The following is a 72,089-nucleotide window of genomic DNA, read 5'->3' as shown; positions in this document are numbered from 1 at the left end:
CAAAGCATGAAAGTGTATGATTCGTAAGAGTCCCAGATGGAAAAGCAAGATTAACAAAAAAAAGCCTGAAAAGATAATTGTAGAAAAGTCAGACTGAAACTTACTGAAATACAAGAAAGAAACATCTATACGATTTCAGGAACTACACAGTGTCCAAAGGAGGTGGAATTACAATAGACCTACTTGCAGCTGTATAATTCAAATCAACAAAGTTCATGATCACCCAGTGATTTAATATGCATCTAGAGGAAAGCAATTTACTCACAACAGAACCTCGAGAGGGCTTTCAGCTCATATCTCGGCAGAAATAATGCAGAACAGGGAGGAGTGCAAGGACATAGGCCATATCCTGAATGAGAAAAATCTGTAATCATGCGTAGCCTATGCCAAATGACTGCCATTTCTAATAACGGCAGAGCTAGGGAAATTCACAGACCAACAAAGCTTAAAAGAATTCAGCAGTTCAAAACTTATCCTAAAAGAAAAATTGAGAATTCTACCCTGAATAGAAAAGTAGCAAGATGAAATGGAAATAAGAAAACCGTTATTGGAAATGCAAGAAGAGCGTGAGTTACAAACAAGAAACAAGAAGAAGGCAAGGAGGACATCAAAGCCATAAGGTGGGAGAGGTTAGCAGGAAATCATAGGTGATTTTAAGCACTATTTAAGTGATTCACATATATGACTCTCTGATTGAAGAAAACGGAGTGATGCCTGGCCTAATGTGTTTGCAAAACCAACAACAAGCAAACAAACAAACAATCAAACAAAGAAACAGACACCATAAGGGTTCTGTTGGCTGACATATACCAAAGAAACCATAAGTATTCAAAACAAAATACTCAAATTGATGCCAAGGGTAATTCAGCAGGCATCGACACAGTATCGCAGCTTAAATGTACTCAACACACTTGTATTCAGAACACAGATGCGTGCATTAATATTAATAAATATTGATTCAAAAGAGCATATCGTGACCTAACCCAAATGTCGATTTTGAATAAGATTTGGTCATAGTCCGTGATATAGTCTTACAATTCTTCCAACAGCAAGAATGAATGCCATATTCTACCCTAAGAAGAGAAGAAACGGCATAAGCCTATAACAAAGACAACTAGCTCTGCAAAACTGTACTGAGAGCAAACGAGATAGACAGTAAAGTGCACATTGGGTTTGGTTTCAATTCTCGGGATTTCAGCCCCCATTAAACAAATGGATCCATTTTCTGAGAGCGTGGGTGTTTAAGCAGCAATCAACAGACGGATATGAATTCTGGGTGAATGGATATTACACAAACATGACTTTCCTTTAGTGGGGTCTCTGTGTACTGTGAGCTGTTCGAAAGTTTCTAGACGTGTGAAACCATAAATAAAAAATGGACACACTTCCCTCCGTTTGTACTGTATATAGAGATCTGAACCAAAGGAAAGAGGGAAGATAAAAGGCCAATGGCACGCTAGTGGATAAAATCACATTTAACATAGGAACCTCTCGTTTGATGCAGCCCCTCCCCCAACACGGACAATATTCAGTAACCATTGGGGATGGCAGTTACCGGGTGAATTCTAGGAGGAATCTTGTTGTATAAAGCAAGGCTTGTTTTGGCTGGTGGATCCAAGGTAACTGGGCAGAATTCTGTGGGTGGATCAGTGTGATGGAGGGGCTGCCGCCCTTTGTGGAGATTGGCTTAGGTCTTTTGTTCGGGACGCTGTGTAATTTCGAGATAATGCTGCTGCCCAAAGACCTAAGTTCACGGGTAAGTTTCCAAACATGAAAGGGCAGACAGTGGAAGATCTGCCTGTCATCAGCTTACTGGTGAGGCTTCGAGGTACTTTCAGACTTGTCCAGTCCTGTTGAAGTCGACTTTATGGGAGACACGAAGAGAAGCAGGCAGAAAAGCTGGCTGCACGGATTGAGGAGAGATGCGAACATATTGATGAGAGTTGCTCCGCTACAATGGAGAATACCGGCATGGAGACAACTCTAGAGAATACCAGGCTCGAAAGACATTCATGAGACCTACTGAACCTCTGTGATACTGGCAGAAACATTCGGAGTGTCAACGAGCACTTGAGAAAGTCACTCAATTCTCTGTTCCAAGAACAGCTCCATGATTCCTGACGTCTAAAAGAGAAGAGATGGCAGAGATGATAAAAGCGCTCATGTTCTTGGAAGAGGTCATGAAAGTCCACAAGTCCCAAGGGGCATTTACAAAGCATTCACACCAAAATGCACCAAGCCCAGGTAAGCCTTTTCCCAGGTTTGGGCCTTGCTATCAAGCACTTGCTCTTCCCTCCCCTCCACTCAGGCATCCATTTTAAAGGATCAGAAACTGAGCTGCAATGAAGCCAGTAGGAGAAGAGCAAGCCCCTCTTAGAATCAGAGTTCCTACATCTTCACACTCTGTGAACAACAGTGAACTCCTTAAAGGTCAAATACTCTCGCCTAAAATAGTTAGGAATAGAATACTTAGCTCACACAAAGAAATGATGACCTTCCCCTAGATTCAGCAAATGCTGGGTTTATGTTTTGTCTGGGGTGAAGGGAATGTGGTAAGTGAGAGGAATCTTTGACTGAACTTGAATATGTACTAGGCCTCAGTTTTTCAAGACAGTATATATAGGTAAATCTTATGTCAGATAGTGACCTGAACTGTAAAAGTCTTGAAAGACTTTAAAGACACATGTTTGTTGGACCGTCTTTCTCTTCAGTCAAGCACCGGGTGTATGATATATTGGGGGTGCAGAATTGGTTGTGTTAAATTGCTTTACCCAACATGATCAGATGATTAAGCGTTCTCATCACTGATAGAAGAACACCTGATTTTCAATAGCCTAGCATAGCTGCAGCAGGGTTCTCATAGCTAAAATGCCTGTATGTGCTTTTGGAATCAAGCCTAAAAGTATATATTTTGTTTGATTTTTCTTGTACTTTCCTAGAGAGGAATGTTAACCCTTGAAATGCCAACATTGGCCAGTATGTGTCATTGAAATTATAGGGCACCACATGCACAACGGAAACCCAGGTTCTCGGTTATTTCATCGTTTCAATAGGTACTTCATGGTTCCTGTTCGTGTTGGAGGCTTCAACAGTATAGAGTTGACATGTCCCCTTCAACATTTTGGACAGCGATTTTACTTTCTATCTGTCTACATTTTTCTTAGAGCTCACATAATGTTACAAAAATTGACAAGTCTGACTTCTAGGTAAATTTAGTACGTTTCAAACACTAACTTCATTTTCATATAAATCCCAAAACATGTAAATCAATTCTATTAACCTTCTTAAAAACTGCAACTGTGTTATCAACACAATGTCAAAATTGGAGTCTTCGGACAATCCCTCCAACCATGGCTTTATAGAAAACAGAGCTAAACAAACATCACATTTCTGTGAATTACATCTGGAAAGTGTTGATTTATCGATGCCCAGTTGGCAGAGAACCAGTGCAACCTGCGCTCACTCCCTCCCAAAAACACAGCAATGTAAACTTCCACTCACCCAGCCCTTGGCACAGGACACTTTCCGAAGAGTGGTCTGTTACTTCCAAAGACAGGATGAGGCCTCAGGAAACCTGGAAGCAGGAGAAGGCAAAGTAGATAATGTTAATCTGTGCAGGATCTGACCTCTGCTAATAGAGCAGCAAAGGTGAAACTCTGTTTTCCTTGGACGCACACTCTCAAGCGGACAGCACACATGGGACTGTAGGTTATGCGCTGAGTGTTAGAAGAGTGCACAGCAGATGCTTGGCTGTCATAACTCATAGAAATCAGCACAAAATATCCCCACAATTGATTCTGAGACCAAGATCCGATCTGCCAAATTTGAGCTAGCAGAGGCAGTGGAAAATGAGGTATAGAGCTGCAGATAATTGCACACGCTCAGTCTCAGGGATCTGGAGTGTTTTGTGGGTTGTGGTGGGTTCTATCAAGAGAGCAAACCGACCTGTTACCCCAGTAAGAAAGCAACCACATTGGCGTGTGAAATTGAGTTTTTCGATATGTGCCATGGCCACATCCACTGCATCTTGCAGGCTCAGGATCAATTTGGCATTTTGCCATTAGAGCACGTGTGGGGCTCAACTAGGGAAGCCGTGCATCTGGTCTGAGTGATTCAGTTGCCCTTGAGTTTGAAATCAGTATTAAAAGCTTTAGGATCTGCTACAGTCATATCCTGGACAGGGATTACAGATTGGTTTGAGGAAGAGAATTCGGTACAGCTCTGTGGTTGCATTCGTGCACACATGACCCAAGGATGAGGGATCAAGGAAGAGTGGTCAAAGTCCACAACGTGAGAAGTTGAAGCATTTCCTTCAGCATTATCTCCCAAATGCAGATGCTACATTTTGGATGGCACTGACATGGTACTGCCCAGAGGACACAAAGATCGATCTGTGGGATCATTCCAGCAGGCCCTGATGTATGACATCCATACATATGTTTCCACTGGTGTTTCTGTAGACAGAGAAGCTCTGGGAAGAACTGATAACATTGGGACATTCCCATGGCAATAGAAAGCACAAGCGCACTCTCAGTTTGCTCTTTTGGAAAGACTCCAATATGACGTACAGCAGAATGCCGAGCTGAAAACCTTTAAGCTTCATTTCCAGAAGAGGAAGTGTAATCTGCACTTTCAGAATTGTGAGGTAAGTGCAATAAAACGAAGTTTTACTAATTGAAATAATATGGTGTGCTCATCACAACAAAGGCAACACCAGCAATTAGAGATATACCAGACAACACAAACAGGAACAGGACATGGCATCAATGCCTATGAAAATTGTCCTCACAGAAATATCATGGAACTTTGTACCCCCAATGGTCTAAAATTTTCGCTTAACAAAGCCCTATAAATCTTTATTATATACCTGATATTACTTGACCAGTAGAGATAAAGAAGTATAGTAAAAAAACAAGAAGTACGATTTTCAGTTCCAAAGACTTGAAGGCCCAAAAAATAAGCTTTCAAACATCTAGACTGCAAAACGCTACCAGAGCAAGTATTGAAAACTTAGGTGAGGAAAACATGAAGTACAACAGTGTCTCAGAATCACAAAAAGCAGTACACCAGGAAAGGGGAAGAGAAACTCTAAAAACGAGCCAAACAATATCAGAAAACCCAAGGATGAGACAATACCAGGGCTAAAGTCAGTCCAAAGGAGACTTGATAATGCAGACGGACTCGTGAAAGTCTGTGAAGACAGGGGAACAGAAATCCCTCGATCAGAAGAATACATAGAAAAAGAAGTGCAAACCAATGCAAACATTGCTGTTGAAGCCTGGGTTAAGACAAATCATGAAAGAGTATGATTGGTAAGAGTCCCAGATGGAAAAGCAAGATTAACAAAAAAAGCCTGAAAAGATAATTGTAGAAAAGTCAGACTGAAACTTGCTGAAAGACAAGAAATAATGAGGTATATGAAATCAGAAAGTACACATACCAAAAGAGTTGGAAACCCAGTACATCTACATTCAGCAGTATTATTCAAATCAACAAAGTTCATGATCAACCCAGTGATTTTAAATGCACCTAGAAGAAGATAACTTAGTCACAACAGAACCTCCAGATGGGTTTCATCTTATATGTCTAGAGGAATATTACAGGATAGGAAGGAGTGACAGGACTTAGACCAAATCCTGAATAAGAAAAAGCTGCAATCTATGGTAATCTATGCTACAAGAGTGCCATTCCTATTAAAGGGAGAGCTAGATAATTTCTCAGACCGGCAAACCTTAGAAGATTTCATCAGTTAGGAACTTATCCTTAAAGGAAGATTGAGAATTCCACCCTGAATCTAAAAGTAGCAAGTAGAAATATAAATAAGAAAACAATTATTGGAAATGCTAGAAGAGCAATGAGTTGCAAAGAATAAACAAGAAGGCAATGAGGAAATCAAAATCCTGAAGATGGGAGTGGGGAGCAGGAAATCAGGTGATTTTCAGCACTATACTAAGTAAATCAGCTTACATGACTCTCTGAAGCAAACGGAGAGATGCATGGCGTAATGTGTTTGCAAAACAGACAACAAGCAAACAAACAATCAAACAAATAAACACAAAAATTGTACAGTTGGCTGACATCTATCCAAATGAAACATGATAATTCAAAATAAATTACTCAAAGTGATGTCAAGGATCATTCAGCCTGCATTGACCCAGTATCGAGGCTTGCATGTAATCAACACACATGTATTCAGAAAACAGATGCATGAATTAATTTTCATAAATATTGATTCATAAGAGCATATCGTGACCTAACCCAAATGCCGATTTTGAATAAGATGGAGTCATAGTCCGTGATATAGTATTACATGTCTTCCAACAGGATCAATGAATGGCATATTCAACCCTACGTAGAGAATAAATGGCATACACCTATAACAAAGATAAGTAGCTCTGCAAAACTGTACTAAGAGCAAAAGAGACAGACAGGAAAGTGCACATTGGATTGGTTTCACTTCTAGGAATTTCAGACCCCATGAAAAAAATGGATCCATGTTCTGAGAGTGTGTGTATTTCAGCAGAAAAGCAACAGACGGATATGCATTGTGGGTGAATGGATATTACACAAACAAAAGATTCTTACAGTGGGTCTTTGTGTAATGTTAACTATTAGAAAGTTTAAAGACGTGTGAAACCATAAACTTAACATGGACAGAATTCCCTCCATTTGTACTGTGTATACAGATCTGTACAAAAGGATAGAGGGAAGAAAAAATGGATCATGGGACACTAATGGAGAGAATCACATTTACCTTTGGAACCTCTCGTCTGATGCAGCCCCTCCCCCAACACTTACAATATGCAGCAACCATTGGGGATGGTAGTTACCGGTTGGATTCCAGGTGGAATCTTGGTGTGTTCCACCAGGATTGTTGTGGCTGGTGGATCCAAGGTAACTGGGTAGAATTCTGTGGGTGGATCAGTGTCATGGAGGCGGTACCGCCCTCTACGGAGCTTGGCTTAAGTCTCTTTTTCAGGAATCTGTGTAAGTTCGAGATACTCGTGCTGCGCAATGGCCTGAGTTCATGGGTCAGTTTCCAGAAACTGAAAGGGCATACAGTGGAAGATCTGCCTGTCATCAGCTTACAGGTGAGGCTCCGAGGTACTTTCAGACTTGCCCTGTCCTTTAGAATTTGACTTTATAGGAGACATGAAGGAAGCTGGCAGAGAAGCTGGCTGCATGGATTGGGGTGAGATGCAAACACATTGATGAGAGTTGTTCTGCTACAATGGAGAATACTGGCATGGAGACTTCTGTTGAGAATACCAGGCTCGAAATGCATTCATGAGACATATTGAACCTCGCTGATACTGGCAGAAACATATGGAGTGTCAACGTGCACTTGAGAAAGTCACTCAATTCTCTGCTCCAAGAATGGGTCCAAGATTACTGACGTCTAAAAGAGAAGAGATGGCAGAGATGATAAAAGTGCTCATGTTCTTGGAAGAGGTCATGAGAATCCACACGTCCCAAGGGGCATTTATACACCACTCAGATGACCAAGCACAAGGCACAGGTAAGCCTTTTCCCAGGGTTGGCACTTGGTATCAATCACTTGCTCTTCCCTCCCCTCCCCTCATGTATCCATTTCAAAGAATCAGCACTTGAGTTGCAATGAAGCCAGTAGGAGCTGAGCAAGCCCCTCCTAGTATCAGAGTTCCTCCTCCTTCACATTCTGTGCACAACAGTGAACTCCTCCTTTGTCAACTACTCTCGACTAAAATAGATTGGTATTGAATTCTTCGCTCACAACTTGAAATGATGATCTTCCCCTAGATTCAGCAAATGCTGGGCTTATGTCTACTTTGGTGTGAAGGGAGTTTTGTAAGTGAGTGAATTTTTTGCCTGTATTTGGATGTTTATTTATCCTAATTATTTCAAAACAGTATTTGTAACTATTATAATTCAGTTTTGAAATGAAGTGTAATTGTTGGGATAGATATGTAGTGACACTTTTTTTGTGGACCATCTTTTCCCTTTTGTCAAGTCCCAGGAGCAGGATATAATGTGATTGCTGTATTTTTTGGGTTAAATTGCTTTTCTCAACATAATTAGTCGATTAAACATTCTCATCTTTGATAGACGAGCACATGATTCTCAATAGCCTAGCAAAGCTGCGGCAGTGTTCTCATATCTATAATATCTCTAAGTGCTATTGAAACCAAGCCTATGTAAAAATACATTGTTTGGGTTTCTTTGTGGTTTCCTAAATAATAATTTTTCCCGTTGAATCGCCAACATTGACCAGTATGTGTCATTATTAGGAAAGGGCACCACATGCACAATGGAAACCTATGGTTGTGGTTGTTAATGGTTCTAAGAATTATTTCATTGTTTCTGTTAGCGCTGGAGGTACCAAGAGAAAACTGTTGACCTGCCTCCTTCTTGACTTTTGGCTGCTAATTTATATTTTCTGTGCATTTTTCTTATTTGGATATTTCAAGCTGGTACCTAAATTTGGCAACACTGTCTTATAGTTAGATTTAGTATGTTTCTAAAACTGTCTTTATTTTGATACATTTCCCATGTATGTAATTCAATTCTGTTTATTATTTGAAAGTCTGCAACTGAGGTATGAACACATTGTCAGACCTGGAGTTTTCGGACACATCCTCCCACAATTGATATACAGAAAAATAGCTAAACAAGAATCAAGTGTCTGTGAGTTATGACTAAATTGTGTTAATTTATCCATGCCAAACTGTCAGAGTACCAGTGCAAACTTCGCTCACTCTCTCCCATGTATACAGCAAGATAAACATACACTCTCCCAGCCCTTGGCTCAGGAACCCTGCTGAAAAATGCCCAAACATCTCTTACTTCAAAAGTCAGAAAATTCTCACATAACCTGGAAAGAGTAGAAGGCAAATTAGAGAATGGAAATCAGTGCAGGACCTGACCTTTGGTGAGGGAGCAGTAAAGGGGAAACTGTGTTTTACTGGAATGCACACTCTAAAGTGGACAGGTCATTTGAGATGGAAGACAATGTGCTGAGGGTTAAAAGAGTGCATAGTGGACGTTTGGTTGACATATCTGAAAGCAATAATCACAAAATTTCTCTGCAATTCATTCCCAGACCAATACTCCACCTGTTAATTTTGAGCTAGGAGTGCCTGTGGAATCTGTGTGTTAGGGCTGTGGCTGATGTCACAAATTTATTCCCAGGGGTTTGGAGATTGTTTTGGGCTGTGGTTGGTACTATCTAGAGAACAGATCTGCCTGGGTCCTCTCTTAATATTAAATCTGCTGGCATATGTGTTGTGGATTAGCTTAGTAACCCAGGGCCTTAGTCACAGTCTTTCCACATCCACGGTATAATTGCTCATTTTCTCCATAAAGGAGAAATGGGTCTCATTCAGAGCCATCTTCATCTAGTTTCTAGAATCCAGGGCAATTTATTGTTGAAATCAGATTCTATAGCCCAAGGATCTGCAACTTTCATAGGCAGGATTGAAATTTCTTATTGTCCAAAGCAGAGGTTTTTGAAATGCCTCATGCTTGCCTTTGAGTTCCAATGCCTTATTGCAAGAGTTCTTGGAGCAGAGATCTGCAGAACAATAGGTGAATTTGAAGCCTTTCCATCAGCCTTGACTACCACATGCTAATGCAACAATAGTTGTGGTGCTGACCCAGTACTACACTAAGGACCCAACTGTGGCACTGCATGCTTCAACAGGTTCTAATGTGTGACATCATTAGATTTGTTTCCACTTTTGTTTTTGTTTGCAGAGAACCTGAGGGAACCCATTATAAAATTTTGACTTTTCCGTGGCAATAGTATGGACGAATGCACTTTCATGAGAGTGTATTGGAACCATTCCCTATCCACATATCCAGGCGGCAGCCCAGAAACCATTTGGAAGCCTCTATTCCAGCAAAAATTACTTGTCCCAGCACTGTCAGAGCTATAAGCATTTAACCAAAATGACACTCTGCTAACTTTACTAGAATAGGTTGTATTCACTACAACAAAAACCACACTAGCAATCATAGATATAACAGGCAACAGACACAGAAGGAATGCATGGCATCATTACATACCAAAAACAATCCTCACAGCATTAATACTAAATGTGCACAGAAATGATTTCACTTACAAAAGCTGTTCAAGTCTATAATAGATAACTGATAATCCTTAACCCATAGCGATAGAGAGATATAATAAAGTTAAAAGAACCATTCCAAATTTTCAAAAGACAGGAGTCTCCTGAAAGAACATCCAATGTATTAGACCACCAAAATTTACTAGAACATGACTTGAAAAGGGAGGACATAAAAACACTGAAGGAAATCTTGAGTCTATGAATACAAATGCAGGCTAGTATAAATGGAAAGAGAAACACTTTAGATGAGCCAAATAGAATCAGAAAACTCAACTGTGAGAAGAGCTAAGCTAAAGACAGTCCAAATCGGACTAGATAATGCAGAGGAACAAATAAGTGACTTCGAAAGCAGGATAACCGCAATCACTCAGTCAGAACACGACATAGAAAAGCAAGTGAAAACCAATGTAAGCAATGCAACTGAAACCTGGGGTAAGAGAAAACATACCAGTCTATGACTCATAGGGATCCCACATGGAAAAGAAGAAAGACAAATGGTTTGAAAAGATATTTGAAGAAATCAGACTGAAATTTTCTTAAACCAAAGATAGAACCAGCTATCTCAACACAGGAAGCACAGAGGGTCCAAGTATAATGAACCCCAGTAGGCCTACAACAATATATATTCTAATTTAAATGGCCAAAGTTGATAATAAAGAAATGATTCTAAATGCACCAAAATAGAAACAAGTGCATTGCAAGAGAACTTTCTAAAGTCTTCAGTTGATTTCTCAATAGATAGATTGGTAATTTTTTCTTCCCTCTTTCATTTTGTGTTGATCTCTATTCCAAGAACTGATGAAAGGCAGATTCCTTCAGTCTAAACAAGATGAGTTGGCAGAGATTCTAAAAGTGTTTAAGTTCTTGGAAGAGGTCATCAGAATCAACACATCTCAAGGGGCTTTTTCAGACAATACAAGAGACCTTGCACCAAGCCCTGTTTATACTTTTCCCAGGAGTGGGCCAATATATTAAGACTTGCTGTTCCTTCACACTAAACCAGCCATGCAGGTATACCCTCAGTCTGCTACTGCAGTTGAATTAGAGCCAGGTCCAATTTTACCAACACTGTAGGGAGAACCTGAGCCTGCTACTGCAAGAGACACAGCACTGTGTCCCATTTCACCAATCTTTCAAGGAGACCCTGAGCCTATTCCTGCAGGAGACTCAGAGCCAAATCACATTCCACCAGCTGTGTAGGAAGACCCCCAAGCCTTCACTTGCAATGGATCCAGGAATGTGTCCAATTCCACTAGCCCTGCAGGAAGTCCCCGAGCCTACTCCTGCAGGAGAACCTGAGATTGGTCATATTGCAACAGCTCTAAAATGACCCAGAGCCTGCTCCTCCAGGATACCCAGGACTATGTCCCATCCACCAGCCTTGCAGGGAAACCCTGAGACTGTTCCTTCAGGAGAACCAGAACTGGCTCACATTTCACCAGCAATGCAGGGAGACTTAGAGCCTGCACCTTCAAGACACCCAAGAATTGGACCAATTCCAACAGGACTGCAGGGAGACCATTAGCCAGGTCCAATTCCACTAGCCCTGCATAGTGACCCCGAGCATGCTCCTGTAGGAGACCCAGCACTGCGTCTCATTCCACAAGGCTTGCAGGGAGAAACTCTGCCTGTTTCTGCAGGAGACCAACAGCTGAGTCACATTTCACCAGCCTTGAAAGAAGACCCCTATCCTGCACCTGCAAGGGACCTAGGACTGGAACAAAATTGACTAGCCCTGTAGAGGGACCCTGAGCCTGCTTCTGCCAGAGAATCAGAGATGGGTCATATGCCATCAACCCAGCAGGGACAGTCTGAGCCTGCTCCTGCAGGTGATACAGAGTAGGGTGAAATTGCAAAACCTTGCAGGGACACCATGAATCTGCTGCTGCAGGAGAAAAAGGATGGGGTCTCATTCCACAAGCCTTACAAGGAGACCCTGAGCCTGGTCTTGCATGAGATCCTGAGCTGGATCCTGCATGAGACACAGGACTGTGTCCCATTCTACCAACCCTGCAGGGGAACCCGAACCTGCACTTGCAAAAAACAGAACCATGTCACATCCCACCAGCTCTGCAGGGAGACTGTAAGACTAGCCCTACAGGAGACCTAGAGACAGGTTACTTTACCAGTCCTGCAGGGAGACCCTGAGCCTGATCTTGTAGCTCCTCCTGCACCTACACACACACTTCTATGAGACCCAGAGCCAATTCAGGCATCACCACCCCTACGGGCTGAGATGCCTCTGCAAACACCAACACTGTCATCTAATTCTCAGAATCAACCCACTCCCAGACCCAAACTTTACTTCCCTTCTCCTGGCATCATTTTTGTTTGTTTTTTTCTGTAATTTCCTTGTTTTCTTCATGTCATTTAGAGTATCATCTATTTTTATGTTTTAAGTTTACAATAATAAAATTTAGATGTTTTTCCATTTTAAATTGTGCAATTCAGGAGCATTAAGTGCATTCACAATGCTGTGTAACCATCATCACTGTCTAGTTTCAGACTTTCTTTCCTCATAATAAAACCCTGTATCCAAAGCACACATTCTCTTTTCTCCCTCCCCTAGCCCCTGACAAGCCCTAATCCTATTTCTTTCTGTGTGTCTTTCCCTACCCTGGATGTTCCCTATCAATGAAATCATACAAAAGGTGGCTGTTTGTGTCTGCTCTCATATTTTAACAAGGGACTGGTGTTTTTTTTTTTTTTTTTTTTTTTTTTTTTTTTTTTTTACTTGAAGTAGCATTTTGGTTATTTGAATGGGAAACCCGGGTGGATTAAACATGAGATGTACAAAATGAAAATTTTTAGTAACTATGTACATAATCTCGAGATAGGCACTGCTATTCTATGTGTGAAACCAGAGCCAGAAGTGAGATGCTTAGCTCTTCCTGTGGCAAAACATAACCTACAAAATAAAAAATAATAATATTCAAAAGCCATGAAAGACAAACCACAACCTGGAAAAATCATTTTTCATAACCTAAAGTCAGAGAAAGGTTTCACATCCCTGTGGTCCAAAAACTTCTTGAAACACTGTGTTCTAAACAGAAACAGAACAAACACATGCAATTCCAACAAGAGGCAATGCAGGTGGCCAGTGTATATTAGAGGTGCTTGACCTCTCAAGTGAGGATGCACACAGATGTACACACTTTGGGGACAGCATTGGTCACCATCACACTGGCAGGACTTTAGCCTGGTGACAACCAGCTCTAGTGACAACATGAGGAGGCAGATGCCACAGTAGATCCCCTGGAGGGAAGAGTGAGCAGGCACTCCTCTCTGGGAGAACAGTATGCAGGATGAATTACAGTTCCACAAGTTCACCCCTTTCCGAGTAGTGCTGATGCTTAGTGTTGATCATACTAAAATTCTTGCACAATTTTTCAAAGACGTCTTTTCAAGGATGTTCATCACAGTTCTGGTTTAACTAGTAGGAGATTGGAAGCAACACTAATGTTCATGGAGAGGGGGTGGGATTCATCAGTTCTGGTTCACATGGAGGAATGATTGTTGTGCAGCTGGAAAAATGAGTGCTAGTTCTTTACTTGATGTCAAGGAAGCCCTCAGTTTGGATGCTTGTTAATCCATCATCTACATCCCAGATGCCATCTATGACCACATATGTGTCAAATCATCATAGATGTAAATGAATCTTGTGGTGTGTGAGAGACAGAGGCAGAGAGAATAAAAGAGAGAGACTGAGAGATGTTCACCAAGCCATTCATGACGGTCACTTCTGGGGGTGGGATTTGCAAATCTCTGCACTTTTCCTTTAGGCAACATTTCAAGTGTTCATAATGTATCTATATTGCTTTACTAATTCTAAGGTATTTAAAGCATATGTTACTTGAGATTCATTCATATTGAATCCACAGCATAAAGTTTATTATTTTTATTTTAAAGTATTTGTTACAAGTACAATCAGCATTTATGAGAGTAAAATGATAAATTCTAAAGAATTAAGAATCAGATAAAGAACAAAACCTTTTGGTGACTCAGACACAGGCCAGCTAGTTGGCAGCAAATGGCAGGGTGGGACAGGTTTCTCTAGAAGGTTGTGTATGTTCTGAATCAGCATCCAATAGAGGCAAGGAAAAATTACAAGACATGTACGCTGGAAACTACAACACCTTGTTGAGAGTAATTAAAAAAGACCTAGCCCTATTTTAAAATTTGAAGGAGCCAAAGTGACAGAGTAGACAGACTCACAGCTTGACCTCTCCCACAAATACACAAAGAATTACATCTACAAAAACATTGAATTGCACAGAAGCCTCCTGAACTCTTGGAGAGAGTCTCTCATTTTGAAATACAGGAAGATTCTCACAAAATATGGTAAAGAATAAAAAGAAAAAAGACAAATTCAGTGCAGGACTGATCCTGCAGGGAAAAAGTAGCATAGGAAGAAAGGCACCCTCACACTGGGACACAACCTCTCTAGCTGGGAGATCAGCTAGGAAAGAAGCAGAGCTTCCAATGTTTGGAGGAGACAGTGGCAACTGCATGGCAGGCAGAACTGGGGAACTGACACAGAGGGTCCCTATGATGACTAGCACTAGACATGAACTAGCAGGGATGAGCCAGGACTGGCTACTGGAGTCAGTGAAGAGCCCAGGCAGAGGGCTGGGTCACACTGCAGAGAGGCAGCATCAGGAAACTAGAGGGCAGTGTGAGCTCTGGCTGTGTGTGTGTGTGTGTGTGTGGAAAAGAACAGACTGAAACTCTCATAAAAAAGCACCAATGTTGGTATAATGGGGGAGGAATGATGCACGGCTGTGCCAAAGTCACTTTCTCCACTTGGCTCCATTGTTGGTGTGTTCTCATGAGAAGAGAAATGGGGCTTGGTCATAGCCAACACTGCTGCACAAAGGCAGAGCTGAATGTTGAATCCATATCCTGTGCCATTGCAACTTCACAGGTGGGGCTGAGATTTGTTTACAGCCCCAGGCAGAGAAGGTGGATTTGCTCTCTCTGGTCACTTTGTGGATCCACACCTCTGGGACTTACAGGCAGTGAGTGGAGTTCTGACTCAAGAAGGGTGGCCAGTGAGGGTATTTACAACAGGGTGGTGTATGGTTCCATATGTGGATGCGGGATTGGGGTTTGAGCTGAACCTGTAGTGGACCACAAATTCATGTGTGTGACTACACACTTGCTAAGGCAGGTCCAAGGGACTGACACTGCTGGATCTGCACTGATGTTTCCTGGGGCTCAGAACCTGAGGGGCACCAGAGTAGGTGGCTGACATTCCCATAGCTAAGGCAGGGATAAAGCCAACATCAACAATTAGTACTTTGTAAGTCTGCATAACAAGTGACAGACAACACCACAGAGGGAACTCCCCAGTGGACATCTGCCTATTTTTCTTCACAACTGAAGTGCTCTCACACTGCCTACTACACACCACAGCTCAGAAACGGGTCTAGAAGAAATACATAGAGCCAGAGAAATATAAGTAAATAAAGAAGCTGAGGAACCACTTTCAATTAAAAGAACAAGAGAAATCCCCTGAAAGAACAATCAGTAAAATAGACTGATAGTCTACTAGACTTCAAAAAGGGAATGAACAACACACTGAAAGAACTAAAAGAGACTATCAATAGAGACAGAAAACTTTGAAAAGAAAATTTAAACTATAAAGAAAAGCTAGTTAAAAATAGAAAATTCAACTACAGGCAATCAAAAGCAGACTAGATAATGCAGAGGAATGAATAAATGACTTAGGAGACAAGATAAAAGAAATAACCCAATACAGCAGACAGAAAAGCCAATAAAAACCAATTAAAGCAAGATAATATACAGTGCGCCAGCCTATGCATAATAGTGGGTCCCAGAAGGAGAAGAAAGAGAAAAGGGGATTGAAAAAATAGTTAAAGAAATCATGACTGAAAACTTTCCAAACCTTAAGAAGGAAAGAATTATCCAAGTACAGGAGGCACAGAGGGTCCCAAACAAGAAGAAACCAAACAGACCTACACCAAGACATATTAAAATTGAAATGGTTAAAGTTAAAGATAAAGAAAATATTCTAAAGGCAGTGAGAGAAAAACAAAATGTTAGTTACAAAGGCGCCCCATAAGCATTCAGCAGATTTCTCTACATAAAAACTTCTGGCCAGAAGGGAGTGGCAAGATATATTCAAAGTCCTGAATGAGAAAAGGCTGCAAACTAGGATATTCTATCTAGAAAGACTCTCATTTAGAACAGAAAGAGAGAAAAAGAATTTCACAGACAAGCAAAACTAAAAGAATTCAGCAGTACTAAATCTATGCTAAAAAAAAAATTGAAAGTTCTAATCTAAATAAAACATAAACAGGAAGCTATAGAAGTTAGGAAACCATAATTGGAAATGCAATAAATACAGTGAATTGCAAGGGAAAACATGAAGATATAAATAAGTCAGTAAGTCAATAAAGAAAGCAAGAAAGAAAGAGAGAATAGCAAAATCATAAAAGGTGAAAGAGGAGAGCAAGAGAATATAGATTTTGTTCCCTTTCTTTTTTTTTTCTTCTTCTTTCTTTTTGTCTTCTTTCTTTTTAGGATGCACTTGAGCCTACATGACTATCAACTAAAACCAAACAGATGAAGTTAGGGGTTACCATACTTGAAAGACAAGATAACCACAAATCAGAAGTATATAAAGAGTCATAAAACCCAAAAAGAATCCAAGCTTATAGAAAAGAAATTTATCATATGACAAAAATGAAAAAAAATATTAAAAGAAAGAAACAAATAAGAAATACCAAATCAACTGGAAAACAAATTTCAAAATGGCAATAAAACCACATCGATAAAATAACTACTATAAATGTCAATGGACTAAGTGTTCCAATCAAAAGAAAAAGTGAAGGAGGAGGAAAGATGGTGGAGTAAAAAAGATGCTCAGAGCTCACCCTCTCCCACAAATTCACCAAGAGTGACATCCACAGACACACCCACCACCCAGAACACCTGCTGAACTTTGACAGAATATTGCCTTCTTCAAAAGATAAAATTTTCCACAAATCTGGTAGGAGAAAAGGAGAAAAAGGAAAATAGTTCAGAACCATTCCAATGAGGAGGGAGCTGCAAAGGAGTAATAGCATTAATACACTGGGTCTACCCAACTCCAATGGCGAGTTCAGCAAGATGGAGAGGGAACATCTGCGGCTCGGATCTGTACAGAATAGCCTTTGACTGACAGAACTAAGTTAATTGGGCACAAAGAGTCCCAATGATCCCCAGCCCTAGACGTGAACCAGCAGAGGTGGGATGGGACAGGCTGTCTGAGTCGAGCAGAGGATTCGGGCTGACTGTACAGAGGAAACCTTGGGGGACTGCAATGTTCTGTGTGCCATGGCTGGGAGAGTATACAGATTAGAACAGCCTGGGTCCCCCATAAAATCCAAAAAAAAAAAAAAAAAAAGGCAAAGCAACACTGCTGGTGTGCCTTGGGGGGAAGGGGATCCGTAGCCTTTGTGTCCACAGACCCACAGTGCCATTATTGGAGACTTCTTGGGAGAAGAGAGTCAAGTCTCAGCCATAGCCACCATATTTTCTGGTCCATGGTTCCCAGGTGAAGGAGGGGTCAAAAGCCGAAACCCTACCTAGGGGCTCCACAACCTCATAGGTGGGACTGAGATTTGTTTACAGTCTCAAGCAGAGGGGACCATTACACAGCGATGCCTCTCTGAATTGGCTTTTCTAAGACAAATGGACAAGAAGCAGTGTTCTGGAACAGAGCAGGGGTGACGGCTAGTGCAGCTGTTTTCTCTGAGTCCACCTATGAAGCATGGACCTAATGCGGCAGGGGAGCTACCTGCCAACTACTTTGCACAAGTGTGGTGCTGGGACCAGGCATCTGGTGGGGGTGCAGACCACCCACAAACTGATGCTGGGACACAGACCAGGAGCACGACTGGAGGGCCTCTGGAACCAGCAAGTGGAGTTTTCACAGCAGGATATGGGCAGGAGTGTGACAACCACAGGAAAAAAAGGAGCTCCTGTTCAATAGCCAGGGCAGACTGAGGCCACCAGAACACCAGCCACACCACCAACAAAGGGGATAACAGGCAAAAGGCATGGAAGGAAGACTTGGCAACCACCCATAATTAAAAACAACCTTATGACAAAATTATTAAGACTGCATATTCTTGGAGAAAGGCCAAGATAGTGGAGTAGAAGGATACTTGTATCTTATCCTCTCCAATAAATACACCAAGACTGACATTCACAGACACACCCATCAACTCAGAACATCTGCTGAACTTTGATAAAACATTGCCATCTTCAAAAGACGAAATGTGCCACCAATCTGGTAGGAGAAACGGAAAAAAAGAAGGAAGAAAATGCAAAATGGCTTGGGGTTGGTCCTTTGAAGAGGGAGCAGCAAAGGAGGGATAGTGCTGTTTGACTGGGTCTCCCCCTTTCCAACGGAGAGGTCAGCAGGATGGACAGGGAACCTCTGAGGCTCAGATGTGTACAGAACCGCCCTTGACTGACAGAATTAAGTAATATGGGCACAAAGTGTGTCAACAACCCCCAAACCTAGAAGTGAATCAGGGATGGGAAGGGACAGGCTGCTGGATCCAGGCAGACTCTGGTTGACTGTACAGAGGTAACCCTGGGGGACTACAGTGTGCTGTGGACAACTGCTTGGATTGTATACAGATCAGAACAGCCTGGGACCCCATAAAATAAGAAAAAAAAATAAAGCAAAGCAACATTGCTGGCTTGCCTGAGGGAAGGGGAGTTTTGTCCTTTGTCTCTGCTGACCCACAGCAACATAACTGGTGATTTCTCAGAAGAAGAGAGATGAGGCTCAGCCACAGCAATCATACCCACCCAGGCAGAGGCAGGGTGGAAACCTGAATATGTACCTGGCAGTTCTGCAGCCTCATAGGTGGGACTCAGACTTGCTTACATCCCCAGACATATAGGAAGGTTCTGTCCTGGTGCGTCTATGAACTCGCACCTCTAAGACAAATGAACAAGGAGCAGAGTTCTGGCAAAGAGCAGGGACTAGGGCTGGTGTGGCCATTTGCCTCAAGCCCACCTACAGAGTGTGGAACAGATGTGGAGTTGGGAGTAGCACTGAACAGGGGAGCAACCAACCCAACTACTGTGCAGGACTGCTGCACCTGGACACGGCATTGGGAAGGGGCACACCCTGCCCACCTACCATGCAGGAGAGCAGCACCAAGATGCAGCATTGGGAGGAGATGTGACATGTCTACCTACAGGCACTGGGAGCAGCACAGACCAAGGGTGTGACCAGAGGGTCTCTGGAACCAATGAGCTGAGTTCATGAAACAAGGCAGGGGCAGGAGCTGTGACAACCACAAAACAAATAGGAGTCCCCATTCAATAGCCAGGGTAGGCTCTGGTTAACAGGTTAACGGCCACATCCGTAACCAAAGGGATAACAGACAAAAGGCACAGAAGTAAGACTTGGCAACCACACTTATTTAAGAAAGACCTCTTGATAAAATTATTAAGGGCACACAATCTCCACGGGAACATCCTCTCTTCTTTTTCTGTTCTATTTTCTTTTACTTTTTAAATGTTACTTCTTAAATAATTTTTATATTTCTATTTTTAATCCCTTTTAAAATTTTCTTTTAAAATACTAATATTATTATCTTTCAATTTGTCCAATTTCATTTTTATCTTTGTTTTGTTCTTCTGTTATGATTATACTCTGTTCTCAAATATTTTTCTTCCTTTAATGTTTTAAAAATTCATCCCAACTCAATTGTTATCTTGTTTCAATATGTTCTTCTGTTATTGATTATACTGCTTTTAAAACTAATTTCTTTGTGCTTAGTTTTATTTCTGCATCCACTTTATATAAATAAATAAACTCCTAAAGGACGACAGTAGATAACTGATACTCCATAAGCCATAGTGCCAGAGAGATATAAGCAAGATGAAGAAGCAGAATCACCTCTCTCAATTAAAAGAAGATAAATCCCCTGAAAGAACAATCAATGAAAAAGACATTGATAGTCTACTAGATGATTTCAAGAAAGGAGTGATCAAAGTACTGAAGAAACAAAAAGAGATTGTCTATAGAGACAGAGAATATGTCAAAAAACGAAATTGAAACTCTAAAGAGGAGCCAGTGAAAATTGGAAAACTCATTTGCTGAGATGAGAGTTGAGCTAAAGGCTGTAAAATGTAGGCTAGATAATTGAGAGGAATGAATACGTGACTTAGAAGACAGGACAACATAACAGCTCAGAGAAAACAAATAAAAACCAATGAAAGCAATATAAGGGACCTATGGAATAACATAAAGCATGCCAACCTACTCATAATGGGGGTCCCAGAAGGAGAAGAAAGAACAAAGGGGATTGAAAAGGTATTTGAAGAAATCATGACTGAAAACTTCCTAAACCTAAAGAAGGAATCAGATATCCAAGTACAGGAAGCACAGAGCGTCCCAAACAAGGAGGTCCCAAACAGACCCACACCAAGACATATTACAATTAGGATGACCAGGTTTGAGAATAGGAAATGATTCTAAAGGCAGAAAGAGAAAAACAAAGAATGAGATACAAGGGAACCCCCATAAGATTTTCAGCTGATTTCTCTACACAAACAGTACAGGCCAGAAGGGAGGGGCAAGGAATATTCAAAGTCCTGAATGAAAAAATGATGCAGCCTACGATACTTTATCCAGCAAGGCTATCCTTTAGAATAGAAGGAGAGATAAAGAACTTCACAGACAAGCAAAAACTAAAAGAATTTAGCAACACTAAACCTATGCTAAAGGAAATATTGAAAGACCTACTCTAAACAGAAAAGAAGCAGGATGCTACAAAAAGGAGAAAACCATGATTGGAAAGGTGATTGCTACAATGAATTACAACAGAATAAACATGAAATCATAAAAGAGGACAACTAAATCATTAAGGGTGGGGGAGGCGAACAAGAAAATGTTCAGGTTTCTCTCTCTCTCTCTCTCTCTCTCTCTCTTTTGTTCTTGGTAGGATGAGTTTGAGCTTATATTACTATCTGTTTAAAACAAACAGATATAGTAATGGGTTAATATATGTACAAAGTAGGGTAACCACAAGCCAAAAATTTACAATAGAGTCACAAAACTAAGAAGACACCAAGATAATAAAAAGGAAAATTATCAAACCACAAAAAGAAAATGAAAGGAACAAAGAGGAAATACAAAATCAACTGCAAAACAAAGTTCAAAATATAATAAACACATATGTATCAATATTTATTATAAATGTCAATGGACTAAATGCTTTAATCAAAGGATATAGAGTGCAGAGTGGATAATAAAGCAAGTATCTACAATACACTGTATACAAGAGACCCACTTTAGGGAGAAGGACACACATAGATTGAATGTGAGAGGATTGAAAAAGATATTCCACAAAAATGGAAATGACAAGAAAGCAGGAATATCAACAGTGATTTCAAATAAAATAGACTTTAAAACAAAGATTATAAAGAAAGATTAAGAAGGACATTTTATAATGATTAAAGGAGTCATAGATGAAGATATTACACTCATTAACATATATGAACCCAACATAGGAGCACCTAAATTCATAACAGATAAAAAGGGAAAATTTGATCGGAATACAGTCATGATAGAAGACTTTAATTATCCATTAACATCACTGGACAGATCTTCCATACATAAAATTAATAAGACAACATAGAAATTAAATGATAAAATAGAACAATTTGTCTTGGTTAATATTTTCAGAACATTATATTTCCCTAAAATAGAATATACATTCTTCCCAAGCGCACGTACCACATTTTCTAGGATAGATCATATACTTTGGCACAAAAGAAGCATTAACAATTTGAAGAAGATAGAAAATATTTGAAGCAACTTTTTCTGAACAGAATACCATAAAACTAGAAATTAACTACAGAAAAATAAAGGAGAAATAAATGACAGCATGGAGATTAAACAACATACTACTTTAAAAAAAAAGGGTGGATGATGAAATCAAGAAGAAATAAAAAAACACAGTGAGACAAATGATGATGAAAACACAACCACACAGAACCTATGGGATCCAGAAAAGGCAGTGCTTAGAGGGAAGTTTATAGCGAGAGAATAAGGTCTACCTGAAAAAAGAGGAACAACTGCAATAAACAATCAAACTTACCACCTCAAAGAATTAGAAAAAGAAGAGCAAAAAATAACAAAAGTAAGCAGAAGGAAGGAAATAATAAAGATCAGGGAGGAAATAAATAAAGTAGAGATATTAGAAACATTTGAAAAAATCAAGCCAAGAGATGGTTTCTTGAAAGAGTAAACACAATTGACAAAATTATGCTCTATGCTGGAAATTGACAAAACAATGCAAACTGACTATAACTCAATAAAATAAAAATTAAAAAATAAATATATTAACAAAAGAAAAAAGAAAAGGTAGTTTCTACTCACCAGACTGGAGGAGGGGACTGCACCCCATGCAGGGTCACACACCATGGGAAAGCCTGGGGTCAGGATTGGAGGAGCAGGGTGCTGTGGACAGGATCTGTCACAGGGTTTCTGCAGGAGGGGAGGGTGAGGCATGTGAGCAGGCTGAGGACTGGCCATTTGAGTAAGTTCATGGGCTCTAGGGTGGAGGGGCTCCCCCAAGTGTCTGGACTTGACTCTGGGTGAGTTGGGCAGATGGACAGTGGCTCAGTGTGAGTCCAAGTCCAGTGGAGGAGGTAGTACGTTAGATCTAGAAGGACTCCTTCTGGGGTGGGAGGGCCCACAAGGGAGGCAGGAGGCCAAGTCCAGGTGACTGAGAACAGGGTGTGTCCTGCATAGGCCTGCAGGGCAGATGAAAGCATCCAGTCTACACAAGGTGGAAACACGGTCCATACAAGGGCTCAGCTCAGATGTCACCCCCTCAGAGGAGCCTTCCCTGCCTGCACAGTCTACAGGGACAGCCTTCTCCACACACATCTCCCCAGCAGACAACTTCTCCATTTCCTGCATAGCATTCAGGACACGGGCCCCTGCTCCACGCCCAGCCATGGTTCCTCTGCCCTGATGAAAAGCCCTCACAGGAGCCATCAAGCCCTGCAAGACCTGGGCCCCACCTCTCTCTCTCTTCTGCCACCACTGTCTCCACCTGGCCCTCTTCTCCTCCACTCCTGCACTCCTGACTTCCCCCAGCCCTGTGTGCTCTCCAGAGCACGTGTCCCTCCTAACATGCTGTGTTTGCTCACTGTGTCTCATCCACTGCATGCCTCCCACCCAGGTCAGTATCCAGTGCACAGTAGGGCTCAGTAAGTAGAGAATGAATGACTCTTACCATCACTACTGGGAAGACTTTTGTCTGTGGCCTACAGTGATCACACACCCGTCACATAATCGCTGACGTCCTACTGTGTGTTGGGCGGGTTCCAGATACCGGGCATAGCAGGTAGTGAAGCAGGCAGGTCTCCATTCTCATGCAGCAGACAGCCTGGTGGGGGACACAGAGAAAATTAAGTAAAATATGCACAGTGTCCGGAGGTGATATGTTCCATGGAGAAAAATAAGGTCAGGGAGGACATTTGAGCAGATTCCTGGAGGTGTTTAAGAAGCAGGCAGAGAGAGATCCTGGCTGAAAGAGCAGCCAGCGCAAAGGCCCTGAGGCCACAGTGGGATGCGCGTGGAGGGTCTTAGTTATCCGTGTGAGTTCTTAGTCCTGCCGTGAGTATGTATGTTGCTTTTATTTGTAAACCTTGATTTCACCTTTATAGCAAATTAACCTGCATCATCAATCTGCATAATTTAACCAATTCTGTTTCAGGTGTTGTGGGCACAATGGCGGGCTAGTTACTTGGGTTGGTAAAGAATTACCAGCGTCTGAGAAGGGTTTAGGAAAGTTTAATAGGGACACTGCTATAGGCAACATCAGGCCACACAGGCAAGAGGTGCCTAAACGAGGGCCAAGGTTGAGTTTGTGGGGTCTGTTATTGGGGGGGGTGCTGTGCACACAAGGAGGAGGGGGCTGCATGATCAATTCATGCACAGGTACCTGGTTGGTTGTGAGATCTTACAGGGGCTTCTCTGAACAACAGGCTTTACCACTTTAATAAGGGCAGGATGTGAGGCCTCTCTTCCTAGGGCAATGAGTTTTCATAGGGTAAACACACAGCAAGAGAAGATGTTTTATAGCTTGTGGAAATGCAGGTGTGCAAAGGGTCCTGCAGTGGGGAGTGGGAGGTAAGGTGCCACTGGGCTCTAGGCACACAGAGAGCCCAGGGGTGAGGGTGTATGACTCTAAAGAGTGCCAGCTGGCTTCACACCAGGGACTTTATGTGGAAACAGGAGACTCTAGGTTGTCAGCACGTGTCTACTCAGTGAGCTCCCTAAGTCTAGCTCTGTCAGGCACCATGTGAAATGAACATGAAGTTCCCCACCCTGAGGACCCCAATGAATGAACATCTTGACATCCTCAAGCCCCTTACCCTGCACCACCGCCCCACCTCATCTGGGTCTCAGGCTCTGACCCTGACATCAGTGGCACCTTTGTTCCCTATATCCAGCTCCTCTGGACGTCTCTGTGATGAGCTGTTCCATGTCAGCGAGCACCAAACTGAGCTCTGCTTTTACCCCATGAATGCTTCCTCCCTGTGAAGCCCCTTGTGAAGGAGCCACCACTAGCAGGATCCTTCAGCCCTGAGTCTCTGCATTCCCCACCCCTCCGATTTCCCCCAGCACATGATCCCCTCTGGAGGTCCCTATTATCCTCTCCCTCCCACTTCAGTCTTGGGCTGCACACCAAATCCCTCTTCACAATCTCCCACAAGACAGGTCCAGGTCCACTTGGGGACACTGAGGTGACACAGGTGGGTGTTGCTGGGAATGAAGAGCAGGATCCTGGAGCAGAGGAGAGGCAAGGGCTCCCAATCCACCAGAACACAGGCTAAAGTGGGGGCAAGACACCCATAAAGGGTGAGGCAGGCATCACACTGCAGCCCCGCCCTCTGTTCCCCCAGGGTGCCCTGTGTTTCCTGCTTTGGCCTGGGGGACTTCCCCCCTCACTCTCTGTTAGAGGGGTGCCCATTCATTCATTCACACCCTCATTCACCATGTACATGTGTCCTGTTTAGTGCCAGGCCTCAGCTGGATGACAGCTCATCCTTGGGGACACAGCTCAGATCTCACCTCCTCCATGAAGCACTTCTGGATTCCCACCCCTCCTGAAGTTCCTCTGGCCTCAGTTGGGACCACTAGGGCTGAGACCACACTCTGATTACCTCCCAAGTCTGTGATCTCTGTGAAATCCCTGGGCTCAATGTGGAAAGGGACTCAGAAAAATGGGGCCAAAAGGGGCTAAGAAAAATGTTACTAATTCTCTATTACAGAGAAGGGCACTGAGCAGAGAGAGGGCAGTGTCCAACCAAAGCCACAGAGGAGGGTCTCAGTGAGCCCTCCCATTGCCCTGTTACTAGTTCTCTGTTACAAATGAGGACACTGAGCCACAGAGAGGGAGCAGAGCCCTGCTATAGCCTTGGCCCCACAGCCTGTGTCCTTTATGACTAGCTCCATGCTGCCAGCAGGGGTATGGGCCTGGAATGGAGGTTGAAAGCAGCCTGACCCCCAGGACCCCTTCATACACAAAGTCAGTCTCAGGAAACACCCCTCAAGACCTACTCTACACCCCTGGGATTGGGGCCTGATTGCTGTTCCTGGAAGCTGGCTGGGCTTCCCTGTGAATTGGCCCAGGAGATGCTTGGGACAGACACAGGGCCCCTGAGGCTCCCTGTCCCCAGATGAGCAGCTCTGGTCCCCTTCACTGTCCCTGGCAGAGGCCTGATGACATAAGGTGTTGGCCGGGTAGCCAGACGTGGAGATGAGGAAATGGGAGCAACTTGCAGGTACATGCAGAGGTCCCGGTATTCACTCATCATTGATTCAGGCCTTGCAGTGTGGCTGGCCTGGGCCCAGGCCTGGGTGTCCAGTAGTGAATACAGTCAACCCCTTGAGCCTTCTGGGAAAGCAGTGCTCAGAGAAACGGGCCCTCAGTGCCCCCATCCTGCTCCCCATGAACAATCACACTGAGATGAGGCTGCAGCCATGGGTCCCAGTGGAGGGTGAAGGGAGGAAGGAAACCCAAAGTGGGCACTGACCATGAGCCTGGACACTGGAACCAGATGGCCTGGGCTCTGTAATCTGGGTTGGTCACCTCCCCTGTTCTCTCTGTGCCTCAGTTACTTCTTCTGCAGAAATGGGTGATAACGCCTGTCCCTGCCCCACAGATTTTCATGAGGAGTCAGTGATCTTCTCTTATGCGTGTAGGACAGTGCCTGACTATGGGTCAGGATCCTGCTCACCTCACAATAGGCTGTCCCACTTTAAAGATGAGAAAGCCAAGGCTAAGGGGGTTATGAGACCAGCCTGGGCTAGCCCCCTTCTCATGCTCTGCTGTCCAGGTCTCCTGCTTTTACATCATCCCTCTGCCCCCATATCCACCCAGCAAAGTAGGTGCTGAGAATCTGAGCAAATCAGAGTATGAATGGAGGCACACCCTCTCCCCAACTTGGGCTCTTGGGGCGGTGGGCAGGATGGGGATATCGGGCTCCCCCACACTGTCCAGGAGGCCCAGCATGTCCGTCACCTCATTTCCACTCAACACGGAGTAGGTGTGTGTCCAAGGGCCAGAGGGCGATGAAGTAACCCAGGGTGGGTGGATGCTAGGTAGGTGTGGGAGGCACAGAGTGGCCCCTGGAAGACAGTGTCCAGGCAGCCAAGGTGTAGGGAATGAGGGTGCCCAGAAGGGGCAGAGGACAGAGTCCAGCCTGGACACCACCACCTGCTGGACCCTGATCTGGGGTGAGAACAGGGACAAGCCAGGGCCCTGATAGGACTCCTCATCCAGCAAAGAGGTGAGGAAAAGTTAAGGAGACAATGGAGGCTGACCCCACCGTGCTCCCTGTGTGAGGGCGCTGCTTCCAGGATCCTGGAGTTTCCTTAGACCTTTGTGAAGTGGCTGCTGTTTCCAGCCCCATGTGGGCAGAAGGACTGAGGCAGGGAGGACAGAGCGACTCAGGACAGAGCTAGGATTCATCCAATAGTGTGTGCTGGGCCTCTCGCTGAGAGCAGCCTCTGGGCATCATGGACTCAGGAAGTGTCTTGTCCTCCCTCTTAAGGCTCCTGGAATGTTAGGCAGGAAAGGTCCCAGTGCCCATACCTGGGCCTCTCTGGGTGATGCTGACATGTGGGATCATGATGGTCCTGGGAAAGGAGAGAGAATGTAGGCTGGGCGTCAGGTCTGCATCAGACCCTAATGATGCCCCTAATGTTGTGTGACCTGGAAACTCCCTGACCTCTCTGTGCCTGGCTTTCCATCTCTGACTCAGAGGACTGCTGTTCTTGGCACACAGTAGGACCTCAATCAGAGGAAAAAGCCAGCCCTTCCCCAGGAACCTCTCCTCTTACATGCCCAAAGCTAAGCCCATGTGCCACACATCACCAGAGCTGATACTTGACAAACAGGGCAAGTGAAATCCAGCAACCACTCCCTCCTGCCTGAGGCCCTTCCCTCCTCAGTGACAGTGGCTCAGAGCAGGTCTCTGCATCCCAGAAGTCTGAACTGAGCCTTGTGACCTGGAGGAGTCCCTGTTCCACACAACTTTGTTTCCAGGTCCTTCCAACAAGACACAAGAGCACCTGGTCAGTCTCTTAGCTTCAAGGTCCTCCCTTTGCAAATTCCCCCATCACATCCGGGCTAGAAGATGTGAGTTCCAGGGCACATGACCATCCAAATGATGACTTCAGGGAAACATCCCTGCCCACACTGCACTCTTCAGAGCCCACCTTCTAAAAGAAGGGGTAGTGACCCACGGTTGTGCAGTTTTATCACAACACAGCCCTCACCCACCCACCATTGGAAACATGTGAGAAACAGAGATTCCCAAGTGCCTGGACCCCTGTCATCCAGAAAGCAGAGGTTAGGGTAACAGACAGAAGGGGAGAAAGTACTTTCATACTATATATCTGATAAGGGGTTAACACCCAAAACATATAAATAACTCTTACAATTCAACAGCAAAAAAACAAGCAATCTGATTTAAAAAGTGGGCAGAGGAACTGAATAGACATTTTTCCAAAGAAGACACACAGATGTCTAACAGGTACATGAAAAGGTGCTCAACATCACTCACCATCAGGGAAATGCAAATCAAAACCACAATGAGATATCCCCTCCCACCTGTCAGGGTGGATGTCATCAAAATACAAGAGATAACAAGTGATGGTGGTGGTGTGAAGAAAAGGAAACTTCTGCAATGTTGGTGGGAATGTAAATTGGTGCCGTCACTCTGGAAAAGAGTAAGAAGACTCCCCCAAAATTTAAAATTAGAACTTCCATATGATCCAGCAAGTCCACTGCTGGGAATATATCCAAAGGAAATGAAATCACTATGTCAATGAGACAACTGCACCCTCACGTTCACTGTATCTTTATTTACAATAACCAAGATATGTAAACAACCTAAGTGTCCATCAACAGATGAATGGATACAGAAAACGTGACGCATATATATGTATATATAATGGAATCTTATTCAGACATTAAAAAAATGAAATCCTGCCATTTGTGACAACTTGGATGGACCTTCAGGGTATTATGCTAAGTGAAATAAATAAGACAGAGAAAGACAAATACCTATGATCTCATTTATATGTGGAATCTACAAAATAAACCGAAACCCATAGAAACAGAGATCAGGTTGGTGGTTGCCAGAGGTGAGTCAGGGGGTGATTGAAATTCGGGAAGATAATCAAAATGTACAAACTTCCAGTTAGAAGATAAACAAGTCCTGGGGACATAATGTACTGCAAGGTGACTGTAGTTAACAACACTGCGCTGTGCATTTGATAGTTGTTAAGAGAGTACCTCTTAAAATTTCTGATCACAAGGAAAATAGTGTGTGACTATGGGTGATGACAGACGTCAAGTAAACTTAATGCAGTGATCATTTCACAATATGCACATGTAACAAGTCATTATGCTGCACACATAAAGCCAACAAAGTTATGTGACAACTGTATCTCAGGAATACTTATCCCAGGAAGCGGGGGTGCGAGCCTGGATTACCTACTGCAGGAGCTGCCTTTGTCCTCCAACAGCAGAGGGTGGTAGTTGTGACAGGGACTGTAGGTCCCTCAAAGCCTAGAATGTTTACTGTCTGGACCTTCACAGGGAGAGTGTGCAGACCCTGCCCTGGAAGACGGTGGTCATGGCAGCAACAACGGCCTGCCTGTGTGCAGGCTCAGCCCAGACAGCTCCTGTGCTCTGCTGTCACCGCATTTACTTCCCTCCACACCCTCAGAGGGAGAGGCTTCAATGTTCCGATTTTACACATGAGAAAACTGAGGCTCATTTGCTTTGAATTATTGACCAAGTGTTGGGGGAAGCTTTGAACCCCAGTGTTCTGATTTCAAAGCCACATCTCAGTCCTGATTTTTAGAAGGTTGAGGTCCAGGCAGTGGGGACCCTCCACCTTCCTCAATTGTAGTCTTACTTCAGGGCTGCCATCCCCGAGGCGTCTGGGTGAACACATTTAATCCGCTTACTCTGCACCAGCTGAGCCCTTGGCTGCCAGTCTGTTGTCGCTGCCTGACACCAGCTGAGTTTTACAAGTGAACCATCACCCCCTGCCAGCCCACCTGCCCTGCTATGTGGGGCAGACCCCTCCTAGCCTGATCATTCTAAACCCTTAGCTCACACATTTGCACAACTGCATCGAAAGGGCCCTACTCCCTGTGTGGAGGTATCGACAAGGGGAAGGGAGGGGAGTTTTGGGTGGCCCCTTACTCTGAAGGTGACACATGACAGGGACATGTTCATGTACATAATGGCACTCAATTTGAAGCTAAGAACATGGTCACAGCGAGGGGTAAAAGCTGAGAGGCTACAAGGCTGTTGAGAAAGGGGCTTGACTATTGAATTGTAAATGTGTAATTTAATTTAAAAATTAGCCCCCTGGGTGATAAGAATTTGCCCCTAAGGCCAGAATTGGCCACCTGACCCCTGGGAACCCCTCAATTCCAGGATGTAATCATCTGAGCATGGAGGGGGCTTAAATTGGGGTGCTGTCCTCTCAGTCATGGTGCACCTGCCCACGTATGCACCAATGAACTGCAGTTCTCACACATCAAGGCACCTCTCATGCCCTGCCAAGGAGGTCCAGGTCATAAGGAAGGGATGACAGACTGTGAGGTCACACGTGTGCCCCTGCAGGGGTGAATGTTTTATAGGGCAGAGCCACCCCCCACTCTCACCTCCAGGAGGGGTGCTGGAGGGAGCAGGACTCCTGAGCCCCTAGGCTTAGCAAGCATCCTGGCTGAGGGTGGGGAGGCTGTCCACTCTGAAGTCATAGGTCAGATGGTAGATTGGGGTCCCACCCCCACAGCTCACCAGTGAGACCGTCTAGTCTGTTTTCTCTGTAAACTGGAACCCAGTCACCCTTACCCTCAGAAGTGGGGGCAGCCTGTGTAAATTACAACACAAAGCCCTGGGCTGTTTCAGGTGCCCGGGGGTGTCCAGCCCCCCTAGGCCGGGCAGGTGGGAGAGGAGATGTATGAGTTAGCAGGTGTGAGAGCAGAGTTGAGACTTGGCTGATTGCATGCACTCTAATATCCAGGAACTGCGAGCTACCACTAGCAAGTCTGTTCACTGAGGCCATGTGTACTCTCCCTTGTCATTTACAATCCCCTGTTTGAACAGAGGCCTCTGGAGTCTATTAGCCACATTGTTGCCTGTCACCACACTGTTGCAGTTCCAGGGTCTCCATTTAGCCAGCTTGAAGGAATAGTCAAACTTTTTCTTAAAACCAGTGACAGAAAACCAAAGTGGCTTAAAGAAGCAAACAGGGCAGGAGAGAATGACTTACCTAACTGAGACATCCACAGGGAGATAGCTTCAGGCAGGGCTGTACCTGGTGCTCAGTGACATCACCAGAAGTCATCCTTCCCCACCTCTGGGCTCTGCCACTGGTGTCATCTTCACATGGCTCTGCCTTTATGAGAGCAAGATAGTCACCAACTGCCACAGGCTGACATCATCACCCCTCAACTCCCAACTGAAATAGAACTTCTCTGCTCCCAGGATTCCAGTAACTAGGCCTGACCTCCGTGGAGCCTGATTGGGCTGGTGCCCAGCCCTGAGCCAATCACAGTGGCCAGGGAGGATGGAAAATGCTGATTGGCCAGATCAAGGCCATGTGACCATCCTCTCCAGGAAACCTGTGAGCTGTTCACCTGTTTTCAGGTTGGGAGACTGTGATGTCTCCCAGAGGATCCTGCTACTAGTACAACCTGCAGGTGGCACAATGAGCTGAAATGAGCCTGTCTGCTTGGTGACAAGTGACAGGTCACTTAGTGATTCCCTGCTCCAGGGAGGGAGGCATGTCCAAACAGTATTGGTGCTTCAGAGCCAGAATGAAGTAGAAAAGCCTCCCAGTCTCCCAAAAGGTGGGAAAGTGAGCAGTGACACTGGAAAGGCATTCCTCTCTGTGGCCCTTGGCTTTCTCCTTGTTACAGTGGAGAGTGCAGTGTTGCCCCTGACAGCCCACTTCCCTGCTGGGAGGCCTTTGCAACAGGTGGAGAGTGCTTGGAAAAGCCCACTTATTCTGAGGAACTGTTATTGCTCCTGGTGGCATTATTATTTTCATGTCACTTGTGAGGTGGGCCCTGAGGGGTCCCTGATCTGGGGGCACAGACACCCACAGAAACTTGGCCCAGTATTGCTGTTCATTCAACAATGACTTACCGAGCACCTACTGTGTGTCAGATTCCCAGGGTAGAGCAGTGGTGTTGACAGCACAAGCCCCTGCCTCACCTCATCTCTGCATCCCAGGTGGGGTCACCAGAATGGGAGTTCAGGAAGCAGAGGACATGGCCGAAGCCTTGTGGGAACCTGTGGGTTTTTCTCTGTGCTGAGGGCACTAGCAGCACACCGATTGTGGGACTCAGTACCAGCAGGACCTAGCATTGATGGGTAAAGGAGAGAGGCATTTCTACAAGCCCATACTCACTAACCCCAGGCTCTGGAGGGCAGCTCCAGTCTGCTCAAACTCAGGGGGCATCTTCCACCATCCTGATCACCCTCTGGTATTACTCCCCGCTCAGATACACTTTTCCCTGTGGCAGCTAAACTCAGAATATGTGTTTGTTTCTCTCCCATGTGGTTAAGTGGTCTTCAGACACATGATAGTGATGGAGTGGCTAAGCCTCTGGGCAGATTGCTGGGTGACCCGCGGAAATTGCTGCACATGGTGAGCTCCCTTCTGCCAACCAATGGGCCAGGCCCCACCACTGTTCTGTCTGTTCTACCTCACTTAATCTGCACAGACACTCTGTGCAGGACATCCTGTTATCCCCCATCTCTGATGACCTTGGGTGGACAAAGCTTGGGTTTGAGAAAGTTGCCCAGGTCACATTGTTGACAAGTGGGGAGCTGGGGATTTGCACCCTGGTCCCAGGAGTCTGGATCATGGAAAGGCCTGGGTGGGGCAGCTTATTGCCAAGAGAAGTCCTGCCCAAGCCTCTCCCATGAGAGCCCACCCAACAGCACATCTAGCAGAGTCAGCATTTCCTGGACCAGATAGACAGAACCTCAAAACTTCTTTGCAAACAGATTGTTTCCATGTTCTTTTGCAAACACAGAAAGGCCACAGGCCAGGGAAGGTAAGGCCAAGAGTGTTTTCATTGGGGAGAGTGAAGGAAAAGTGTGAAGACACACAGCACTCCCAGCAGCCCTCTCGGCAGTGCCTGCCACTGGGTGAGCAGCTACCATGACTACCTATCATAACACTGTGAGGTTCATGCCTGTACAAGCCTGCCTGTTAGAAGAGCAAAGTGAAGCTCAGAGAGGTGTGGGGACACTCCAAAGACAAACAGATAAGGTGGGATCATCACCACCATGCTGTGCTGGGACAGGCAGTCACCTGTCACACTGCTCATGCATGGCCTGCTGGGAGTAGTGAAGGCCTGATAGGAGCACAGGAACACTGTGGTGAAGGTGATGTTTCTACCTGGGACAGCTGGTAACGGGGGCTGTAGCTGATTCTTCATTGTGCCTGCTTTGAGTGTCAGAATGTTGCAGCCTCATGTAGGGGAAGGGCTGTCTCCTTTCCACACCGGTGCACAAGGAAGAGCATGCACACACTGGCATCAACATAGACCACCGGCAGGATCAGGATCTGGAGCTCAGAGCAGAAACTGCCAACACCAGGAACTGGTGCAAGAGGAGGACCTGAGTGCCCCCTGAAACATTTCTAATTTTAAAAACATACTTAATTAGGGGGAAGTGATAAACAGTTGATCCCTTCAAAATATTCTGTTTTCCAAGGAACAATAGCACCTCAGCATTGTAAGAGGATTAACTCAGTCGTTAATAACCATCACTATAGGTATGAGAAAACAGTGTTAGGAGTTACAGAAGGGTCTCAAGATCATGCCGGTCAGAACTGAGAACCGTCTAAAGCATGTGCTGCATGATAGCCTCTCTAAGCTACCTGAGGCTTGGTCTGCTCCTGACACAGGGCAGATGGTTCTGAGAAAACCACACTCCTCAGGGGACCCCAGGGAGTTGACAGAGTTGAGTTTGGGTTCCTGATCATCTTCTAAGTCTGGAATTTTGAGATTCTTCTGCACCTGTCCTTCCTCCAGAACAGAATCTGATTCAGGCGGGATTCCAAAGACTGAGGCATGTGCCAGGCAAGAGAGCAGGCATGGCTGGATGAGCGCATCGCCAGTGCCATCAACAAAGAGGCCAGGGCACTGAGATTTCCAGTGATTTAGCATCCTGGCTGGGAGGGGTCATGTGTTCTACGGTGAGTTCTGAGCATACTGCACCGCACTCGAGGACCTGCAGGGGGCGCGCGAAGCCAGCGTGTCTTAGGTGGCGGTGCGCATGCACAGTTCGCGTAAGCAGCCAGCGTCTTACCTGGGGGCGGAGCTTGTTTTCCTCAGGACTGAGCGGGCGGCGCCATGGAAGCTCAGGGACAGCGCTGCCTGCGTGTCCGCGGGAGGAGGACGCTCCCTGCCCGCTGTCTGAAGTTACGCCGGTTTCCCACTGCCTGCGCCCGCTTCCTGCCGGGGTGTGTGTGGAACTGACCGAGCTGGGGCCCCGGCCGGCTGGGCAGGAGGGGACGGGTGCGCTGGCGGGCCCGCTTCGACTATTCTCCTCGCCCGCCGGGAGCGGGTGAGTGTCCGCGTCCATCCGGGCCGCTGGAGTGTCCGTGCCCCTGGTCCTCACTGCCCGGGTCCCCGCTCCCTCGTGTGATCAGGGGTGTGTACACTAAGGGTCAGGAGCGGGGATGCGGGTGTGAGTGTCCGCGCCCCTGGTTCTCACCGCCCGGGTCCCCCTTCCCCCGTGTGATTGGAGGTGTGTACACCGCTCGGGTCAGGAGCGGGGACGCAGGTGTAATGGGAAAGGGGCTGAGAAAGTACTGAAAGAGGTAAAGAGAAGTGTGTAAATCACATTATGTTAATTTTTATATTTTAAGTGTGTCAAAGTCAGAGTTTATCGTGCTTTTACTTTCTTGTCTTTAAAGGCATGCAATCATTTATTTTATACTTAAAATATGCTTCTCAGCTTATCTCGTTTTCAAGTCAAAATACTGCCATGGTTGACATTTTCTCATAATATAGTGACAATCTTCAACATGTGTGAATATAAACTCATCGAAAAAATCTTGCACCATTCCATGTTGAGTAGTCTTGTTAAAAATAATATCCGGGCCATTACTAAATTATTACAAAAATATAAATTTTTTGAATCACTTTTAGAAGTTCCACACACAGTGGTATTTTTAAAACACCAACCACTGCATAGTGCTTAAGACCATTTAAGATGAAATATATTCAAACCTAAAACTTTAGAATACTCAAAAGGCAGGATAATGGCTGTTATTTATTGCAAATACATTTTTTCTTCGTAAGTGCAAAATACGAAGGTATTCAGCTAAATTTTGTATATCTTTATTCAAAAGGTGAAATTAGAATGTAATCTCATTTTTTATTTTAAGGCTATATTTCCCATAAAAATTGGTATTTTTATCTGTAGGATCTTAATTGTCCATTCATTTGTTTTTTCTTTTGGTTTATTTTCTTTAACAGAGAGTGCATTTTTGTGTCTTGTTAAGAGTTTTTAATTCTCCTAACTTATTCCAAGAGACTTTCTCACACTGGTAGTAAATAAGGGGAGAGGCCTTATAGTAACTGTGCATCTTTTCATGTAGTCAGGATTTTTTTTTTTTTTTTGGATGACTTTTTTTTTACAACTTCCACTTGGTTCACAATATTCCCATTATGACAACTCAATAAAAAATTGTAATCTATTTACACCAAGATACTTTTGTCAGCACAGTGCTTTTGCTGATATGATTTTACATTAGATTATAATATTTTATTTGATTTACATATATACTAATACATATTTTACATATGTACACACATATATGAATACCTCCTAAATGCCATTAATTTGCATGGGGTGGTAGCTGGTAACATGTGATCTTTCTGACCATTGGTTATTCTTATGTGTGTCTAACGTACTTCTTAGAACAGATACTAGAACATCACACCTCTCATTATACAGTATTTTAAAGGTTATATTTTATTTTACTTATTTTTAAACATTTTTTATTGAGTAATAGTCATTTTACAATGTTATGACAAATTCCAGTGTAGAGCACAACTTTTCAGTTATACATGAACGTACATACATTCATTGTCACTTTTTTTTTTTGCTGTGAGTTACCACAAGATCTTGCATATATTTAAGATTCCACACATGAGTGATCTCATATGGTATTCCTCTTTCTCTTTCTGTTCTGCTCCACCTAGAATAACATTCTCCAGGAGCATCCATGTCTCTGCAAATGGCGTTATGTTGTCAGTTTTTGTGGCTGAATAGTATCCCATCATATAAATATCCCACATCTTTATCCAGCCATCTGTTGATGGACATTTTATGCTGTTTCCATGTCTTAGCTGTTGTAAATAGTGTAGAGAAATCAGCTGAAAACCTTATGGGGGTTCCCTTGTAACTCACTCTTTGTTTTTCTCTCGCTTCCTTTAGGATCATTTCTTTATCCTTGACTCTGGCTATCTTGATTAGGATATGCCTTGGTGTGGGTATGTTTGGGTTCTTCCTGTTTGGGACCCTCTGAGCCCCCTGTGCTTGGATATGATTCCTTCTTTAGGTCTGGGAAGTTTTCAGTCATGAGTCCTTCCCATACCTTTTCAATCCCCTTTGTTCTTTTTCCCCTTCTGGAACTCCTATTATGCATAGATTGGCACACTTTATATTACCCCATACGTCCCGTATATTGTTTTCATTGTTTTTTATTTGTTTTTCTCTCAGCTGTTCTGATTGGGTGCTTCCTGTTGTCCTGTCTTCTAGATCACATATTTGTTCTTCTGTATTTTCTAGTCTGCTTTGCACAGCCTTTAGGTCAGCTCTCATCTCAGACAATGAGTTTACTAATTCTACTTGGTTCTTCTTTATAGTTTCTATTTCATTTTTGACATATTTTATATCCCTAAACACTATTTTTTTTAGTTCCTTCAGTACTTTGATCACTCTTTTTTGAAACCTTGACCTAGTAGGCCATCAATGTCTTTTTCCTTGATCATGCTTTCAGGGGATTTCTCTTGATCTTTTAATTGGGAGTGGTTTCTCTGCTTCTTCACATTGCTCATATCTCTCTGGCACCGTGGCTTAAGGTGTATCAGTTACCTACTTAACCTGGAGATGGTGTGCCCTTAATGATTTGATCGAGAGGTCTTTGTATCTTCACCCTGCTTCGTGAACTCAGCTTGCTGTTTCATAGGCCTTCTGTTGGCGCCCTCATCTGTGCTGCTCTCAGTGGCTGTTGGCTAGCAGATTGTGTCCCCTCCTAACACTAGGTCAGGAGCTGAGCTCTTACCCGGTGGGCAGGCAGGTCACTCCCCCTCCTGATGCCACAGTCAGATGCTGTGATCAGGGGGAGGCAGGTGGGCAGATCTCACCCCATCCCAGCACCGTGGTCAGGTGCTGTGTTCCTGCCAGGAAGGTGGGTGGCTGCCCACCTGCCCTCTCCTCGTGCTGGTCACTCTGCTGCTCTGTGCAGCTGCCTGCTCTGCCTCGGGTAGGCGGTCTGTAGGTGGGCTCGGGGAAGACTGCGGAACAGCCCCACCTATGCTCTGTGCCAAATCTGAGCTCCTTGTTTCTCTTGGCAGCACAAGTTCTCTGAGGTGTTAGGGTAGAAAGATCCTCTCTGCCTCAGGCTATAAACAAGTCTCAGTCCTGCCTAGGAGGTTGTGGAGCCCCCACGTGCAGATTCAGGCCTCAGCCCCGCCCCTGCCCAGGCACTATGCACAGGAGGAGATGGTAGCTGTGGCTGAGCCCTGCCTCTCTTCTTGCGAGATGTGCCAGTAATGGCACAGGTCTGAGGAGACAAAGGCTACAGCACCCCTCCCCCCAGGGCACATGCCTGTTTACAGTTTTGTTTACCTTCTGAGTTAAAATTTACCTGACAATGAAATGTATAAATTAGGCTTTTGAGGTTCATCCTTGTATCAGTAGTTGATTCTTTTTTATTGTTGAGTAGTATTCCATTGTTTGAATATACTATCATTTGTTTTATCCATTCTCCTACTGATAAATACTTGGGCTTTGGGTATCTTTTTTTGCAAGCAAACTTTTTTTTAAAAAAATGCAAATATAGTATACATGCTTAAATGTGAACACATCTTAAGTATACAGCTCAGTGATTTTTCACAAAGTAAACACATCTATGTAACCTTCATCCAGTCAAGAAACAGGACATTGCTGTTCCACTTTGGGTTTCTTCCCAGTTACTACGGCACCCCTTTGATGGACTCACCATTCTAAATTCAGCCACCATGGATTGGTTTTTTTGCTTTTGAAATTTTTGGTCCCGTACTTTCCACTCAACATTATGTAAGATTCATCCACTAGTGTTTTCTGTAAACTAGTATATTTTTTATTGCTTTAAAGTATACAGCTTGTATGCATGTGCCACAACTAATGGTTATGTATTTATTGTTGACAAGTGTTTGGGTCATTTTCTATTTGGGGGTATAACAAATACTGATTATGAGAATTTTCTGGATGTCCTTTGGTGCTCAGATGTAGAAGTTTCTGAAGGGTACACACATGGGTTACCCTTGGTAATAGGGTGTGGGTGTGTGTGTATGTGTATGTGTGTGTGTGTACATATACACACACACACACACACATATATAACTTTCATTCAAAAAGCCTATTTCCAAAGTATTTGTAAGAATTTATATTCCCACTGGCCATGTGTAAGAGTCCCCATTGCTTGTTGCCCTCACCAATGCTTCATATCTCTTAACAACTAACTATTCTAGTGGATGTCTAATGGTGTTCCAAGTGTGGTTTTAGTACGTATTTCCATTATTACTAAAGAGGTCAGCCCCTTTTCATAGCTTATGTGGATTTTTTTGTGTGTGTGTGAAGCACCTGTTCAATTATTTTGCATATTTCAATATTGAGGTTCTGCCTTTTTCTCCACTGGTTTTTGTTCTTTATATGCCCTAGATACAAGTCTTTTGTTGGATATAGGTATAGCAAATATATTTTCCCACCGTATGGCTTAGCTTTTCACTTTCTTAATGGTATCTCTTGATAAAAATAATTCTTAATTTTACTGAAGTCCAACTTAAAACTCTTCTTTTATGTTTCATGCTCTGTCTGGTTTAAGAACTCTTTGCCACTTCAAAGTCATTAAACTATCTCCTACACTATTTTCTAGATGCTTTATTTTGGTGGGGGATTAGGTTATTTATTTTAATGGAGGTACTGGGAGTTGAACCCAAGACCTTATGCATGCTAAGCACACATTCCACCTGAACTTTACCCTCCCCCAGATGCTTTGCTTTATGTTTCAAATATATTAGATTTATAATCTATCTAAAGTTACTGTTCATGTATGGTACAGGGTTTAATTCAATGCTGTTCCATTGGTCTATATGTCTAACTTTAGGTAGTTATCACATAGACTTAATATTGTTTTATAAGTCCTTTAACATTGTTCTTTAATATCATCTTGGCTATTGTTGGCCCTTCACGCTTCTCTATGTATTTAGAATCAGCTTGTCAAGTTCTACAAAAAAACAGTAACAACAATTAACTGTTGGGGATTTTGATGTGCACATATAAATCTTTGAATCAGTTGAAGGGGAACTGACATCTTTAAAATGCTGAGCCCTCCAATCCATAATGTTGGATTACCTCCCCTATATTTATTTTTATCACTGCTGTAACAAATTATCACAAATTTTGCAGCTTAAAGCAACACAAACTTATTATTTTATGGTTCTGTAGGTCAAGTCAGGAACAGGTATCATTTGGCTAAAAATCAAGATGTCAGCAGGGCTGTATGCCCTTCTGTAGGTCAAAGGAAGAATATATTTCCTTTTCTTTTCCAGCTTCTAGAGATCACCCACATTTCTTTACCCATGGCCCTTCCTCTATCTTCAAAGCTAACACCTTTACAGCTTTCTAATCCTTCTTCCAAAGTCATATCTTTCTGACCACAGCTGGGAAAGATTTTCAATTTTTAAGGAGTCCTGTTGTTAGACTAGGCCCATGTAGATAATCCAGGCTAATCTCCCTGTCTCAGAGTCCTTAACCTGATACATCTGCAAAATCCCCTTTGCCATGTAAAATAACATATTCACAGATTTCAGGATTAGAGCATGGATATAGGTAGGGGTCAGTGTGGTGCACTATTCTGTTTATCAAACTGTTTAACATTTGACGCTTTCTGACAAACGTACAAGATAGAAGATCCTGATCATGTTTAGAATGCTTCCTCTGCAAAATATTGGGCACTGAGTTTATTTGAAAGGACTGAAAATAATATTACCACAGGAATGGTTTCCTAATTCTACTGACATTTACTTACTTTATACTTAAATACCCAAAATGGTCAGCCAGGAGTGGGATCTTGGCAAATAAAATAAAAGTATAATTCAAGCTTTTATCACTGAATTTACTAGCTAATTCTGTTTTAGAAACAGACAGAAAATAAAACAATTTAGAGTAAGTCTGATTACTTATATATTAAGTGAAAATTAAGTTTTAAAAGCATGTCTGAATATGGGATAAAGTAAGCATCATAAAATGTAATGTTAATATTTAGTACCTGCAAATCTCAAACTCCCAAATTATAAACAAGTTCATACTGTATAGCACAAGGAACTATATCCAATACTGTTTTGTAGTAATTTATGGTGAAAAAGAGTATGAAAATTAATATATGTATGTTCATGTATGGCTGAAGCATTGTGCTGTACACCAGAAATTGACACATTGTAAACTGACTACATATATATATATTTGAAAGGGCTGAAAGGACTATATATACCAAGAAAAAAAATTAGATTGATAACCAACAAAAAAATCTCTCAGTAATATAATGCTAGAAACACAGACACAAAAGAAAATCTCAGGCATACATCTGTTTATAGAGTCCTAGAAAAAATAGTGCCTATGCAAGTCCCTGATAAACATGAGAAAATAGGAAAGGCAATATAAAAGTTCAAAATGCTTTGCTATGTAAGAGCTGCAAGGTGACTCAGACACAAACTTAAGTGGTCAAAATGTTTATATAATTAATGATAACTTAAAGTAATTGAGGACATCATTTTAAATGAGATAAAAATAGCTGCTCAATTTTCATATTACTAAGCAAGTCATTTCTGTCTATAGTAGGTTTATATTATTTTTATATGTATTTATATTTTATAAAGACATCAACTTAGATCCTGGCTGATAACTGACAGTGGAGCAACTGATTGATTTAAATGGGTATCATAGACTTATCAGATTTCATATGCTTTAAATATACATTAATTATTAGCTGTGAGGAAGAGTTCAATTTTCATTTATTCTAACATAGATGTGTCACAGGCAGGTTACTCTGTATTTACAATGGAGAATCATGATAGATATAAAGATATCAAGCCTTATTGATCTTCATAGGGGTGCTTTTATAAGAAAAGGAGAATAAAATAAGAAAAATCTAAAATACTACTTTTTTTATAGTGTTCTAACAGTTTTATCTTATTTTTATTTTTTTACTGAGTTATAGTCCGTTTACAATGTTGTGTCAATTTCTGGTGTACAGCACAATTTTTCAGTACTTTATGAATATATGTATATTTGTTTTCATATTTTTCCCCATGAGCTACTACAAAATTTTGAATATATTTCCCTGTGCTATACAGTATAAACTTGTTTATCTATTCTATATATACCTGTCAGTATTTACAAATCTTGAACTTCCAGTCTGTCCCTACTCACACCCTGTAAAATACTATTAAATCAACATATATTTATGAAGAACTATGAAAAATGGGAAACTATAAGTTGTTTCTTTAAATTGGAGCAAAGAGAACTACTTTAACTGGAAAATAGTTAAAATCTGGCAAGTTTTATGATTTCATGTTCACCCCTGACAGCTTTTTTTCCTCCTTTCTCCTTCAATCTTTTTTGGACCTTCTAAAGAATTAAATTAAAAAAAAGAAAAAAAAGAAAGAAAGAAAGAATAAAAGAAAATTAAGAAACAGATTTGCATCTAAAATAACCTCCTAACTGGAAAGATTGTATACTTTGTGAAAAATTTACAGCTGCCGACTTATGATCTATGTCTCTGTCCACACTGCCTTACTTGTTAGGAAGGGTCTTAAAAAAAAAAAAAAAGTAAAGAAAAATAGCAAATTATAATGGCTTTAACATTTTAAATTCTTTTCTATGTGTCTACAATCTGCTCTATCATGAGATATTAAGATAAACATTATCAGCTATACTCTACTTTCCTATCATGCACATTGTGACTCTGAGAAGCACGCACACTCTAACTTACCATCTGCAGGTGGTGTACAGGTTAATGCAGTTCTTTTGACAATATATGGTTTTGTAGTCTAGTTGTCTAACTACTACATAATGGAAAAGTTGTAGAACTACTGGTACCACTGCCCTCGGTCTCTGTCATTTACCTTAAACATACCTGGAAAAGTAGATTCAAAAACTCATTGGCAAGAACATTTTTCACACTCCAGATATGATATTCCTCTAGAGTTAAGATGGCCATTCTGAAAGAGAAACAATATTTAAGCATATCTTAAATCTTCATCTTATATTATTTGAATAAAATCTGTTTTATTAAACTTGCAATGGTCATTTGTCTGAAAGAAAACTAATGATTTAACGTAGATGCTATGTGTTCATCTGAAAGTAGGCCAGCAAGAATAAGTTCAAAAGTAACCAAACTCTGAAGTAGTCACAACGTGGGCAATTTATCACCAAAAATCTTCTTCCTCCAGTAAGACCTGGGAAATAACTCACAGTATCTTCTGGTTCAAGGTGAAGTTTACTAACAGAACCCACAAAAGGTTCTGGTTAGAGAAAAAGGACTATTTACTAACTTTGAAAGCATCTTTCCAAACTCTCTGGATTATGCCCTTTGACCCTAACAATTTTCTAAGATCTTCTTTAAAACATCTGGCATTATTAGACTTCTTAAGAGATTTAAAAGAACTAAATATATATAATAAATGAGTATCTATATTAACATTTCCTCAAAATAAAATTTAACATTACTTTCACAAGTTGAGTAAAGCAGTATTTTTTTTTTTTTTGGTGTCAAAGTGTACCAAATATTACATTTATATACAGTAGACAATATTTCTTGGGAGGCAAAAATATAACCAAATGCCTCTTACTTCATGTTTTGAACAATCACCTTAACAATCCTAGATGAATAATAATGTTCTTAGCTTTTATTACTTAATTATATTTTTATTATTTAATGATTTATTATTTAATGATACTTAATATTATTTATTAATGATATTCATGTATTCATTCAATATATAATACCATTTATTATAAGAAAAGATTTTAAAGCACTGTGATGGTACTTATTGGCTTTCATGATGCAACTTCCATTAAAGTATATTAATACCAATGTAATGGTACAAAATAATGGGTAATATTGTCACAGTCTAGTCACCAGTGAATATGGGTAATAGGTTTGGTTGAAAGGTCCAAATTCTATTCTAAATTTTTACCATTTCATTATTATGGTTATACGGAGATGGAGCAGCTAAATGATCTTTTTTTTAATGTTCAAAAGTACAGTCATAAGAAGAAACTCGGTCTTACACAAAAATAGACAGCAATGATAACCTCCATACTTATCAAACACCCAGAAAAAAGGCGATGGAAATTGTATCTCTACATAAGTTATTTCCTAAAAGAAACTTTCCTATGTTTCTGTTTTCATATATACCAAATAGAAATGGCTACCTTAGTTTTGGGCAGAAAAGTAAATGAAGATGGTTATCTGAACTGCCAAACAAAGATCAAGCCCTGAAAAATTCATTTCTATTATTTATTTCTATTGAGTGTCAGTTAATAAGACTATGATGATTTCTTCTGGATTTATGATTGAAAAAAAAAGTTACTTATTTTTCTAAGCCTGTATAATACCACTATGGTCTACATCCTACCATCTGCTACTTGGTACATGTCAACATTTGAATAGAAAGGGTCAAATTAACTCATATGTGTCTCACATATATGGATTATATTCAGTTTCACAGGGATACATAGACATTAAGGCAAACCTATTATAATATCTTTAATAAATGTTGTGAAACTAAAAAAAATTCAAGGCTTTGTTCTTTGTAAAGTACATGCTTGTTTCTGCTATTATACACTTATTCTGGCTGCTATTAAAAAACTTAGAACAGACCGTCACCAATATGATTGAAAAAAAAAATTTAAAACTATATACACCACCCAGATTGAAATAAAAAATAATTTCCATCATCCCAGATATCCTATGGTCCTTCCCAGTTAAATCACCCATCTCCAAAATCACTATTGTAACACTTATTAACATGAGTTGTCTCTGTTCTAGAACTTCATATAAATTGAATTGTACAATGTGTTCTTTTATTCTGTGGCTTCTTTTGCTCAATATAAGCTTTGTCTTACCATAATGTATTAAAATGGGAGAAGTAAAGATTATAAACTACAGATGGCAAGGGCTGTCTCTACTTAATTTTTATAAAATGCCTAGCTTATAAAATATAATGTTTTTATGTAAATAACACTTAATGGAGTTGTTTAAAGGTGGAATGGGCTTTCCTTAGGGACAACTTGGAGGAACTGTAACCACAGGTCCAAATAAGCATTTAGCAGGGATGATGTAGAAGAGATTCAAGTATGTATATGTAAGGTATGTGTAACAATTCAGAATATAATGTATTTTTAGAAAAGAATAAATTAGTCTCTGCTAGACTCACCTTTGTGGTGTCATGTGCATTCTATGTATCTTCTACAATGTTGGATACATCCACATGTAATTCCTTTAAAAACAGAAACCCAAATCAGTAGTTAGGATAGAGAGGGTATCATTTTTATTAGCCAGTAGCTGAAGTATAAAGTATTTTCGGTCAACTTTTTTTTTCTTTTTTTAATTACAGAAATAGATTGCTTGTTTGCCTTAAAAATTTATGACAATATTCCAGTGGTTTCATTTTTTTAATATAATACATTCAGTTTATTAAATTTTCTAAGGCAAATTCTCTTCCCAATTTTGCATCTTTGGCTATGAATATTTTGAGTAGCATAATATAGAACCTAGAAGTAGTAAGAAATCTTTTTCTCAACCTCTTTTAAAAAATTCTTCACTCTATATTCCTGTTGGAAGTTTACATTCAAGAAGATGTATACAATCAGACTTTACCAGGGTATCATCGGTGCAGTTGTCCTTCCAGACCTCTAAATGTGCAACCACGTGTCTCTCAGTTCAACCCTAGAGAGAACTCCATCACCGTCAACATCAAATACCTTGAAGCAAACTAAAGAAAAGAAACTCTTATGGAGGGAAATTACTTTCATATTCTGAAGTATAATACATTTTATTACAAGCTGCCCTAGTAAAATTACTTAGTTCCTCAAACAATTACATTCTGGATTAAGTTCTTATTTGGAGGAGATTGTGTCATTAAAGTCCTTTGAACTTGTAGGAATTCCTGTACACTTCACAAGTCTGTCTCCTTATATCATTAGCCAGCTAAGAGAACTCTATCCTTCACCTAAATCTAAAGTTAAATTTCTTGCAAACTGAAAAAGTAGGGCCAAGTTACTATACAATATCTCACAGATTTTGAGAAGGTAATTCAAGCTTTTAAATTAATTTCTAATATTTAAAACTGATCACTTCAGAGTTGATTCTTACAATGTTGAAAATATTCCATCTACATTAAGAATCAACAAAAAGCTAGTACAGTCAGCCCCCTGTATCCATTGGTTCTGCATTCACAGGTATAAACAATAGATCAAAAATTATATATATATATATATATATATATAAATTTTCCCAGAAAGTTCTCAAAAGCAAAACTTGAATTTGCTATTCACTGACAACTATTTACATATCATTTACATTGTATTTACAAATAATTACATTGTATTAGGTATTACAAGTAACCTAGAGATGATTGAAAGTATACAGGAGGATGTGCATAGGTTATATGCAAATACAATGCCATTTTACATAAGGACTTGAGCATCGATGGATTTGGTATCTGAGGGAGTCTCAGAACCAATCCTCAGCAGATAATGACAGATGACTGTATAAAGATTTTGCCTCTCCAGTGTAATTAATGTGCACCCAATATTTTTGCCTAAGAACAATCTCAAATCTTCAATGAAGTTTATATACAACAAGCTAAAAATCCGAAATATCAGCACTTTGCTAATTAACATCAATATAAGCAAAATTGCTAGTTAGTCTAGTTGGTTAACTTCCACTAGTCCACTGGCAAAAAATAAATTAAAAAAAAATTTAAGACAATAATTAACCTCAATTGAGAAACAAAGACTTCAGCCTCTTTAATACCAGAACTTTAATGTGAACAAATAATCTATCACAAAGCCAGGTTAGAGTAATGGTGTACTATCAGGGAAGATAAAAGAAATCTAAATTTTTAAGATTAAATAATTATCTACTTCACACACCCGTGTGTGTAATAATTATGTATTAATTATGCTATTAAATTAACTGAGTACATCACAGTACAGCATTACTAAAGAATATTGAACTAATAAGTATCATACACAAAATACGCAGTATTTGTTAAGCTGTATTTTAGAAATATGCAGAGATAATAACCCTAGTGAATATATAAGAATTAGGTTCCAATTAAATGTAAACTGCTGCATTTTCCTAACCAAATATGGTTAAAATTTATTAATGTAATATGCTTATAAATTACACTATAATATTTTAGCTAGGTTTAAAAGATAAATTTAGTATTTAATAAAATTGTTTTATCATAAATTTAATTTTGCTAATATCAATATACACAGTGCTAGAAAATAAGTTGGAATTCAAGTTAAGCAAGACAAATTTTCTATATAGACTACCAGAAAATATATTCTATATGCTTAACATTTTCAAATACATCATGAATGATGTAGTTCATTTATCATGAATTGTACATTCATCTGGAAAATCAACCATTATTAATAACAAAGATCTTAAATTACTCCACAGTAAAAAAGAATAGATGATTGAACCTTTACACTGACCTCAGTAAAACCTCAGGAAGAGATTGCTATTTGCCAAAGGGATGAAAATTCAAGCCTTAATCAGATGATTTTTTACATGAATGGATGCTAATTTTTTTCTCTGTATAGCTTCCAAATTTTGTGATGTTTAACACACTTACATTTCTGTCTTTCAGCCAGAGGTCCTCTGCAAAAAGCTGATAACCCACAGGATATCTCCTTAAAATCTATGTGGCTGTCATGATTTTCACCAAAAGCATTAAATAAACCTGTAAAATAGGAACACAGAATAAATCACAGCCAACAAACTTCCTGTTTATAATGACATGCTTATGAAAGGAGGCATGACTCGCATAAACTGACTTAGTTTTTAAAAGTTATCAGTAGTTTCCACTGTCTTAGGAAGTTTTTTTTTTTCCCCCTGGAATAATTATAACCAAAATTTAACTTCCTAGAAGAAAATACTATCATTTAGTGTTTGGTTTTGTCTGCCTACCTGTCTCTATCTTATATTAATTCCAAAAGTCAAAAGTGATTGTAGAATGTAAAAAATAAAAATATATTTTAAAAATTTAACTGGAAAAAAGTCAGAGACCACAATTATCCTAATTCGGAAAGACTAAGAAGAAAAAAGAAAAAAGAAGAAGAAAAGTTGAACTCTATCAAAGATATACTGTGTTGTTATTAACAAGCTTCATACAACTCCTTCATGAAGCAAAGAAAACTAACACACTATATTATAAGAGAAAGAAATTCTGTACTGCCGTCTTCATTGTACCACTTAATCTGTATAAATAAATATATTAAATTTCAGAAATAAAGGGCAATTTATAATCTAATCTTGTGGTTTTTAAACTTTTCATAAAAAATAAATGGAATCATTTTGTTTTCAAATGAAATGATTTCTCAATCTCTAATTCTAAAAAGGTAAAAACATAACTGCACTGCTGAAGTGGAAGCCCTGTCTGTTCTAGCTCCCCTAACAAATATTACTAAAACACACTAGAAACCTGAAGAATACAGACTGTCTATTTCAAGAATCTAATTCTGTGCCCTCAAAGAGCAGAAAATTGAAGCTAAGAAGTAGTTAAATGACTTGCTAAAAGTAAGAAATTTTTTTAAAAAGGTCTGAATCAGAAGCAGAACCCAAGCTTTCAGATTTCAAATACAGTTTTGTGATTATCAGCCACAACTACTCCTTGTAAACCTCATTTAATATATATGTATATAGTAGTGAAAAGTTTAGAGCTAAGTGGGGACCTTAGAGATGGTCTAGTCCAGTGGTTTCTTAATTTTTTAAGGGTGGGGGAAGGATACAGCAGTGGAACCTTCTTCTATATAAAAGAAATACAATAGACACTACTCAGCTGAGGAAGAGGTGAGGTCACGTGTGGAAGCTAGAGCTTTGCCTATTTAGTGTCCACCACCCTGACCTTGCACCAGATGCTGAGGCACCACACTGGAGCACAGTTTCATAATGATTGTCTTGGTCAAACTGATTTTATATATGAGAATATTCAGGTGCAGAAAGGTAAACCAACTTACACAAGGCTCCAAAGGTGGAAAAAGGCTCACGTGTTTACCAAAGAACATTTGTAGAAAATAGAAGGATTCCCACATTCACTCAGAGATGGACAAATTGGTGGTGAAGCCAATGGCCCAAATGTCTCTAAATCAAATCATCCAGTTCGGGATTGAGCCCTCAGCAACCAACAGCATTTCTCCAGATGAATGATGTCTGATTCCTCCACTGACAATCAAATCAAAAAAGATTATAAAATCTCACTCTTCTCTTCTGGACAATTAATTAGTTCATCCTGATAATGTAACTTCTAAAGATACATTTTAATTTCCCAGTTAAACTGTTAAAAAACTACCTAAAACAAAAACTCTGAAAGACAAATATATTGTATCTAATACAAGTGGCATGCAAATTAAATTCAAATTAACATAAAAGAGGCTTTAAAATTGGAAAAAAATTTGCAATTTCCCATTAAGCAGGCTGTTTAATTCCAACATGTAAAATAATAAACTAAGATATTTATTTTTTGCTTCCCACACTTTTATCTGTATTCACTTTGGTGATTTTAATCTCTATTTTGGATTTGAAAATTCTTCATCATAGTTTCTCCTGGCTACACAGGTAACACACTAATAGCAGAATCTATGTTTGATTTATCCTGTCATTATGGTAACCACTTACACATTTAATACTTATTAAATAAATGTACAAAGGGGATAGACCTAAGCTTCTCCTTCTTGGCCCTAAAATTCTTACTACCCCTCCTATAAAGGCAGGAGCCTCCTCTGTAGGACACAGTGTAAATGTATCTCCTGAGAAGGATTCCCCAACAAGGGCTGTCTTTACAGCGTGCTTTTAGATAAGATGTTTTTATGGGACATTTCAATAAAAGGATCAAGGACCTAAGCTTCCCAGTATGGTGGGAGTTGTGATGGGCATGGGAGGATGCTCACTTGGGAGGATGAGATGTTAAAGACACTAACAGTGAAAAGGACAGGGCAAGATGAAGGGCGATTGGGAAACAGGACAACAGAGATGTGACATCTACTTCCCACTGTCATCTAAGTGATACCTACTTGAAAGAAACATTTCTACAGTTAAATTCTATAATAGGGGGTTATTTAAATGAAGCACACATATTCTCAATGAGTAGATCACCTAATTTTTAGAGATTTAGAGTGCATTAGCATTTTCAGAGTACTTTTTACATCAATAACTAGTATTTATTCCTGTGTGCTAAATAAGTATGTGGAATTATTTCCATTTTGCTTTTAGACTTACTACAGCTTAACCTATTCACTGCACTGACACAGAGTAATTTTTCTAATGAATAAAAATGATAATGTACAAACTTGTTAAAGATTCTTTAATTTCTCCATCACCAGATTTATGAACATTTAGGCCTATATGTCAGGCCCCGTTTCTTACCAGCTTTTTCACCAACACCTTACATTTAGGTTATATTGCATTACCCAGAGGTCAGGAAATGTTCTTTCACACATCCATGTCTTTATTAGGTCTTGTGTCCTCTGAGGAGAAACCTTCTCCCCACTTTCACATCCTTCCATTTTACAGCCTAACCACTAATCCTTCTGTGAACACCTTCTAATGCTTTCCAACCTCACCAGCTACCCCAGGGTCTTAGCTTCTCTCTTCCGCAACTCTCCTCCACTGTATATAGTATTCAATATTCAAGTGAAGTATAAGTCCTCATTTACAGGTCTGTGGCCTCTCTAGATTACAAAGTATTTGGATTCAGTAACCTTGTCCTTTTATCACTGTTGCTGCTAGAATTCACTTCATAGGACCTGATACATAGTAACCACACAGTAAATACTTGCTGAATGAATGAATGAATGAATAGCCAAGGCAATCTTCACAGCCAAGGCTTCCCCATCCCAGCTCAGTATTCTTTCTGTTACATCAAAGAGACTCTGCCCCATGAAACAACAGACCCTGCACATTTTAACAAATGTATACAATTATTAGGAACTATTATTAGAACAGAGAGTAGCACTACTGTTCTCATAGTTATGTCACATAAGAAGTGTATTAAAGCTCGTTCTGATTTGTTATTTATACAAATCAGCTATGTCTGTCACCAGTTTAAATATTAGTAATTTAGAAAACAAAAGTTATTGACTTATCTACTTATCAGAAAACATTATGACAGATCTATTTACATACCTCTTTTGTCAGTTTATATACCAACTGGAAAAGAAGAGGTGTACAGTCAACTCTGAGGGTATAATTGCCTGCAAAATAAATAAGAGAGTATTTTAACACCTCCAAATGGACTTCAAACCTGTATTTAATTCTAACTTTATTTTCTAATTCTAAACAAGATATAACAGATTTCAAATTGAAGGCATCATTCCTGGAGAATTAAAAATAGGGTGGACCCTACAGATTATCATATTCAGTGAAGTATGTCAGACAGAGAAAGGCAAATATCAAATTATATCACTTATATGTGGAATGTAAACAAACAAAAAATGATACAAATGAACTTATTTACAAACCAGAAATAGATTCACGACATAGAAAAGAAACTATGGTTACCCAAGGAGAAAGGGGGAAGGGAAGAGAGATGTTAGGAGTTCAGGATTAACAGATATACACTATTATATATGAAACAGATAAACAACAAGGACCTACTGTATAGCACAGGGAATTATATTCAGTACCTTATTATAACCTATAATGGAAAAGAATCTAAAAATATATATGTATATGTATATGTATATATATATAACTGTGTAACTTTGCTGTACACCTGAAACTAATATTATAAATCAAATGTACTTCAGTAAAAACAAATAAATAAGATTTTAGAATAGATAGATAGGTATGTAGATAAATAGACAGACAGACAATCAGTCTGGCTAAAACTAAAACACAAGGTGGAAATAACTCTTCAGGAGCCAGAGAGGCTGCAGCACACACTCGGGATAGGAGACTGCAGAGGCGGACTCTGCTGCTAAGGCCGCAGCTCCTGCAGTAACAGTAAGGGCCATTGCTCATTACAGCAGCAGTACCTAGGGGTCTTTGGCAAAGGAAGTGGTAAGGCCATAATTTTCATGTTTTTATTCATTCATTCAATTCAATATCAAGACTTTAGACTAGAGCATGTCAGTAACTAACATGTGTCCTGTGACACTTACCTAGAAATAACCATAATATGATGAAAGCCTACAGATGAACATGCCACATGTCAGGGTCAAAAGGAAGTCTGTAGTGGGTGCTTATTTCAGAGTTGGTCCAATACATACAGGAACTATTTCTGTATGAAATATTTTACTCCAACTTTTAAAAATAGCTCCACAGGAAGAATGTCAAAAGTACTAAAGGTTTAAGTAGTAATCCAAGATAGGCAAATGGTAAATATTCTAAAGAAATTAGGATCAATAGCTTAGTTATGATTCATATTGATTCATTTGAATCATAATAATGTTCTCTCTGGTAAAATGGAGAAATGGAGGTATTATTGAGGCATCTCATAGAAAGAGGATAATCCTAGTTTATGAGTTGGAGTTGATAGACTTAAATACTGGTATACTATTTAATGACAATCTGAAATAAAATTTACCTTCTGTGTATGAGTCTGCATTGATATATGCAACTTCTCTCTCCTGGAGTGTTTTCACATTCTCCTGTAGTTGAAGCAAAGCAGTCACTTAACTCACAGCATTTACAATTGTGGAAATACAAGCAAAACAAACAAATTAATTCAGTAAAAGAGTGGTTTGCAGGTACCATTATAAATCAAACGCCTATGCCTTTGACCATAATTTTAAGAAAATGCTATTAACTGCTTGATAATATTAATGCAATTAAAACAAGAAAGAAAAATATTAGTGATGCTGTAGCCACTTTTCATAGCAACAGCACGGAGACCCAGAGGAAAACTGCCCCTGATCCCCTGCACCATAATATGAAGGGGGAAGGCTCGGAGATGCTCAGCCTCACCCTGGATCTACTGGAAGAGAACTGCTCAAAGTAAGGCCTGGAAATGTGTACTTTTAAAAGGTGTCCCTGGCAATCCTTACAGACATTAAAGTATGAGATCCCTTGACGTTGGGGATCCAAGTAACTTTACCATATTAAAAGTGAGGAAGTTGGAAATTTGATTTATCAAGAATTTTCTGAAAGAGAAGATATTGATGAAAAAGAAAAAGAAAGGAGGGGAGGATAGAGAAAAAACTAGAGGGAGAGAAGAGTGGCTATTAGGACAAAGACAAGACATTTCTCTCTCACACATACATGCACACACGCACACACATTCTAGAAAAATACAGCAGAAGAAGACTAATGCCATCACACACATGGGAATATACAGAGAGAACTCTCTTCTTCTCTCTGTTTCTCTCTCTCTCTCTCTCTAGCTTGCTACCTTATAAGAGCAGTTACAGTAAAAACATTTAAAGCTGTGAGTGGTCATCCCACAAATGAGAATTCTCACCTCTGCACTTGGCCACATGGGATAGATGACAGCTGATTCTGCTGCAGATTTTCCATTATGACAAAGCTAGAGTAGAAATAAAAAAGATTCCTTAACTATATGTAAAGGTAAATGTGTTGCTGAATATGATCAAGAAGCTAGTAGAAAATGGGAAACAATATTCAAATTGTCTTTTAACTCACATGAATTTAAATTAATGTAAGGCATATTATCTTATATCTTGGATTTATTTTATCTGTATTCTAAGCTGCTTAAATTATAGAAAGACACATGTATTTCTATATACATGTATTCACAAGAAATTACATATTTCTAAAAGTAAATGACCTTAATGAATAAGATCTGATTCATGTAAATAAGTGTATTATGAAATGCATGTTCATAACACCAACATAATAATAATACTTTGCAATATACATGGAATCAAATGTGATACAAGTAACTGTGATTTTATTCCCATACTTATTTGATTCATATTATTATTTTAAAGTATGCAGAAATGAGTCAGAAGGAAAGCATTTTAAAAACCAGATACAATGATAAGAAAGATATGGCATTCTTCAAATCAATTCTATACAATTTGGACTGATAAATGATGAACAAAACAGAGGATAGTCACAGGAAAGTGCTTTTTGGTGCACCTGCCTTTAAAAAAAACACACAAGCCTACCATGAACATGTAAGAACTTAGAGTTACTGGACAGAGAGCCTAAGGGAAGAAGATGAATGAAGGGGGCTTATGAAAGACACTTTAAAATAAAGCATTAAGAGCCAGTGACAAATGAAAATTAATCATAATTGAATTAAAAATAAATCCTTTAAATTTTAGAGTAATTCAATTTACAAAATCATTGTATTATACTTCCCAATCAGGCACTTTTGTAAATGGTAAAATATACCTATGGTTACAATTTAGTACGGAATCCATAAAGGAGAGACTATAATCAGAGTATAGTCATCTTAAAAGAGCATGTTGTTTTCCTAGATAGAAGAAATCCAAGGAAACTGTAAAAACTTGAAAATTAATGCCAAGGATCTATATCAGATTTTCAATAAGCTAATTCACTTGTCAGAAGCAGCTTCCTAGGTTTGACTATTTTCTGAGCTTACAGATTTTACTTACTTATCACAAAACAAATACAAATAGAAACTAAAATATTTTAAAAATAATGAAAAACTTGGTTTGTACTTAGTAATTAAGAGGTTGTTCTGTTTTACCAAACTGATGTAAAAGCAAAAGCAAACTCTATTTCTTAAATTTTCTTGAGTATTTATCCAAATTAAAACAATATCAGGTAATGGAACACATCTGTGATTACCCTGAGATACATGTTGACCAAGAAGATACGTTTTCTGTCTTAGTTACCTCAGCCCATTTGTGGAACCCAGAAGTCCAAATTTTTCTGCATCCCAGCTGGCAAAAATGGTAGTTCTTCTCGGTCTCCAGCCTGTAATCATTGTTAACATACATGGTTAGGTACATCTGCCTAAAAACAAAGGAAAATTCACTCAAGTCACTTTCTGTCATCACTTGCCAAGGAAACATTATTTACCTCTACTAATCAGTTTTCCAAAACTCTGGACAACTTCTTATAAATCAGCAGTTCCACTGGTTAGGTCAGTACCTCCAAATACCCAGAAGTCCTGATGATCTCCCAGAATAACACACCTGTTTGGAAAGGAAGGCATTCAAAAGAATGACAACTTAGAATGTATTATAAAGAGCAGTAATTTATGTTTTTAAATTAAACTTCCTCCTGCTTGAGTTTCCACCATAGAAAACCATCAAGGTAGTGTCTCCTTTTAGAATTTACCTTTTTTCCCCACATTTAATTATATCACATCAACCAGGAAAAAAATATTAAGAGTTGATTAAAATTTATCTTCTCTTACTCCTGTAATCTTTGTAAAAACAAAATGTTTTAAGACATTTTAAAAAATTCACCAACTCAATAAGTTTCACAGATCCTCAGGTAGTTCTGATTACATCGTAAATGCTTGTGATTTTCTTGATGTTATGAACATGCATTTTAACCTTCCTAGAATTTCACAAAGGGAACAAATTACTTCACATAGAGCATTATGTCTAACAGGTTTCTTCCAATGTTTTATTCTAAGTCTCAGAAGTACAGAAAACTGTTTAATAGGATGATAAATTCCCATATGCCCACCATCTAAATTCAATCATTGTTAATACTGTTGAACTATTTGCAAGCGAGTTGCGCAAATCATGACAGTTCTCTCCTATGTATTTAAGAATGCACCTTACGGTGAGATTAAAAAAAAAAATCAGTATTTTATATTTTTCCTCCCTCATAGCTCTATTGTTGGTATTTATTTAAACTTCAAAATCATTATTCAACGTGAAAAAGAATCTTGTTCTTAGCAATTTAAAAAAAAAATTGTGTATTTGTCCATTTAGAGCTCAAATCAATTAAAGGATATAAGCCCCAGATGCTTTTTTTGATATTTTGACCAGGGAAAATTTCTGTTTCTGACTTTTCTCTTAAACTGTTACTGAAGCTACATACTCTGTTTTCCTTGTGTCTGTATGTGTCTGTTTATAAATCACATTTTTCATTGTGTACCTCTAGAGGGTATTAATACATGAGATAATAAAGTCTATGTTAAAGGAACTCAGTTCTAATTGAGTTAAATAAACACTTTTTAAAAAATTCTTATAAAATAAAACTGAACTTCTAATATCTTAAGAGTTTTGAAATTTTAAAACAAGCTTCTTACAGAACTTATAAAATACTTGCAGAATCCAAATTCACATTGCTAAGGCAAATCATTAACCAACAAGGCTCATTTAACCATTTTAGTTTAATAAAAACAGCTATCTCCTCTCTGATTCATCAGTGTGAAGTTTCCCTTTCCCTCTACATTTCAAGCCAGTCAAACTAAAGTTCTGATCATGCCATGCTGTTCCCCAACCCTGCACAAGCTGTCCTCTGCAGCTGGCGTTTACTGCCTGTCTTGATTCTGTGGAAATCTTAGTTTGTGTAAAATTAAGCTCAATGAGCACAAGGTCCATGGTCATGCCTCCTTAACACCAGTGCTGTCCGGGGTTAGTAACAGTAACGACTATGCTGGTAAGTGCACGGGGCCATGTAGCAGTTAAGCGTTCACCACTGTGACCATCTAACCCACCCCCACAGAAGTGACGAGTGAACTTCGCTCCTTCCCCTCTTCTCTCCTACTCCTTCCCTTAAGTTAACCTAGGGTTTTGCATGCATAGCGTTTTGACAGTTATCTGAAACACTGTTTTAAACCCTCAGTTGAAAAGGGAAGACAAAATGTTACACCTGGCCCGGAGAAGGAGAGGGGTGGGGAGTGGCCCAGAGGAAGCCGAACGGGACGCGCGGCCTCGGATCACAACACAGCCCCGTTCCTTCCCGAGTTTCGCAGCCGGGAAAGCAGAGGCCTGGGGCCCGGACCGCCTCGGGGCCTTCGGGGGAGGCCGAGGGAGGGACGGAGACCCGCGCAGGGCTGGGGAGGGACCCGCAGGGACTCACCGTCTGTGCAGCGGCTCCTGACTCATGGTGGACGGGCGGCGGTGGCGGTTGAGGCTGCGGTGCCGGCTGAGGCGGCGGCGGCGGTACCGGCTGAGAGGGCTGAGGCGGCGGCGGTACAGGCTGAGGCGGCGGCGGCTGCGGTGCTGGCTGAGGGGGCTGAGGCGGCGGCGGTACCGGCTGAGGCGGCGGCGGCGGGGGTTGAGGCTGCGGTGCCGGCTGAGGCGGCGGCGGTACCGGCTGAGGGGGCTGAGGCGGCGGCGGCTGCGGTGCCGGCTGAGGGGGCTGAAGCGGCGGCGGTACCGGCTGAGGCGGCGGTGGCTGCGGTACCGGCTGAGGGGGCTGAAGCGGCGGCGGTACCGGCTGAGGCGGCGGCGGTTGCGGTGCCGGCTGAGGGGGCTGAGGCGGCGGCGGCGGCGGCGGCTGCGGTGCTGGCTGAGGGGGCTGAGGCGGCGGCGGTACCGGCTGAGGCGGCGGCGGCGGGGGTTGAGGCTGCGGTGCCGGCTGAGGCGGCGGCGGTACCGGCTGAGGGGGCTGAGGCGGCGGCGGCTGCGGGTCCGGCTGAAGCGGCGGCGGCTGCGGTGCCGGCTGAGGGGGCTGAGGCGGCGGCGGCGGCGGTTGAGGCTGCGGTGCCGGCTGAGGGGGCTGAAGCGGCGGCGGTACCGGCTGAGGCGGCGGTGGCTGCGGTACCGGCTGAGGGGGCTGAAGCGGGGGCGGCTGCGGTGCCGGCTGAGGCGACGGCGGCTGCGGTGCCGGCTCAGGGGGCTGAGGCGGCAGCGGTACCGGCTGAGGGGGCTGAGGCGGCGGCGGTACCGGGTGAGGCGGCGGCGGCTGCGGTGCCGGCTGAGGGGGCTGAGGCGGCGGCCGCTGGAAGGACTTGAGGGACTCGAAGGCCTTCGCCAGCTTTTCCAGGGTCGCCATGGCGGCCTCTCGCCCCGCGGGGACAGCCCACGGAGTCGCCAGGCCTACTGGCGGCTCCGGTCAGCAGCGGTGGCAGTTAACGGGGCTCGAGGCCGCCAGCAGGTGCGGATCCCAAGCGCGCGGCCATCTTGGAGCCGTCCCGACAGCCCCCGCGGCCCTGCGTCCTGCCACACTCCGCCGGTGGGGCGGGGCCGGGCCGCGGGATTGACAGCCGGAGGCAGCGGCCTCCGCCAATGGCTGCCGCGCCCGCCCCTTGGGCCCAAAGAGCCGCCACGGCTGCTGGAGTCACTTCTTCCCGGCGAGGGGCGAGGGGTACTGCAGGAAGATCGGGAGGGCGGTTCGGGGGCGGGGTTGCGTGGCACGGCGAGGAGGGTGGGGAGGGCTGGGTGACTTGTGATTGAGGGTCTCTCTCGGCGAGGGGCGTCCCCGGACGACGCCTAGCGGGTGGCGGGGAGGCGGGGCAGTGGGCTGGGAGCCCGAGACCCCCGCGGGGCGCTAGCCCACCCCGCGGCGCGGGCGGAGGGCCGGCTCGCCGGACAGCCTGCTGTAACATGCTGACTGTTATATATTTGGCCTTACCCTTGTTAGTTGCCTCAAATCACTCCTTGTTCACCTTCATGATCATTACCATAGATATACGTCTTACAATCCTCGTACTTACTATGTTCCCTCATGCTACAGGGCCATACACATGCTATTCTCACTCTCAGGAATAATCTTTTACACATCAATGCCCTACTCCCCTCAAGAGATTTGCCTATCTAATTCCAATCACTCTCAGTGCTCAGCTAATTTGTGAATTCATAAAGCCCATTACATTAACACAATTTCTTAACACCATGTAATTCTCCTTTATCACATTATTAAAGTATGCTTTATAATAACATAAAAACTCTTCCATGCATGAAGGTAGATATTAAACAATTAAGTTCACAGTATAAAGTTGTAAGTACATATACTGTATATTATGAAAAATGTTAAGGAATAACATACTATAGTTAAATGCATTCATAATTTTTCATAGAAATATGGGAATATTTATTCCAAGTTGGATCATCACTATATGTGTGTGTGTATATATGTATATATCTCTCATCCTTCATTCACATTAAAAGTTCTGATAAAATATTGCCAACAATTAACTTTTATACCCCAAATTACCAATAAAGGAATAGGAAAGAAGGGAGAAAAGAAGAAAGGAAAGAAGGAAAGAGGAAGGAAGCAAAGAAGGAAATTGAGGGGTTTTAGAACTCTTGAGATTGAGACATATTAGATAAAGACTCAGATGTGTACATTTATATATGATAATTATTTTCCTGAAATTATATAAAAACACATAAAGAAAACTGAAAGCTAAATATAAAATTATTTACAACCCAAATTTGAGGTTAATTTATATCTTCAATTGATATGCATTTTTTAAAATTTAATATTACACTGTTCCATTGCTATAATATAATCAAATTCAAAAACAGAAAACTATATATGATATATACATCCTCTCACCATTTATAACATCTCTGAAAGCATTTTTGAAGTAGAATATTTTACGTTTAAAGTTTTTATCATTAGAAAGGCTTAGAATGTTTTCACACTACTAGATTTAATTTACTTCATCGTATAATTTTTTTCCAATACATGAGAAATAATATCTTATATGGTTTTGATTCATTCTTTAAGCAGTTTGTTAATATTGTGTAATAAGTGAATTCATGGAATATTGTTATAGAGTTAGTCATTTTTTGTTTGAAGATGTCATCTTTTGTAGTATAATAATAAGGCCATTATTGTAGGAATGTGAAGGAGTCAGACATTGCTTTTAGTAAAAACATCACTCTAAAGGGCATATTGGCAATAGCAGCATGTGGTTAAGATCATGTCAATTTTTTGTAAATCTTTAACAAATTCTGAAATCACTCTGGTTGCTTACAAATTTATAAAACACAATTACTTACAGGAAGAACAAGGCTATAGTCACTGCATGACAAAGGAATGCTGCTTAATAAATAAGTGAGGAGAAGAATTAAGTTTAATTCAAGGAAAGCAGCATTCTTAAAATATTTTGAATTGATTTGAGAAACAGGGATTTTATGATTATTTATTTAGTAGAGTTTATATAGACATTTATGTGTGTGTGTGTATCCTTCATCTCTGTATCAATTCAAATAAGATTTTGCCAAAAAAATAAACTTTAGAGCAAAAAATACCAATCAAAAAGAAAGAAAAGAAGAGGGAAGGAAAGCAGGAAGGCAACTTAACATCAAAAAATTTCATCATTATTTAGAGTAAAGATCTATATCAACTAAACATGTGTATTGTGACCTCCACATTCCACTAAAACTTATGCCATTTACCTATAAATATAAGCTTTTATTTGCTTCTACAATAAATAATACATAAATTTAATGAAACTGCAGCTCAAAAGAAGGAAATAACATTAGAAATTCAGTCATCCAGTGCAGTTGCTACAATATGGGTATGACCTGACTCTTAGCAATCAGAGAACAACCAAGAAAATGTGCCAAACTGTTGGATACCCAGATCTGTTCCCAGGGCAGGGAATAGGCATAGCAACATAAGTAAAAGAATATACCATGTTTAAAGCTTAATTATAATGCAAAATAGATATTTATCTATATCTATTTCAAAATGTTAAATTTAAAAGTGGACCAGAAAAAAATATAAACAAAATTACTTCTCTAGAGAAAACAAAGAATAGCCTTGTCTTCTTCTATTAAAGACTGACTAGCCACAATATATTATGGAAATAGCTATAAAGCTTTGAGGAAAATATTATAATTCTATAATTGTGTTACCACTAAGGTTGTTATGTTTGTAGTTAAGCCAAAGTAATACTAAGACATTCAAAGAATCAGAAGGAATGGTAACTATATATTTATCCTAAAAAAATAATAGTAAGTACTAAGAAAAGGATACATTTTTTAAAATGTAAGAAGTAAGACAAGATTATATAAATGCTATGTTAAAGGGTATTGAATCTACAGGTAGACAAAGTGAGGATCACGTCTATTTTGAAAATATTTCAAAATAAATGCCAATAAATAAAAATAATTCTTAAAATGATATTTCAGTCTAACTTGTTTGATTTTGTAAATGCATGTTACTTTATATCAATTTGCATTATTGATTATTATATGGTTAATAACACAGATACAATTAAAAGAAAATGTATAAAAAAGTTGAGATAGCAAAAATAACTTTCTTTTCTAATATTTACAAATAAAAGATTTAACAGTGAATTTTTATCAATCATAAGTCTATATTTTCAAGTAAAATATAAAATTATAATGGAGAAAAAAGTGATCAAAAATAATTCAAATAAAAATGTTAAGGAGAATAATCATTTATACTATTTGCCATCTACTTCTGCTTGGTACTGTAACCAATCACGAGCCACTGTAGCCGCTGACCTCCAACACTCCCTGAAAGTTCAAGGTGGAGATTAGGAATGGGGCACTTTGTGCTGTGGGAAAACTGACAAAATAGAGATTCAGATAGATGTTTTCAGGAGAAAATTTTATGAGCCCCAATTCTTGCATCTCCTTATATCTAGAAGAGCACTAAATTCATTAACAGTGATGTCTGCTCCTCATAACTGGCAAAAGAACTCAATGTGTGTTTGACATACTCCCCTTCACTAAAATTACATATATAATACTGAGTTTCCCCCTGCCTCTTCAGAAAAGTTCCTCAGAGCCACCTGAGGTGCTGTCTCCTAGATTATAGTCCTCATTTAGCCCCAAATAAAACTTAACCCACAACTCTTATGTTATATAATTTTATTTCAGTAAACAGCATGTATATTAAAATTGTTCAAAACATTGATGTCACAATTGATGAAAAGATACCTCTGCCTATATAATTTCGAATTGAAATAAAAAAAAAAAATCTGGGCCACCGTGATAATGAATCTGTGTAAGGAGAGACATTTTCATCATGATGAATGGAAGATAAATCACTCTAAGCTTAAAACTATGCGTCTGGACAAATTAGCAGTTGTGAGAATAATAAACAAATACACTTCTAGAAATAAAAAGGATGCCAAAAAATTTACACCCAGACAACTTCACAGAGAGAATTGCTGGAGGATGTACTTCAGCCCAGTCTGCTTGATGATCCACGAACTGGTCCAACACAGAGGGGAAGGAGAGGCCATAGAAAGAAGCAGAGCACTGCATTTTAGTGGGTGGCAGGTCTTATCAGCAAGATAACTTACTTATGAGACTTGTCTTGAGCAGCCACAAGAGTCTCCTCGCAACCCCACAAGAATCTTAAAAGTTTATATAGAAGCCTTAAAATACTGTCCGGATAGTCTTGGCAACAAGCACATTACTGTCACAAGGCTAAGTACTTGGTAGGGCTTCTTCAGAGAAGGCAAGTGAAACACATTCCAGCAGTCATGTCCTCTTGATGATCCCTTCAAGACTGATCCATATTAGGTATAAGTAGTGGGGAAAAAGAAGAAAAGGAAAACAGAGTTAATGACTTCTTGGATATGTAAAACATTTTAAAATTTCTGTGCAAAATTTATGATTAATATATTGAGTATATTTTTAATCATTCCATTCTGGAAGTCTCTATATCAAAGATTAAATTTAGTTAATTATGGGCTTGTGAGTAATATTTTTTCTGTCTCTAAATTTCATAACCTATATTATTCACTAAAGATTTTTGAGAATTTAATTACAAAGTTAAAGTCGTTTCAAATGCATAAATAAAGAGATATTAGAATGGTTATTTTAATAGAAAAATGCCAGTGTGAAGCATTAAAAACAATGTAACAGCATCAGTAAAGCTGAGTAACTATATTTCTTATGGTTTTCACAAATAAAAATTTACTTTGTTATTAATTATATTTAAAGTCTTTTAAAACCATAAGGGATTCTCAATATAGAATGTCTAATGTTCATAGAGCAAAATTGTGTGCATAATTTGATTCTAGGACAAAAACATTCATATATATAACATACACACACATAACTAATACCCAGGAAATACATGCAAAAAAATGTTTAATTATTTGTTACATTACAGTAAGATTTGATTATATTTTTTTATTTGCATTTCTAAATTATGAAACATTTGATACATACAGGTTATGATTATAAAATATATATCCATTAATCTACCACCCAAACTGAGATATAAAACATGACATTTCCAATATATTTACCCTTGCTCTTTTATGTTGCTTAAATCTAAAACTGATATAACTACTTTTTATAGTAATAGGTATTTCTTTCTGGTGTTTCTTTTTCCATATTTTATTTTCAATAGTTTTTGTAGCATGTTTAAGTGTTCCTCTTGCAAATATCATAGAGATTCCCCCCAAATATCTTAGAATCTATGCATTTTAATGTCTTTTAATAGGAAAATTGACTCAATTTAGGCTTATCCATATGTATTATTGACTAATTTATTTATGACTGTCTATTTTGTTTTCCACATAAAACTTTGTTCATTTATTTTCATTTTTTTGTGTGACTTTCTTTTGTTTTTCCTTCAGATGTGTTTTTCAGGCATTAAACCCCTCATTCTTTATATCACTGAAGATAACTTCATTTATTTCATACTTGTATAATATTTTGGCTATTTCTAGAATATAAAATTCAGGATGACTTTTCTACAAAACATAAATTTCAAGAAACTGTCTTCTTTAATCCAGTTTTGCCAATATTATATAAAAAACAACCTGTTTGTTGTTTTTTCCTGATAGTTATTATTCTGTAGTTAAATTTTTTCTAATTATATATTTTTATGTATTTTCTACTTTATATCAAGAAACTAGTCATTTTAACTGGTTTTTATATTATAGGTACATTATGGTATTTTGCTCCATCTTTGGAAATTTCGTTCTGTTATTTAAAGGATTATCTAGTCCATATTTTGACTTTGTTCACTTTTCTTTTTGATAAAGCACCAAAGGCATGATCAACGAAAGGAATAATTTCAAAGCTGAACTTTTAAAAAAATTACAATTTGTTTTCTTTGCAAAAGACATTGTCAAAAGGATGATAAGACATGCCACAGATTGGGAGGATGTATTTGCAAAAAATATATCTGATAAAAGACTATTAGCCAAAATATACAAAGAATTCTAAAAAGCTCAACAATAGAACATTAAACAACCTGATTTAAAAAATGAGCAATTTACCTGAGCAGACACCTCACCAAAGATAACAGATAGCAAGCAAACATATGAAAATATGTTCAGCATTATATGTCATTAGGAAACTACAAATTAAAACAAGAAGTTACTACTACATACCTATTAGACTAACCAAATCTAGAACACTGACAACACCAAACATCCTGCCAAGATGTAGAACAACAGGAACTCTTATTTATTGCTGATGGAAATACAAAATGATTAAAACAGTTTGGAAGATAGTTTGGCAGTTTCTTACAAAACTAAATGTGCTCTTACCATAAAATCCTTCAAGTCAACTCTTTGCAGTTTACATAAAGGAGCTGAAAACTATGTCCACATGAAAACCTACACAAGGATATTTACATCAGGTTTGTTTGTAATTATCAAAACATGGAAGCAACAAAAATATCCTTCAGTAGGAGAATGGATAAACCATAGTACAATCAGACAATGGATTATTATTCAGTGCTGAAAAGAAATGAGCTATTAAGCCATAGAAAGATAATATAGATCCTTAAATGTATAATGATAAGTGAAAGAAGCCAATCTACAAAGGCTATGTATTATATGGTTCCAACCTCATGATATTCTGGAAAAAACAATACTATGGAGATAATAAAAAGATGAAAAATTGCTAAGTGTTATGAAAAAGGGAAGATTGATTAGGTAAAGCACAGAGGATTTTTAGGGCAGTGAAACAATTGTGTGTGGTACTGTAATGGTGGATAAATACCATTGTACACTTGTCCAGACATATAGAGTATTCAACACCAAGAGTGAGTCCAAAGGTAATTATGAGTGATTATAATGTGCCAGTGTAGATAAATATATATTTATATATGCTGCTGGGTCCTATAGATCCCAGGACATGGGCTTCCTCTGGGAAGAATGATTGTGGCATCACGGTCTTGGTCCTCTCATATATGTAGATATAGGGTAGACAGATAAAAAAGAATGTCGGGATATTGAGAAACTCAAAATTAAAGTGAGAGGATTTACAGTAATAAAAACAAACAAATCCCTTGAAACTTTGTAGATTAATTAGACAAAAAAGTTATAGAGAGGATTTTCTTATAGAGTTTCCAACTTTTGTCTAACAATTTGTACACCTCACAGAATATATATTTTTAAAGGTACATATAAAATTGACAAAAAGTAACTATGTAGTAAGTCAGAAAGGAAGTGTCCACAAATTTCATAAGGCTAAAGTTGTACTATTTTCACAAAAATAACTAAGATAAAATTTAAACAACAAAAGTGGATAATTGTCTGGCTAACTGAAATTTATGAACCTTCTTTTTGAAATTAACTAAAGCATGTACTTTATTATTAAAGCCCCTAATGTGCTTTTATTTTTATCCTATTTACCTCTCTTTCTTCACTATGGAGGTATCCTGAGATTTTAAAATGCCTTCTCCTGCTTTTCTTTATAATTTCTTGAACACACATATATATCAATAAAATGATATCATTTAGTTTAAGTTGCCATTTATATTTATTAAATGTTATATTTTTGTTCAATTTCCCCTGAAACATTCACTTTACTACAATTTTTATATTTAGAATTATTAGTTTTTATAAAACTGAAATTTTTAGAATGCAACTTAGAAATTACTCCATTAATCCATTTTCCAAAAAGTGGATATTTGAGTTATTTACAATGTTTGATTACTATAAGCAATGATGTTATGAACATACTTGTATATTTATCTTGGTGAACACAGAACACATGCAGAAGGTTGAAGGTAACTTAGGGAAAAAATTGCTGGAGTTCGTGTGTGTACACCTTTAATTTATAAGGATATTATAATTTTCTGAAGTTAATGTAATAGAGGAGAACAAATCTGACTCTATATTAGATCTGTTCCTTTAGTTTTGACCACTGTGTCCTGTTTCCTAGGCTTAGTCTTGCTAGCTCTGCACTCACATAAAGATAAGAAGCTGCAGAATAGAGAATAACACTTGTTTGTTGGAGGTTTACAGGGACACCATGAACAGACCCACATGGACAGCTGCAAGAACAAAGAATTTCTACAGCAAGAAGTTTGCAACAACCAACCATACACCCTCCCATGTTTTTGTTGTTTGTTTTTTGTTTTTTGTTTTTGTGTTTTTGTTTTTTTGTATAAAAGAAGCCTGTATTGTGACTGGATCTGGATGGTTCTCCAAGACATTAGTCGGCCATCTTCTCGGTCTGCCAGCTTTCCAAATAAAGTCGCTATTCCTTGCCCCAACACCACATCTCTTGTACTTAAAGTTTAAAGTTTAAACTTAAAGTTTCACATTTGTGTGTTTTTCTATCTTTTCTGCTAAGTGTTACTGGCTAATATTTATGGCTGGAATTTACACTCACCTAATTTTCTTCAAGAATAACTTGACTATTATTGGCTGTGTCTTTTTCCATATAAATTTTAGAGTAAGTTTGTTGAGTACCTTTCAAACCTCTGCCAGAATTTAATCATAGAGATTAAATCTGAATCACTTTGGTAAGATTTTATATGGTTAAGATATTGGCTTTCCATATTCATGAAGAAGCTATATTTATCCAGTTACTTTTGTATCTTTAATGCATTTCCACACAGTCATAATTTTTTTTTTTTCGGATGGCATGCAAGACTTTTATTTGGTGAATTTCTTTTCTTCATATTTTTCTGTGGTTAAAATTGTATCTGTTTATTGCATTTCTAACATTTTGTTTCTAGGCATAGAAATACACCTGATACTTAGTCTCTGAAAACTACTCTTTTTATACCTATCTTTTTGGTTTTTTTAACATAAACAGTTTAGATTATTTCATTCAGATTCTAGTAAATAATACACTTGATTCTGTTTCTTACTAAGGTCTTAAGTACCTCCCTTACAATGATGAATGGAAAAGGTCATAGAGGTTATTGTTAACTTGTTTCTAATTTGAAGTTAATGTTTTTACCTTTTTTGTATTCATCACAATAGTTTACTTTGTTGTTTTTTTTTTTTTTTAGGTATTCTTTGTCAGAATAAAGAAGTTCTTTCATTTCTTGTTTTCTAAGAGCTTTTTATTAGGACCAGTATTGGACTTTAATCACGTATTTTCTCTGCATCTTCTGAAATGATCAATTGCTTTTCCCCTTGTAGTTTTGTAATCTATTAATGTGCCATACTACATTAATTTATTGTATACAGGCAAATTAATTTGCATTGTTGGAATAATCCCATTTATTTTTACAGGTCAATTTTGCCTACAGATTTATATTTTTCTATTGTATTTACCTATTTTTGTTCTGTTAATTTGTGTGATAGTAAATATGAGACAGTTTACACTTTAAGAGTTAAATATGCAATGCTGAATCTCGCTTTTTTCATAAGGCGTACATGAGCTCAAACTATTTAAATTTTGAGTTGTGAACAAGTCACATTTAGTCAACCTGAGGTGAAAGAGTCACGGTGAAAAAAACGCCCACTATAAAAGTATGTAGAGTGAACGCTAGGGCCTTGCTTCACCTAATCCACACAACTGGATATTTACATTTGCTTTTCTCACAGGAGGGTACGTCCTTCTTTCAATTTTATATTTATATATAACGTCCTGAAAGAAGCATTTTCTTGTCAGAGATTTTACAGTTACTAATAATTTAATCTAGTTTTTAAAAGGTCCATGTCAAAGTGTACCAAATAACTGCTTCCAGAGATTTGAGGTGTGACTATAATCACTGAAAATACAGTTAATTTATGCCAGATGACTTTCTATTATTAATGTACATATGTACATGAAAAGGTTGTTTTAGTAAATTTAGTAACTTATACAAGGACTAACAATACAAAGGTCCCTAAACATTTAACTTTTCATTAGTAATATATTTATGTGTGATCATTGTTTGAGTCACATAATACTATTTATTGCTCATACATGATATACCAACATCACGAAAGTCATAGCTCTAAGGACTAGAGGTGTATAATATAAAATAAGAGTGTGCTTTATTTTAAGGAGTTAACAATTGCATATTAATGGCTTTAAGTCTAGCACATATTTCTTTCTCTTAGTGGCCTTGAATTTTTATATTTATGTTGCCTATTTGTCATTTTTTGAGCCAACTCAGATGAAACACAAACACAACTTTAAAAAATTACCTAAACACGCTGACACAACTTTTTTTTTAAATCAAGAAGCAACTCCATCACTGTCTTCCATGTTTATGTAAACTGGTTAACTACACAGGGAGCTTACAGGGCCTTCCGAGGAGAATAATTTGCGTATACTTTGATGATCACTTAAGAAATTGTCATGGATACATTTGGCAGAATAGAATCATTCATATTATTACATTTACACCATTGATGTTTTCACTGTTTCTGCCTTTGTTGCTTGGTTCTTAAATTATAGTTAAATAATGATGAAGCCTCTGTTTCCTTAAAACAGAGAACACATATTTATACTCTTGTAAATATTTTTAAATACAAGATCTAAAAAGAAAAACAGATCTGTTATTGCAATCACTATAAACCACAGATTCATTTGTTTCTGTCAGCTATGGGTCTGCAACAAAACATCCCAGAGCTTAGAGGCTTATAAAGCTAAGTATTCTTATGCACTGACTAATTGTTCATCTGGGGTTCTACCTCAAACTGCTGACCCACTGGGCTAGCTCTGCTGAGAACTCTGATGCCCTCACTTAGGTTTAGTTCCAGGACATGGGTTCAGTTCAGGTCTAATATAAAGTGCCTTTGAATTGTTTGAGGCCAATCAGTCTACTCAGCATGTCCTCATGGTAGAGGTAGAGTACAAGACAGAAAGCCCAGTGCATAAGCACATTTCAAGCCTTGGCTTGCATCACATCATATCTGCTGATAGCCTACGGGCCAAAGCAAGTTACAAGTTCAAGCCCAAAAGTAGGAGAAGATAAATACTCCTCATGTGGAAATAGAATGCCAAAGGATATTCTAATACACACCATAACCTTCTCTGAATTCCACTCAAAAGTTCCCCACTGAAAATTAGAAGTTTAAGTTAATTATAATGGTTAGTAATTTAAGAAAAGATCCTTTTGAGAAAAAGGTCTCTATATTAACACTTTCTATATCACTAACATTTAACACAGTGCTGGTCACGTATTAGGCACTCTCTAAATGTTTACTGGCTAGCTGACTGGGTGAACTGGTGTAAGACATCAATATAATAATGTCCAACTAAAAGAAAGTTACATTACTGTACCAAGAACTGGATTGTCTTGCCCACACAGTTTTTAAAAAATATGCATATAAAATATAATATACACTATAATTCACTCAATTCACTATATGAAACACAACAATGAAGGTAATATTCCCACTGGATATTCCCCATTGACATTCTCTAATGTATTAACTCTCCTGGAAGGAGTTGCATTAATTATTAGATATTTAATTAGATTTTCACTAATGGTGTAAACACAATATGAAAATTCACTTTGATTTTCATTGTCATTTAGAATTACTAATCAACTGAGAGGTATGAACAATCATGGCAGGAGACTGAAACTTCAGCATTGAGGGGTTTTTAAAATATGCTTGGCATCATTAGATGAACATATATTCTCAATTACAGAATGTGAAATTCCATTAAATTATCCCATATGAGCCAATGCCCAGAGGACCATTTCTGATCAGGGTAGAATACCTCATTTTTGAGGACCTTAGGATGGAAAATTTCATATTTTAATGAAAAGTCACATCATGAATACTCTATTCCTTCACTGTAAAAGGCAGGAACTGTTATTCCCCTTCACTAAGAATAACAGTAGCTTGAAAAAATAAACAGATTTTGGATTTAAAAACTAGAAAAACTCTGTAATTTTTACTTATTTTGCCAGTGTTTTTCTTTAGAATTATTAATAGTAAAAATCACAAAGTCACTTGGGATCTATGTCCCACCCCTTGTTTTTAGTATTGGCTAAACGAGCTAACCCTGTCAATAACACATACCTTTGCCCACAACAGGCATGTGTGTGTGTGCCCCCACATGCACAACACAATGTATCCACACATCCTCCTTACTACTATTTATTGTAGTATAAAATCTCCTAAGTTTAGGACCAAAGTCATTGTTTTGAACTCTATGTCTCTGATGAAAACACAGAAATGAATTCTTCACTGCCTCTCCTATGAAACAGTCATTGTCAAATACTTGCACTGCTCTGTAACTACTGACTACATGTCTTTCACTATCTTAATAAGACCACATACTCCCAACATCAGGCACTGTGGTTTGAACCTCAGTCTATATACCATGTACATAACAAGGCCTAGCCCAGATTTGTTAAAATCTGTTTTCTGCAATAGGGCCATAGGTTTGATTGGGATAGTATCTTGCAAGGTCTCCTTTGATTTTTGTTTAAAATGAATTTCTAATTCCTCAGTTGTTTTAGTTATGATTAGGTTTGCAAATCCAAATGAATTTGGAACAAACCATAATCAACATTTGTATGACTAAATCATAGAAATATGTGCACAATTGGTAAAATATATACCAATTGGTGGTTGGTTTAAGTAGTCAGTTGTATTACAAAAAGCAATAATAAAATAAAGCAGGCACAGGAAAAGTTCAGTAACTTGTACAAAAAGTTTATTTATGATCTATATAATTTTTCTTACTTTTTCTGGGTAATTTTCTTTTTTTATCTATCAAATGATAGGATTAAGAAAGATAATTTTGAAAGTTCTCTTCATTTCCAAGAAAAATATAGTAGAACTTTAAAAATCTATACATTAATGGCATTTGCATTTATTTATACACAGTTCCTATGTGTTTCTGGCCAGAAGTAGAAATTACCAGCTTAAATGTGTTTTGGTCTCCACTGTTCATTAGCTAAAATTGAAGTAAATAAGTATTAAAAATCATAACTATTAAAAACTCAAAGCACTGAATTTCCTTCCAACTAATTTTATCAGAGCAGCAGTTACATAAAATTCAAATCTATATTTATAATTTTCTTGGTAGTACAAGAACTTCAGAATTCCATGTAATAGAATTTGTAAGCTATCCACCTCTTTGTCTGTATGTGTCATGAACATTAAATTATTAATGTATTATCTTATAAGTCACAAGTAAGGATTTAGTTAACAGATGATTATTGAATTTTTTATGTAAATTGTGCATACTGCACTGTAAAAATTTGAAATCTACAATCATAGACTATAGAACAAGCAGATATACACAAGACAACTTAAGCCCACACTGTTTCAAGAGGCTTCTATTTTTAAAATGTATGAAATATTTATTTTCACAGATTGATGTGTTTAGGCAAATCATTTTAAAATATGTTGTCACAATTACTTTGAAACAACAATTTTTATCATTATTGTAATTTTCAGTGTATATTCACATGTGATTCCAACAACTATGACACTGAGTTGCTGAAGCAAAATCAAACATTTTAGAAATAAAGAAATTAAAGGACAGGAAAATTAATTGACTTGCAGCAATTTTTTTATACTGTCATCTTGGCTAAGCTAGAATAGTTTACAAGAATCCCCTATCCTGTATGATAGTTTGTTAACTGGCCCAAATAAGAAATTCTTTTTACAAATTTTGGAAGGGGAAATAAAGCAGCTCATCTGAAATCTGTTAATTTAGAGGTACGAGTAACAAAGAGATACATGTGGATTCTAGCTAGTTCTTGCTGTCTTTGGCTCCACACCCACATCATCTTCCCAAATGAAAATCTTGCTGACCAAGAGCCACTGAGACCCAACAGATATGTGGAGACAGCAGCTTTCCATAATCTTTTGCACCAGGTCTCCTTTGCAGACCCACTTGGGCAGCCCAAACTGCTTTACTTCAAAGGGTTGGTTATTGTCTTTTCCATGAGCCTCCAATTCTCCCTTTTAGAAATTTATGACCCCAGCAATACACACAATTTGGGGAAGTGCTATCACATATCTAACCCCTTTTCACATAATACTCATATTTGTTTTCATTTTCAGATTGAATCTGACTGAGACAAAACTTCGATGAGATCACACTGCTATTAAACGTCAGTATTGAAAATCAAATATTTCATACTATTTCTCAATCTTGAAAGAAAGAGTATTTCCAAAAAAAAAAAAAAGAGGAGTTGTTAAGATATGTATTTACTAAAAAAAGAAGTTGGGAGCAAGGAATAAGAGGTTTCAAGAGAGATAGAAGTGAGAAAAAAGGAGATAATCTAGCAGGAGAGAATGATTCATGCTTAAGAATGTTTTCATGGTAGCCAATGCTAACTACCAGGTGGCTGGTTATATCAGGAAATACTGGTATAATTGATAACATGGAAAACTTTCAAAGCTTCATGCCCTTAACTTTCATTGAAGATGAAAATGTCCTGATTTTGTATATAGGCTAAATGTCCTCATATATGTGTGAGTGTGGATTTAATCCAAATTTCAGTGGATTAAACAACAAAGATTTAGAATTTACTCTAGCAAAGTCTGTATCCAGATAAGAAGCAAGATGAACTGTCCCACAACCAGCAACTCAGTGATTCAGAATACAAGGAAAGTACCACCATCTTGAAGCAACATCATATGGAGCTTACTGCCTCCTGATGGGCATCTCAGAAAAAGAGGCACCTGCAGAGCCATTGTGGTTTTTCCATGTTTTGTGCCAAAACTTATACATGTAAATTTGACTCATGGCCATTGGACAAAGCTAATCACATGACCTTAATGATCTTCAAGTGGATAAATAATGTAGTCTTGCTGGTGCACAGAAAGGATACTGATGAACACTGATAATATTCTTTCCATAAAGCTTAATATTTGAAATAATTGACTTTGGCATAGGGCTTTATGATATTGGT

At 39.5% G+C, this 72,089-nt stretch overlaps 1 protein-coding gene and 1 long non-coding RNA gene across 4 annotated transcripts in view; both read right to left on the bottom strand.

The window, feature by feature from the left end:
- The window catches only part of LOC141575457 (uncharacterized), a 5,629-nt gene extending 1,821 nt beyond the window's left edge, over positions 1-3,808 (bottom strand). Inside the window, exons 1-2 of the long non-coding RNA XR_012503050.1 lie at positions 3,502-3,808; positions 1,556-2,124 (exon numbers count right to left, since the gene is read on the bottom strand). This is a non-coding gene — a long non-coding RNA (uncharacterized LOC141575457). The remainder of the gene's footprint in view (positions 1-1,555; positions 2,125-3,501) is intronic.
- Positions 3,809-22,444: 18,636 nt separating this feature from the next.
- On the bottom strand, positions 22,445-57,405 carry LOC141577178 (uncharacterized). Of its 3 annotated transcripts, XM_074361320.1 has the most exons (14): positions 56,205-57,400; positions 54,240-54,355; positions 54,053-54,134; positions 52,687-52,752; positions 51,814-51,877; positions 50,412-50,479; positions 48,248-48,452; positions 46,864-46,971; positions 44,874-44,988; positions 44,431-44,493; positions 42,126-42,210; positions 30,966-32,058; positions 23,390-23,542; positions 22,445-22,632 (listed from the first exon to the last, which is right to left on the bottom strand). In XM_074361320.1, exons 1-2 carry the CDS (start codon positions 57,120-57,122, stop codon positions 54,305-54,307), a joined length of 969 nt encoding a protein of 322 aa, XP_074217421.1. In that variant the 5' UTR covers positions 57,123-57,400; the 3' UTR covers positions 22,445-22,632; positions 23,390-23,542; positions 30,966-32,058; positions 42,126-42,210; positions 44,431-44,493; positions 44,874-44,988; positions 46,864-46,971; positions 48,248-48,452; positions 50,412-50,479; positions 51,814-51,877; positions 52,687-52,752; positions 54,053-54,134; positions 54,240-54,304. The 3 variants fall into 3 exon arrangements, with proteins under 3 accessions (XP_074217421.1, XP_074217420.1, XP_074217422.1); XM_074361319.1 differs by lacking the exons at positions 22,445-22,632; positions 23,390-23,542; positions 30,966-32,058 and adding an exon at positions 35,670-39,215; XM_074361321.1 differs by lacking the exons at positions 22,445-22,632; positions 23,390-23,542; positions 30,966-32,058; ... (7 more) ...; positions 52,687-52,752; positions 54,053-54,134 and adding an exon at positions 54,641-54,725 and having other exon boundaries at positions 54,314-54,356; positions 56,205-57,405.
- Positions 57,406-72,089: the final 14,684 nt, after the last annotated feature.

Source organism: Camelus bactrianus, chromosome 3 (assembly GCF_048773025.1).
Source record: "Camelus bactrianus isolate YW-2024 breed Bactrian camel chromosome 3, ASM4877302v1, whole genome shotgun sequence".
In the NCBI taxonomy this organism is placed as follows: Eukaryota; Metazoa; Chordata; class Mammalia; order Artiodactyla; family Camelidae; genus Camelus; species Camelus bactrianus.
The sequence above is the reverse complement of the archived record's forward strand: the minus strand, read 5'-3'. Positions and strand labels throughout refer to the sequence as shown.

What these genes read in the sequence shown, in the direction of transcription:
- LOC141577178 (XM_074361320.1), bottom strand. Translation starts at nt 57,122, where the DNA reads ATGGCGACCCTGGAAAAGCTGGCGAAGGCCTTCGAGTCCCTCAAGTCC. An exon ending in CAGGAGCCGCTGCACAGACG is followed by an intron (nt 54,356 to 56,204) that starts GTGAGTCCCTGC and finishes CTTTCCAAACAG; the next exon opens with GTGTGTTATTCTGGGAGATC.